Source organism: Sphaerodactylus townsendi, linkage group LG12 (assembly GCF_021028975.2).
Source record: "Sphaerodactylus townsendi isolate TG3544 linkage group LG12, MPM_Stown_v2.3, whole genome shotgun sequence".
NCBI lineage: Eukaryota > Metazoa > Chordata > Lepidosauria > Squamata > Sphaerodactylidae > Sphaerodactylus > Sphaerodactylus townsendi.
The window spans coordinates 49,922,845-49,994,259 of record NC_059436.1 but is presented as its reverse complement, the minus strand read 5'-3'; the positions used below and the strand labels follow the sequence as shown (position 1 = coordinate 49,994,259).

Below are 71,415 nucleotides of genomic sequence, written 5' to 3'. Positions count from 1 at the left end.
TGGTGGCGCATGGGTGGGTGGGGGTGGGGGTGAAGGGTCAGGCTGCCTCTGGGGGTCATCCGAAAACAAAACCTTTTGAAATACCTACTCTCCATCACTGCCAATATTGTCCTCTGCCAGCAGGGTCCTGGCACGGACCTTGAATGGCTCCAAGCTCCGGCCTCTGTCCACCTCATCGGTCAGCATCTGGGAAGGGACAGAAGGTTATTGTGTGGTGAAATAGCTTTGTTTTCAGTCACAGCTGCCCGGGTTTGGACTAGAACTGACCGAAGTCCTGGTGGGAGGGAGAGAAAGGAGGGAGAGGAGGGGGGCTGGGAGATTGGGAATGTATGGGTCACTGATTCCCAAGTTTTCCCACCTCTCTAGGGCAAAGACTTCTGCATCCAGACTTCTGAGGGGAGCTGAAGAATTTGGTTGGGTTTCCCTCCTCCCCCCTTCTTTAAAAAGTGGGGGAATTTATTAGGGGCGGGAAAAAAAATAAAGGAAACTCCACCCATTTTTTAAAATGCAAAGACTCGAACCAGATGCTTGGTGGATTCCATGGAATTTGGAAACCTATGCTATGGGTTAAATGAGGTATGAAACACCTTGGACCGCAGGGACACAATGAAAGATATCAAACTGTCTGTTTAAAACATTGCTTCGTCGGTTTTCTTTTCTGAGTGTGTGTGTGTGGTTTTTTTTTCAAGAGATCTGCGCTGACTCTGAAGCTGGGCGGGTTGCAAAGGTCTCCGAGAGGCCAGAGTTAGGCTTTCTCACAGAGGGGAAAGCCGTGAAACGTGCACACACTTTCTTAAAAGGACAATTCACACAGTCCACCTAGTCCCGCTGGCCAGGACTAGCCTCTCAGGGCTCAGGTGCCTGGCAAAACGGTGTCTTTGCTGGAGGAAAAGGGACAGCACAACCAAATACTGAGCGATGTGTCCCTGCTTTTACAAAGATATGTGACATGCGACTGCAGTCTCTGTTTCCTGGTAGGAAAGGTTGAAACACTTAGATAATGTATAGAGTGGGATCTACATTTTGTTTTTAAAGGAAGGCAGAAGTACAAAATGACTTCCCTATAATTATGTACATATTTTTTCTTTATTTATCTTGGCCGAGGCGAGGCGGTGGCTGTAGTGAAGGCTGACCGGGCAATGACGGACCAGACGGACGGACCAGTGATGGACGGACAGGACCCCGGACGGACCGGAGCGGACGGACGAACGTGTGACCAGTGACGGACGCTCGACCTTTCAGGACGGACAGACGGACAGACAGACAGACAGACAGACAGACAGATAGATAGATAGATAGATAGATAGATAGATAGATAGATAGATAGATAGATAGATGATACCGTGTTTCCCCGAAAATAAGACAGTGTCTTATATTAATTTTTGCTCCCAAAGATGCGCTATGTCTTATTTTCAGGGGATGTCTTTTTTTTCTGTGTTCTGTTCGTTGGGCATGCTTCCAAACAAAAACTTTGCTACGTCTTACTTTCGGGGATGCCTTATATTTCGCGCTTCAAGCTGAAAAACTTCTACTACGATGCCTTATTTTCTGGGGATGTGTCTTATAGGTTCAGGGAAACTTAGGAGGTTAAGATGCATTTAGATTAGGTGGAATTAGATTAAGATTAGATTAGAATTAGATTAGATGGAGTAGAGTGGATGGATTAGGGATTATGGTGGAATGTAGGATGTAGATTAGATTGCGATGGATGGATGGGAGGGATGGATGGATGGATGGATGGATGGATGGATGGATGGATGGATGGATGGATGGATGGATGGATGGATGGATGGATGGATGGATGGATGGATGGATGGATGGATGGATGGATGGATGGATGGATGGATGGATAGATAGATAGATAGATAGATAGATAGATAGATAGATAGATAGATAGATAGATAGATAGATAGATAGATAGATAGATAGATAGGCCAGTAGACGGATTTTTTAATTTTAATAATTTTTTTTTTTTTTGTAGACGATTGACGGACGACAGATGTATTGCGATGCATTTACGTATTTAGATAGTATAGCATTACGCATAGATAGATAGATAGATAGATAGATAGATAGAGGTCATCTCAACACATTTTATTCTACCATTTTAAAACATATGTTATATATAACCAACAATGTTTTAAAATGATAGAATAAAATGTGTTGAGATGACCTCTATGAATTGTTAATGAGTAATTACATGTTTACATTATCTTATCCATCTATTATCTATGAATTAACTATTGCCAGCTATTTGCTGGCCCACCAAGAGCTCTTTTCCCGCTCTGTTTGCATCCTGGTTGCTTTTGAACCGTGAAGCTGATGGGCGGTAGGTTCAGGATGGGCAAAAAGAAATACTTTTTTATGCAGTGGTTGATTACCCGCTGGCACTCCAGTGTGCGGTAAGACTGGATGCGTGTCAGGGCAAGAAATCTTGTCCTGATGCGCTTCCTGTTTGCTGTGTTTCTTCCCCTGCCTGTGCTTCTCACTTCCTGTGGAGAAAGCGAGAGCGCTTCTGGCACCACTTTTCGTGCCAGAGCGGGGCGAGGGCAGGGAACAGTGGGCAGTGGATTATTGGCCAGTGAGTGACAAAAATGTGGACTTTGCTGTCAGAAGATGTGGTGATGACCACAGGCATAGATAGCTTTAAATGGAGATTGGATAGATTAATAGAGGGATCTACTAGCGCCGTGATGGCGAACCTGTGGCACTCCAGATGATCATGGACTACAATTCCCATCAGCCCCTGCCAGCATGGCAGCATTGGCCATGCTGGCAGGGGCTGATGGGAATTGTAGTCCATGAACATCTGGAGTGCCACAGGTTCGCCACCACTGTACTAGTGGCTACTAGCCATGGTGACTATAGGGAATCTCCATGTTTGAACTCAGTCAAACACTGAATTCCAGTGCCAGGAGGCAATATCAGGGGAAGACCTCAGTCTGCATGCCCTGCTGACGGACCTCCAGAGGAAATGTATGGTCACAATCTTTCTTTCTCTGCTTCCCCAGATGCCTTGCCCTTATCTATACCACATGCAGTTGCCCAATTTCTCCTTCAGTCAAGTTCTCCCTCCTCCATTTTCCAAAGAAATTTTAACTCTCTCCTCCTTGTCATATCAAACTAGCAATGTCCCATGGAAGCAGAGATACAATGAAGCAAAGTTGACTGGATCAGCTTTGTCAATTTCACATAGAACTTGTGAAATTGGCCTTCAGGCAGAAATACAACAAAGCAAGTTTGGTTGGATCAGCTTTGTCAATTTCATATTGAACTAGAGATGTAACATTAGGGCAGAGAGCAATTTTGAAATGGGGACGATTGCATCAGCAAGAGAACACTGAGATGCTGGGTTGAATAAAAAGAATACTATTATTTTTATTTTTATTTATTTATTATTTATTAGATTTATTAGACCATCCTACCCTCGAAGGGCTGAGGACGGTTTACAGGCAACCAAACACAATATATTGCAACTAAAACAATCGAATAGTCCCAATTAAAACAATAAATACAGTAAAAACAGTATGAGCCTGTGAAACAGACTTTTCTCTGTGATACACCTCTGAAGATGCCGGCCACAGATGCAGGCAAAACATTAGGAACAAAATCCACCAGACCACGACCACACAGATCGGAAAACCCACCAGAACCAGTTGAATCCGGCCGTGATGGTCGTGGTCTGGTGGATTTTGTTCCTAATGTTTTGCCTGCATCTGTGGCCGGCATCTTCAGAGGTGTATCACAGAGAAAAGTCTGTTTCACACTGTGTCTAAGGCTCATTCCGCACATGCAGAATAATGCACTTTCAAACTGCTTTCAGTGTTCTTTGAAGCTGTGCGGAACAGCAAAATCCACTTGCAAACAATTGTGAAAGTGGTTTGAAAGCGCATTATTTTGCGTGTGGGAAAGGGGCCTAAGTGAGAAGGGAAAGTTTAGTGTGGTATATTGTCCATGTCCCAGAGTGGGGAACCAATCATTAAGTGTTTGGGTGGAACTTGCTATGCAAAGATGTGGTTGAGTGCATTGTATTTCAGGTGGGGTTACCAGTCCATTTTTTAAGTACTGGGAACAAAATCCACCAGACCACGGCCCCACAGCCCGGAAAACCCACCAAAACCAGTTGAATCCGGCCGTGAAAGCCTTTGACAGTACATTTGGGGGAGAATTTCCCACAGAACTCACCCCCCAAATGCTTCTGACCCATTTGCCGGAACCCGGGTTAAATGAAAGTTGCTAAATTAGCAACTTTCCCCCTTTTAACCTGGGTTTCAAATGTTTGCCTGTGCAAACTATGGCAAGCAGGAAGCGTTCTACGCCCACCCCCGTCCATCTGCCATTATGCTGGATTCCCCAGACAGCCGCCACTAGAGTGGATTCTCTAAGGCGGCCGCCATGTTGTGCAGTTAGTTGGGGGATTCTGAAGGGGGTGGATTCTCAGCTGCGCAGTTTGCACGGAAACTCTGGGCTTCCTGTGCAAACCGTGCCGCCTCTTGCCACCAGGATCCCAGTGATTCCGGCTGGTCCCTGCACCCGCCACGCAAAAGGCTGCACAGGCTACTTGAGTTCATGTGATCAGTTTCAGGTGCCTGTGCAGTCAGCCAAGGTTTGCGTAGCATGCCAATCTGGTTAAATGTATTCACCAAGACACTCGACTGAGTGGTCAAAGGGCAGGGGTTTAATGCAGAGGTGGGATCCAGCTGGTTCTCACAGGTTCCCGAGAGTAGGTTACTAATTATTGGTGTGTGCCGAGAGGGGGTTACTAATGGGTGGTTTTGCCACGTGGTTTTTGCCTTAGTTGCGCCCCTCCTCTCAGCAGTAGCGCGCAGAACTGGAAGCAGTGTAGCAGGAGGTGCACTCTGATGTTTCACAGACTAAAGTTGTGCCATGTTGTGTAATATGAGTTCTCCTAACCAGAATCAGTGAGCCTGTGTTCCCCACCCCGTGTAATGTTGTACATATTTGAAGAGTCAAATGAATCACTTGCTATATACTGCATTTATTTAATAAACAATAACCTGTTTTCTGATGTTTTAAAAGCCAAGCCTTTTTGTTTTGTTTTGTTTTGCTTAAAGTTATCTTTGGAAAATGAAATTGTTCATCTAAGATGTTTTCAACAGATCAACCTAAGTTTCAGCAGCTGCAGTGTGTGAAAAAGGCAGGCTTTTGAGAGCCGGCGTGGTGTAGTGGTTAAGAGTAGTGGACCCGAATCTGGGGCTGTTTCCACACGGGCGGAATACAGCGACCCAGGGACGCTAAAAATAGCGTCCCTGGGGAGGCGTTCGCACGGCCGCCGCCGCTGCATCGCAGCAGTGGCGGCCTCACAACCCCCAAGCGGCGCGAAGCCGCTGTTTCCGAACCTCGCTCCTTGGGCGAGGTATTTCGGAAAGAAGCGGCTTCCAACCGCAGCCGTGCAAACGGCAGTGGCTGGAAGGCACCATCCCCCCCTTTCCCGAGTACCTTCCCTTCCCTCCGACCTTCCGGTGCGTTGTCAAGGCCTGGGGACACGCCCTCCCCGCCCTGCAACTCCAGAGCTGTCGTGCAGGGCAGGGGGCGTGTCCCCTGGCCTGGGTGACGCGCCGGAAGGTCAGAGGGACGGTAAGGCGTTCGGGCGACAGTGCAGCGCTGTGCCATCTTCCCCACCCCTACCAGGACCGTTCATATGAACAGTCCTGGGGGGGCATCGGCATCGTATATGCCGACGCACCCCCCGAGCGTGGCCGTGCGGAAACGAGAACTGGGTTTGATTTCCCACTCCTCCACATGAGTGGCTCTTATCTGGTGAACTGTATTAATTTCTGTGCTCCTCCACATGAAGCCTGCTAGACCCAGTTATCTCAGAACTCTCTCAGCTCCACCTACCCCACAAGGTGTCTGTAGTGGGGAGAGGAAGAGAAAAGGAGTTTGTAAGTTGCTTTTAGACTCCTTATAGGAGAGAAAGGTGGGGTACAAATCCAAACTCTTCTCCTTCTTGGCATTCTGTGACCTTTTGTACGCTAGAGTTAAGAAGGATCAACCCAGAATACAGAGAATTAAGTGTCAGAGATTTAAGCAGGGAGCCAAACCCTGAAGAATGGTCATGTTAGTAACGTATGTTAGCATTTCTAAAGGTATCCTCCAAAGGCAAAAACAGGGAGGGTGATTTTCCAGGGATGGCATCAGAAAGTTGGAGCTACCTCTGAGAAATTTAGGCAGCAGAATAAAATGCAGTAAATCTCGCTGACCTAATGTTAGCAGGATTTCAGAATACAGTGGAACCTCGGTTTTCATTGCCTTCGGTTTTCATCGGGACGTCCGCAGGATACAGTGCCATAGAGTCCTTCCTCCAAGGCAGTCGTTTTCTCCAAAGGAATGGATCTCTGCAGTCCAGAGATCCACTGTAATCCCAGGAGATCTGGAAGTTGCAGACCTACCAAGATGGGCCTCTCTGCATACCAGATGGTTGCTTGCTCGTGGTTTGCAGCACATGATCCAGTGGTGGGACTCACATAATTTAACAACCGGTTCCAGTGGTGGGATTCAAATAATTGGTTGTTTACAAAGCACCATTCTACCGAAGTGGTGCGAAGTGGTGCGAACCTACTGAATCCCACCGCTGACACTATCCCCTTCTTTTGTAAGGTCTCTTCCTTCCATGGAGGATAAGATACGCATGAAATATATGAATTCTATTTTCTTGCAATGTTCTCAGTGGCAGGAGTGTTACAAGATACCCAACCTCCTGAACAGCTCTGATGTGCTCTTTTGCGAGACTGTTGCAAATTTTATACTGGAAATTAGTAATTTTAACTGTGTTTTTTAATCTTGTTTTACTTTGAGATTTTGTCCTGTTTTGTATGCCAATAAAGGCTTGTTGTTGTTGTTGTTGTTGTCTGGGTAGGAGAGGGGAGGCTCTCAGAAGGGAGGGGGCTGCCTTACCTACTCTTGCCTTACCTACTCTTAGCAACCTCCTACCTTGTTTGACGTGCCTGAGAGGTCTCGTGCAAAGGGCCTTTTCTGCTTCAACCCTCGAGCTCATCTTTCTCCAATATTTCTTGCTTGGAGACGGGGAACACTAATGCAGGAAATAAAGGAGGGGGGCTTGCTTCTGTCTACTGACCCTTCTCTGTTGTTTTTCTTCAGTGCATACTTGCCGTTTCACACTGCCTGTACGTCCTGAACCTTTTCTACAGACAGGGGATGGCGCATCTGTGCATGGACAGTGCCATCTGCATGCGACGGGACACGACCAGGCACATAATTTTACTTTTCTGCTGCTTTCTCGTACGTCTCGGCTGCTCGCCGGAGTGCTGATCTGAGAGTGCGGGGAGCTCTTATGAAAAATGCACGGCGAAGGATGCAAAAAACCTCCTCTTCGACAGGTTGCATAGCGTAGGTGTTATAAAACCTGCAGTGTTCCGCTGGTGCTAACAAACCCCGTTTGCGAGCTTCTCTGAACAATAGGTGGGCCAGGAATGCCCCTGCCCCAGCCAATCAGAAAGAAGGCTGGCCGGGCTTTTGATTGGCTTTTGATCTCTTACAGCATCTTTTTGCACGTGCCCCTCTGCAATGGAACATCAACCCCGGCTCTGCAGATGGGAGCATTGAAAATGTGTCCGAGTCGACTCCGGGCGTCTCTCGCTTTGCAGGAAAACAGACAGAGCAGAGCCAAAGGGGGCAGTCGGTCAGGGTTGCTTTTAACCATTGATGCCATCTGTAATGTACCCCTTTCCGTCTGCCTAATATATCCCTGCCATCTTTGTTAATAGTTGCCCTTCTGCCCTTTCCCTCTTAGTGTGTGCAGGACAGCTAGCTTGGTGTAGTGCAGTGATGGCGGACCTTTTAGAGACCGAGTGCCAGGGGCAGAGCAAGGGAAAACTGCATCTGGGGCGCGTGTGCGTCCTGCGCCCCTGCCTGCCTTCGCCCTGCTCTGGAACGCCCCAAAGCGCCCCGTCACACCCCTGGAACGCCCTTGCCACGCCCCCGCAGGGTCACGCCCCCAGTGTGTTGAGCACCCCTCACCCCCTTGACACTATGCTACTGCCGAGTGCCGAAACTGGGGCAATGGCGCGCGTGCCCGCAAAGAGGGCTCTGAGTGCCACCTCTGGCACCCGTGCCATAGGTTCGCCATCACTGGTGTAGTGGTTAAGACTGGTAGATCTGGAGAATCAGGTTTGATTTCCCACTAGGGTTAGGGCGGGGTACAAATTCAAACTCTTCTGTTCACGTTGGGAGTCGGTGTTTTCACAGGTCAGTTGGACCTCCCTGGGAGGTCCATGTTGGAGCACTAGGGTTCAATTTGTAACTAGGTATAGGCTGAACCACACTGAACGCCAGCTTTCTGCATCTGTTCTCGTCAGTCCTGGACCATAATAAGGAGGAGAGTGCCTTTAAGCATGTGCAAAATTCATAAATAATCACAGTAGAGGAGAAAGACCTCTAGATCAGGTAAAGTGACTGCCGCATAAGATTGGTCCCAGACAGTTATCGTTTTAGAGTACTGCTTGCAGTGCTGCTGGAGAATGCTGAGGACTGTGAAATTTCCACAATATTCATATTTTGAGGAGAAGACATTTCACACATGCAGCTATTTGACACCATGAACTGGTGACGTGGGGCTCCTACTGCATACAGCAGGAGCTGTGAAATCTATCTCACCAATGAACTTACTAGGAGACAGTGGCGTATTTGCCTAGGGACAAGGGGTACCCCTTGCCCCCGGGCGCCACTCTCCTGGTCACGTGGGGGGCGCAAAATTGTCCCCTTACATGACCAGGAAGACGGCAGTGGGGGTATGGAGCTGGGCGCCCCTGACCCCACCTATGTCGATGACACATGGGCGAGGTGGAGGGCGCTCGAAGACGATGAGGCAGCAGGACTTCCTGCTGCCGTTGTCTCCGAGCACCCTCCACCCCGCCCATGTCATCATCAACATGGACATGGGCCGGGTTGAGGGTGGCTGGCTCCGCCCCCCGGGGGGGCACCCGGAGACAATGTGTCTCTGGGCGCCATTTACCCCCGGTACGCCTCTTAGGTTTAATGCTAATAATCGAGCCCAGCGGCCCAGGCCAGCCTAGATGTGTGTGGGGGGGAGCGATTCCCCCCCCACATGATGAACTCTGTGCGTGCCCACAGAGAGGGCTCTGAGTGCCACCTCTGGCTCCCGTGCCATAGGTTTACCATCACTGCCGGGCTGTGGCAAGGAAAGGAATGCACGCAGGCGCACACACCGGTGCACCTCCTGCTAGACTGCTTCAAGTTCTGGGCGCTACTGCTGAGAGGAGGGGCGTAACTAAGACAAAAACCACGTGGCAAAATCACCAATCAGTAACCCCCTCTCGGCACACGCAAATAATGAGTAACCTGTGAGAACATGCTGGATCCCACCTCTGTATAGCTTGTTTCATGCTTTACAGCAAGCCTGTTTTTTGACTTGGTGTGGAACCAGCGTATTGATTTTTCTTGTGTGAAACAATTGGAAATAGACAGAACATTCCTGGAGGGGTTTTTGGGTTTGGGGAAATTTTAAAAATAATTGGGACCTCTCCCTAAAGATCTGGGGAACAGGGAAGAAAAGAAAACTCATGCATACCGTAAAGCTTTGCTAAAAATATCCTGATTAGGATGTGGCATAGTATTCTGGCATCCCCAGAAGAATAGCATTGTCCAAAAGACATGGGTGAGGCAGAAGAAAGAAATAAGTTTACCAGGAATCTAGAACACGCTGCTATTTTTGAAGTTGGGAGCTGGTTTCTGCTTTTGAATCTTTGGAGCAACCAGCTTAGGGAAGAAAGAGGTAATGGGTATCATTTTTGGTTAATCGCCTGATTTCTTAGTGTTCGGGGTGAGCTGGCCGCAAATTTCTCCCCAGGAGAAATTCTCCCCAATTATTTCTAGCAGTGGCGTAGGAGGTTAAGAGCTCGTATATCCAATCTGGAGGAACCGGGTTTGATTCCCAGCTCTGCCGCCTGAGCTGTGGAGGCTTATCTGGGGAATTCAGATTAGCCTGTGCACTCCCACACACGCCAGCTGGGTGACCTTGGGCTAGTCACAGCTTTCCGGAGCTCTCTCAGCCCCACCTACCTCACAGGGTGTTTGTTGTGAGGGGGGAAGGGCAAGGAGATTGTAAGCCCCTTTGAGTGTCCTGCAGGAGAGGAAGGGGGGATATAAATCCAAACTCCTCTTCCTCCTCCTCCTCCTCCTCCTCCTCCTCCTCCTCTTCCTCTTCTTCTTCTTCTTCTTCTTCTTCTTCTTCTTCTTCTTCTTCTTCTTCTTCTTCTTCTTCTTCTATCTCATCTCTCAGCCTTAGAAGTTTTAAAAAGTTGAAAAGAAAAACGGGAGTCAGAATCTGCAAGATGATGGAGCGATTGAAATGTACAGAGTTTCCTAAGTTTAAAATCAGTGCCTCTGGGAGAACTACCAGGGAAGAACATAAAAAGATCCCTGTTGGATTAGACCTGTGGTCCACCTAGTCTCATACCATGCACAACCAATTCCTCTGGAGGGCCAACAGGTGGGCATAGAGGTCAGAGCAGAGGTGGGATCCTGCAGGTTCTCACCAGTTCCCGAGAGTGGGTTACTAATTATTTGTGTGTGCCGAGAGGGGGTTACTAATTGGGTCTGCTTTTCCGTTAGAAATTCCATTAGGTCCAAAAATCATAAAGTCCTGTTGTTTCCTATGTGACTGGTTAGCGAAGGTAGAAAACGGGATAATTCTCCCTGTTGGGCTGTTTTAAAAACCTGTTTTAGAAATATGGTAAAGTTCCTTGTTGAAGGAAAGTCTCCTTCTTTTGATTTCTAGAAACAAAATTAAGTATTTGAAAGTATGAAGTATTTGACAGGCAGTCAATTAGAGGAGAAGTCGTTGTTTCTGTTGGCAGTAGACGATAGGACTTGCTATGATGAGTTTAAATTATGGACAGAAAGATACCAGCTGGAAATTAGGAACTTTTTTTTTTACAGAAAGAGTTTTTTACAGTAACAGAAATTATTGATGCCCCGCCCCCGGAATGCCCGGGCCCCGCCCCCGTCGTGCCCCGCCCAGCCCCATTGGCGCTACGCCACTGTTTGAATCCCACCACCATGGGAACCTGTTACTAAAATGTTTGGATCCCACCACTGGGTCAAAGCCTTCCCCTGCTGTTGCCTCCTAGCACTGGGATCCAGAAGATCTCTGCCTGTGAACGTGGAGGTCCTTTTCAGTTACCATGGCTAACAGCCAGCCACTGATAGATTTGTCCTCCATAAATCTGACTGATCTCCTTTTGAAGTTGTCTGTGCCTGCGACCATCACATTATCCGGCAACAAATTCCACATTTTAATCACTTGCAGAGTAAAGAATTATTTCTTTTTGTCCATCCTGAATCTACTGCCCTTGAGTTTTAGTATTTTGGGGAGAGAAACAGGCTCTTCCTTCCTAGTCTGAAAAACATACATGATTGGCCGATTACCCACGGCAGCCTGTTCCCCACCCTCGCCCTCTAGGGCTCTCGCTTTCCCCGTGGGAAGCAGGAAGCACACGTGGGGAAACAGGAAACATGTCAGGACAAGAAATCTTGCCCTGTGTACCTCCTGTCTCAGTGCACCACAAAGAGGAAGCAACGTTTCTTGCCCCAACACACTTCCAATTCCACCACGTGCCAGAGTGCCAATGGGTTATCCGCCATTGATGGACATAGGTTGTAGATGATCCACTAGGACACAGGCGTCAAACTCGCGGCCCTCCATACAGTTCCCATCATCCCCTGCCAGCATGATGCTGGCAGGGGATGATGGGAACTGTAGTCCATAACATCTGAAGGGTTGGCGAGTTTGACACCTATGCACTACTAGGAGCTGCGAGACTGGATATGCTGAATTGTATGCTTTTCAAAGTCATGAGAGTGATCTCTCTCCCTTAGCACTGTCTCTCTCTTTGGTGGTGCACGTAATATCCTGGCTGTACCTTTCACAGGGTGCTCTGCATCTAGGAAGCTCTTCCAGGTGGTTAGGGCTAGCTGAACCAAACGCATCCACTGCGTTTTCTGTAGAACAGAATAACCTTGGAATTTAATGCCGACAATGACATTTGCCATTTGTATAGTGCTTTCAAACATTTTACTTTTGTTTCCTTGTGACAGTCCTTACAACCACTCTGTAACGTTGGCCAGGATGCTCCCTGCAGCTGAGAGTTCATGAGAGATTAAATGAAAATGGAGAATTCTTGAGGAGGTCCTGTTTTCTTTTTTACGTGTGCGTTGCACATGCATAGCTACGCAGGTACAGCCAATCATATTGTGGGACGATTGGCATGGCTGCGGGGGTTCATTTCTGTATGCCTGTGCAGCTACGCATGTGTCTAGTGTGTAACACTGTGTGTCTGTTACACATCTGTGGCTGGCATCTTCAGAGGTGCATCACAGAGGGAAGTCTGTGTGTGTAACAGTGTGTGATAGACTTCCCTCTGTGATACACCTCTGAAGATGCCAGCCACAGATGCAGGCAAAACGTTAGGAACAAGATCCACCAGACCACAGCCACACAGCCCGGAAAACCCACCAGAACCAGTTGAATCCGGCCATGAAAGCCTTCGACAATACAGAAAATGGTTTTCTTTATAATGACTGCAACCCATTATACATATGTTGTGCGGAAGCCGCCATCACAGGACTCAGACCCCGGACACTGATATGAAGCTGTATGTGGGGACTGGAAAACCTTTGCATTTGAGGATTTGATCTGCAAGGGCTCATTCACACATGCCAGTTGTCACTTGATACTGTAGCCATCCCTTGATGAACATCACCAAGACCTTCCTAGATGTCAATATGGATGTGTGTCTTATGCCCTTATTCTCATAGGCTGACCGCCTGTTTATTTATTTCATCTATTCGCCGCCTTTCTCTCCATTGGGGACTCAAAACTGCTCACATTGTCCTCCTGTGTTCTATTTTACTCTCACAATAACCCTGTAAGGTTTGTAAGCTGAGAATATGTATTAGGGAGCAGAAAAATATCTTGAACTGGACCTCCAAAGAACTGTTGGCAAGGGCTCTTCTCCTGTCCGCTGCGTGATTCATTTGCTCCCTGCGTAGGAGGCTTCCTTGCATGGATCTAAATGCTGAGAAGTTTTCATTTGGGTTTCTAGAAAAACATGACTCTAATCCAGTGGTGGGATCCAAAAATTTTAGTAACAGGTTTCCATGGTGGTGGGATTCAAACTGTGGTGTAGCGCCAATGGGGCTGGGTGGGGCACGACGGGGGCGTGGCCGGGCATTCCGGGAGCGGGGCATTGCTGGGCGGGGCTGTGGCAAGGATGCAGCCGCTGCGCCGATCCTTGGGCGGGAAACGAATGCACGCAGGCGCAGGCTGCCACGCACGCCGGTGCACCTCCTGCTAGGCTGCTTCAAGTTCTGCGCGCTACTGCTGAGAGGAGGGGCGTAACTAAGGCAAAAATCACATGGCAAAATCACCAATTAGTAACCCCCTCTCGGCACACACCAATAATTAGTAACCTACTCTCAAGAACCTGTGAGAACCTGCTGGATCCCACCTCTGCTCTAATCTCACCGTGTTATGAAATGGCAAACTGTGCATCATGCACAGTAGGTAAAGGTGAAGTCCCCTGTGCAAGGACCAGATCACAACTGACCCATGGGGTGACATCACACCACAGTGTTTACTAGCCATATGTTTATGGAGTGGTTTGCAATTGCCTTCCTTAATCTTCTACATTTTACCCCATACTAAGGTTACCTTACTAGAGTGTACAGTGATCTAATAGCTATAGTCTTTTCTCTGCCAATTTTATTGTTCCCTCATGCCTCATTTCCTTTTAATAGTTATGCTCTTATCCCATCCCCCCCATACCTTTTGGGTGTTCCCGATTTTCTTCTGCCAGCAGGTTCTTTTGGATGCATATTTTTAGTTTTAATGTGTTTTTTCCTTTTAATTGTGAGCAATCTGCCTTATTCTGGTCTATGATTGTAATAAAGATTGATTGATTGAGACATTTTACCCCCAGCAAGCTGGGTACTCTTTTCACCGGCCTCAGAAGGAGGAGTCAATCTTGAGCCGGCTACCTGAAACCGATCAAATACAAGCCGTGAGCAGAGTTTTGACTGTACTACTGCAGTACCAGAGGTGGGATCCAGCAGGTTCTCACAGGTTCCCGAGAGTAGGCTACTAATTATTTGTGTGTGCCAAGAGGGGGTTACTAATGGGTGATTTTGCCCCGTGATTTTTGCCTTAGTTACGCCCCTCCTCTCGGCAGTAGCGCGCAGAACTTGAAGCAGTCGAGCAGGAGGTGCACCGGCGTGCGTGGCAGCCTGTGCCTGCGTGCATTTGTTTCCCGCCCAAGGACCGGCGCACCGGCTGCGTCCTTGCCACAGCCCCGCCCAGGAATGCCCCGCCCCCAGAATGCCCAGCCACACACCCCATCGTGCCCTGCCCAGCCCCATTGGCGCTACGCCACAGTTTGAATCCCACCACCATGGGAACCTGTTACTAAAATTTTTGGATCCCACCACTGTGCAGTACTACTTACCACACTGCACCGCAGGGCTCCTTACCATGCACAGGGGCACAGCATGTTCGTTCATGCATTTCCACAAGTCCAAATATGTTAGATACATGCTGCTTCTACTATGTACTTTGGTTTAAGTTCTAGAGCCGTGGTGGCGAACCTTTGGCACTCCAGATGTTATGGACTACAATTCTCAATTGGCCATGCTGGCAGGGGCTGATGGGAATTGTAGTCCATAACATCTGGAGTGCCAAAGGTTCGCCACCACTGTTCTATAGGTTTAACTGGGGAAATGAGCAGAACTGTGAAGGACAATTCTGGACGTTCACATGAATGCGATGCTCACGAGGGATCTTCAAAAGCAAAAATAGGGAAAAGAATTTGCCAGACGTGTGGGGCTGGAAAATGGGGGCTGCGCAGCCCCTTAGCGCAGGGAAATAGCTGGAGTATTTTTTAGTTTTGCACGCATGGGTAAACTGATCCCATTAGTGGACACATTGAGGGCTGTGATTCTGCATAACCTTCCAAAAGGTGTTCAGCAAAATGCAGAAGCAACTTTTTCTGCTGATGGAATTCTGGAACTTGTCACCTGATCTGCTGGTCCTATGCCTCCTTTCCAGCTTTACCTGTCGGGTACATTTACCCAGTACATTAGCACCATCTATAGGTCTCAATTGGGACTGCATGCCTGTTTTACGTTCCAGAAATCCCTGAAGGGTGGGAGCCTGTTGCTGCTGAGCAGTTTTTTGACATCTTAAAGGCGAACACATCTGATTGTGAGGGAAGACAAGGAACACTTGAGACAAAACATGCCGTCAAATGGAGTTTCTTGTAAATGTTCTTCCTCCAGGGTATTGGTCGGGAGGCAACACACATCTCACACATTAGCTTTAAAGAGGGCTTGGACAGATTTATGGAGGACCAGGTGCTCAGGAGCAGCAGCAGCAGCAGCAGAAGGCCCTTGCTTTCACATCCTGCAGGTGAGCTCCCAAAGGCACCTGGTGGGCCACTGCGAGGAGCAAAGTGCTGGACTAGATGGACTCTGTCTGATCCAGCAGGCTAGTTCTTATGTTCTTATGTTCTTATGTTCTGCAAACCTTAAAAAGCAGACTTCTAGAACAGGAATACCATATCTTGCTGGGCCAAGCAAATAAATCATGCTCACCCCTTTCTGTCGGAATAGTACCAGAACAGGGGCACATAGCCAAATATCTTGAACTACTAACTGAACCCCAACAGAGATGGATTATTACAAGGGCCAGATGCAATACTTTTCCATCAACCATTACAAAGGGTCGCTACCTATCTATCCCTCTCCAGGATCGGGTCTGTCCACACTGTAAAAACCAAGTGGAGACTCTTGCTCACATTATACTTGACTGTCCGAGATATGTGGGTATTAGGAATTTCTCTCCTGGGCGGGTCTTAGACAAACCTGAAAGAGACTCTGACAACTCTGTTGTGGAGCTTTTGTTAAACAACACAGAGGCCATGCTCTTGGAAAAAGTAGCAAAATTTATTTTACAAGTGACAGAATTTTCTAAGTAACATCCAATGCTAGATACAGTTTATCTGTCTGTGTTTTGAATGTACTTTTGATTTGTACTTCAGAAATGTCTATAAGGCTCTGGAGCCTATTTTAATATGTCTAATAAAGGTTGTTGTATTGTATTGTATGTTCTCACTCTAATATCGCCATCCTGTGATCTAAGTTTTGGAGCAATTCTCAAGGATCCTCCCGGGGGGTGGGTAGTTTGCAGGGGAACTGGATGATCATATGGAGTTTTTCAGGAAAGAACTGAGCTGCAGGATAACTTTCCTTGGAAAATGTTAAGTGTGTGTGAGTGAATTAAGTACCATAAAATTGGTTCCGACTTATGGCGACCAATCTATTAATGCCTGCCGCTGTCTATTAACAATCCCAGATCCCAGTTAGTGAGCTTGTGGGTCCCGTTTTGCATAAGTCACCACATGATATACGTAACTAAAACAGTTCCTCTCAGCTACAATTTAGTGCAAAGATGCATAGATTAAATGGCTGAAAATGTGGACGATACATTACACAGCATCTTCAGGACAACAGGATTTAGATTGCACCAGAAGGAGTCAACTTTGCCAGGCAATGAATCTTTGCTTTTCACTTTCATGTGTATAAGGTTGCAGTTCGACCTTGTAGAGGTTCTCGCTGAAGGTTCTGGCTGAACGCCCGGAAAGGGGAATTTCACTGTTTTCGTTATCTTTTACTTGCTTGCTTGCCTGTGTGAAACACTGTGTGAAAATCTGCCTTGTTTATATTCTTTTGGCGGGATCCTCTCTGATGCCCTGTATAAGCGGCTGCTTGAGATCTGGGGGTTAGTTCTCGCATAATGTAACGAACCAGTAAAGTCCAGTCAAAAGCAACAGTGTAAAGTTCTTTATTGAGCTGGCATTCTTAGTCAGGAACAGGCAATGCGAGAACTAACCCCCAGATCTCACGCAGCCGCTTATACAGGGCATCAGAGAGGCTCCCGCCACAAGAATATAAACAAGGCAGATTTTCACACAGTGTTTTACACAGGCAAGCAAGCAAGTAAAAGATAAGCAAAACAGTGAAATTCCCCTTTCCGGGCGTTCAGCCAAAACCTTCAGCGAGAACCTCTACAAGGTCAAACTGCAACCTTACATTGTGCTTTGTAAAAATTGAAAGCTTGGCTCAAGAGTTGTTATTTTCAAGGCACACTAAGAACAAATGCTAAAGGGGAGTCAATATCAAGACCAGCAACAAACAATTCTTCAAGTACATCAAAAGAAGGAAAGCCAGCTAGGGAAGCGGTAGGCCCGTTAGATGACGAAGGAACAAAAGGTGTGCTAAAGGAGGACAGGGAGATTGCAGAGAAGCTGAATTGATTCTTTGCATCTGTCTTCACCCAAGAGGAGGTGAGGAAAATTCCTGCACCTGAACCAAGCTTCTCAGGAGGCGAATCCGAAGAACTAGCAAAGATAGTGGTAGACAAGGAAGAAGTCCTGGCAGCCAGTGATAAACAAAATGCTACCAAATCCCCTGGCCCACATTGCATTCACCCAAGAGTTCTTAAAGAGCTCAAGCATGAAATTGCTGATCTTCTCACTTTAATATGCAACTTATCTCTGAAATCAGCCTCCATCCCTGAAGAATTTTGGCTGCAGAAGGAAATTTCTGATCGCTGTCTGGCACTATGGATCGTGCTTAAGAAGTTCCTTGTCTCACTTCCAACCATCTGTTTGTTGTGATCATCCAACTTCTTTTCAAGCAAAGATATCAACTCCAGATTACTAAACATGGTGATTTAGGAACCCTGCTGAGTGACTTCAAACCAGACTGGTATCACTTCATCAAGTTCATCTACTACATTAAGAATAAAATAAATTTACTGAACGATAAAATCTAGATATATATTATTCCCATAAGTGCCACTTGCCAGCAGATAGCTAAATCTGCAGACGGGACACAATAATCCCCCAGAGATGTTTTTTCTCCCTAAGTTTGCAGAAAAATCTGAAATCTAAAAAAACCAAAACAACAACAACAACACATAGGTGTCAAACTTGTGGCCCTCCAGATGTTATAGACTACAGTTCCCATCATCCCCTGCCAGCATCAGGCTGGCAGGGGATGATGGGAACTGTAGTCTATAACATCTGGAGGGCCGCGAGTTCGACATCTATGAACAATAACAACTAACAAACAAGCAGGGGTTTAAATTGCCCTGATTTTTTTTAAAGTGTGGTCTGCACATGCTCAGACAGTACGCTTCAGTCTCTGCTACCCACCTGTCCAGAGCCACACCTGGTGAACTGGCAACAGAGCAGGGCTGGGGTAGGGAGGGGGAGGCCTTGTAGTACTCCTTGAAGAAGTATTTGGGGAGCTGGCAGGGAGGTGGGGAGGAGGGCTGGAGCAGTAATGGGGGGAACGGGATTCCACCTGCGAATCTCACAGGCTTCCAATTGTACTTACTAAATGTGGCATCCAAGATTCTCGCTCAGTGTCAGGGGGATGCTATCTAGATGATTGAGATATGTTCCTGGAACCGTACAACTGCTTAAAATAACAAATTGCTGCTGCTAGAACGATATATTGTAACCAGCCTGCTGTATGTATCCACTGCCATCTGTTCATTCTTTCCTTGATCTTTACCTTGTGGCTTCACATGCTTTGTAGACAACTAAGCTTCCCCGGCACTCCTGTCCCATTCATTCATTCATTCATTCATTCATTCATTCATTCATTCATTCATTCATTCATTCATTCATTTATACCGCCCTATCCCCGAGGGGCACAGGGCGGTGTACAACAAAACTAATACAAAACAAGTTTGGGAGCAAACTATACAACTAAAACAACAGCAACTCATAGAAGCTCCATCGTTAAAATATACTAGATTTCATTAAAAACAGTAGTAGTACCATAGTAGAAGGCGCCCGGTAAACCCTTTTCCTTAAAACCCTCCCCTAGGGAGTGGCCGGACTCCTCCATAGGAGGACAATCTAGATGTAATCGAGCAGGGGCGCCATAGGAACTGTGTTACAACTATCTCATAGGGCAGGAAGCCAGGTGACTTTCTATTGCTATCTGCCGCTGACCTAGGGGTGCCATAGCTACAAAGACTGTTTTTCACAAACAAATGGGAGGGGGGGTTCTCTACGGGGGATAAAGGAGACTATGAACGTCGGCTTCGTCAGAACTGACTTGGCCAAGTGTGGTGCTTCGATGCCTATTCAATAAACGTTACTGGTCAATACTTCAGCGTCTGTTTATTGGCTTAAGGTTGAGAGACCTAACACGAAATGACCATCAGGCTTTGAAAGGCATCGCTGGATCCAGATCATTAATTTTGTTGCATTAAACTGAAATGTTTTCATTGGGTTTTCAATAAACGTATAATCCACTGTTATTTTGCATTTCATTGTTATCATCTTACTTAGAGGGAGGTGCAAATTGCTGTTCCGAATAATCCTTTTTATAGCTAGGGTAAAGGCCCTGGGGTGAGTTTGTGGAACCAAGGGGCCAGAGTCCAAAACCAGTGATCTACTTTGGCTGATAGCAGCTTTCTGGGATTTTAGGCAGAGAAAAATCCCCCCCCCCGGCTCCCATACCTGTTACCAGTGGTGGGATCCAAAAAATTTATTACAGGTTCCCATGGTGGCGGGATTCAAACAGTGGCGTAGCGCCAATGGGGCTGGGCGGGGCACGACGGGGGAGTGGCCGGGCATTCCGGGGCGGGGCATTAATAAGTTCTCTGTTACTGTAAAAAACTCTTACTGTAAAAAAAAAGTTCCTAATTTCCAGCTGGTATCTTTCTGTCCATAATTTAAACTCATTATAGCAAGTCCTATCGTCTACTGCCCACAGAAACAACCACTTCTCCTCTAATTGACTGCCTGTCAAATACTTAATACTTTCAAATACTTGATTTTGTTTATAGAAATCAAAAGAAGGAGACTTTCCATAAACAAGGAACTTGACCATATTTCTAAAACATGTTTTTAAAACAGCCCAACAGGGAGAATGATCCCGTTTTCTACCTTCGCGAACCAGCCACATAGGAAACAACAGGACTTTTTGATTTTTGGACCTAATAGAATTTCTAACGGAAAAGCAGACCCAATTAGTAACCCCCTCTCGGCACACACAGATAATTAGTAACCCACTCTCGGGAACTGGTGAGAACCTGCTGGATCCCACCTCTGCCTGTTACTGTTTATCTTTCAACTGAGACCTTGGCTTTGACCTGCTGCATCCAAAACACATCTTGCCATTGAATTATGGCCCCTCCCTGGAATTAAAAATGTGTAGATATGAAAGGAGGAATATTTTGCGACCTGTGCTGCAGTTTTGGAATTAAAGTAATGTGCACTGCTAGTCACTAGGTGGCAGCACTTCGCTGGGCTATCTTTCACTGAAGCGGCTCTGCAGGAGAGAAGGGGTAGGTCGGAATGAAGAATGAATAGGAACGTTATGGGATTCAGTCACATGCATACTCCTGAATAATGCATGAATAATAATAATAGGGTATTAATCCGTGACAGTAAAGCCTGTTTGCCTGTGGAATGCACTACCTCAAAGTGTGGTGGAGTCTCCTTATTTGGTGGTTTTTAAAGAGAGGCTGGATGATGTATTGTCGAAGGCTTTCATGGCCGGATTCAACTGGTTGTAGTGGGTTTTCCGATCTATGTGGTCGTGGTCTGGTGGATCTTGTTCCTAATGTTTCGCCTGCATCTGTGGCTGGCATCTTCAGAGATGTATCACAGAGACACAGTGTGTAACAGACTTCCCTCTGTGATACACCCCTGAAGATGACAGCCACAGATGCAGGTGAAACGTTAGGAACAAGATCCACCAGACTACGGCCACACAGCCTGGAAAACCCGCTACAACCAGAGGCTGGATGGTCTGTCAGGAGTGCTTTGGTTGTGTGTGCCTGCATTGCAGGGGGTTGGACTTGATGGCCCTTGGGGTCTCTTCCAACTCTATGATTCTATGATTCAAAGTTGTAATTTCGCACCAACAAAGGAGAACGATTACCGAGTTGTTTGTCACAGTTTTTCGAAAGTATGCAAAGCTTCTTTGAAAGTCAGTGTGGTTATAATAGAAAGATGCTACATTACAGCAGGGAGAGTTGGGTTCCAATTCTGCCCATCGGTGTCATCAATGTGTGTGGACATATTTCAGAATTGTCCTCTTTCCTGCATTACAAAAAGAAATTCTCTTCTTCAGCCCGGAAACCACACAGCACCCAAGAAATTCTCTTCTCTGTAATGGACAGAAAGCTCGGGGTGAACAGCAATAACTTTGTGGGATGATGTTTGGAGTTGGATGCCATCAGTATGGGGATGACACCCAGTTCTACCTCTCAGTTCTAGCTGAGCATCCATGTTTTCCAAACAAGCATCCATGTTTTCCAAAAGAATCAATCATTGAAATCTGGAGATGAGTTGTAATTCCATGGGATCCTCAGATCCCATTTGGAGGCTGGCATTCCTATATGAATTCCTATATGAATAAAATTCCTAGATGAATAAAATAGAATATTCCTATATGAATTCCTAGATGAATAAAATTCCTAGATGAATAAAATAGAATATTCCTATACGAATAAAAATAAAACTTCCTGTTTTATTTTTATGCATGGCTCTAAAAAGTCCCCTTTCTTGTGCTGTTTGTGTGCATGTGTGAATTTGCTAATACAGGATGAAGAACCAGCGAAAGACTAGAAAAACTAGAATATATCGTCTACTGTAAGTTTTATGTTTTATGTTAGGAACATTGCCACTGGCAGAAAGGGAGTTGTCATAGATTTGAGTTGTCTTGTTGGGCTCATTCCACACATGCAGAATAATGTACTTTCAAACTGCTTTCAGTGCTCTTTGAAGCTGTGCGGAATGGCAAAATCCACTTGCAAACAGTTGTGAAAGTGGTTTGAAAACGCATTATTTTGCGTGTGCGGAAGGGGTCTCAGGAGATTTGAGGCAGTTCCCAGAAAAGGTGGAGCTCAGCTTGGGAAGTAGAGGGAACTCATCTGGGATGGGATCTCTATGGCATACCATAGAATCCACTCTCTAAACCTAGCATTTCCTCCCAAAGAATTGGTCTCTCTAGTTTGGAAATCACTTATAATTTATTCTCTGTTGGCTGAACATTTATTCTATTTACTCACATAAGGGTATAGAGAGAAAAGAACTCTGAAATAATGGGACTCCCAAAGCCATGAAAGGCAAGAGTTCGACTTGGTGACATTTCTTTGCCATACTTAGATGTATACAAGATCGGTCCAGTGCCTATTCATAATAACAATAATCGGTGATAGAAGAATGCAGATTAAAAAACAAAACTGTAAAACCTAGCATGGCAAAATTCCCTGTAATACAATATCTATTTGCAGTACATGCTCAAGGTAATCTCATGAGGATTAATTCCTTCTTGGCATGTATGGATCATCCAGTATTTCTGGTAAAGGTACATTGTGGCGGAATGTTACACTCCCTATCCTCAGTGCAGGCGTAAAATAAAACAGGTATTTCAGTCCAGAGAAATGTAATGAGTGTAGACTCTGAAGCCGCTAGATGCTCAGGACCCCTTAATATGTGGTACAGGGATGTGAGCTGTTGTACATGTGATAGCTGAGTATGTGTACCACAAATGGATTCTTCAAAGGTGATAAGAAGGGGGTCATTAATTTACCGTTCAGGGCACCGCTATACAAAATCATCACTCCTAATTAAGCCCATTATAAACCAGTGGTTTGGGACTGCTCTGAACTGGATTGCTCAGTCTAGCCCAGGAGTCTGCAACCTGTGGCTCTCCAGATGGTCATGGACTACAATTCCCATCAGCCCTACCAGCATGGCCAAATGGTTCTCCAGATGTTCATGGACTACAATTCCCACCAGCCCCTGCCAGCATGGCCAAATGGCTCTCCAGATGTTCATGGACTACAATTCCCATCAGCCCCTGCCAGCATGGCCAAATGGCTCTCCAGATGTTCATGGACTACAATTCCCACCAGCCCCTGCCAGCATGGCCAATTGGCTCTCCAGATGTTCATGGACTACAATTCCCACCAGCCCCTGCCAGCATGGCCAATTGGCTCTCCAGATGTTCATGGACTACAATTCCCATCAGCCCCTTCCAGCATGGCCAAATGGCTCTCCAGATGTTCATGGACTACAATTCCCACCAGCCCCTGCCAGCATGGCCAATTGGCTCTCCAGATGTTCATGGACTACAATTCCCATCAGCCCCTGCCGTGCATGGCCAAATGGCTCTCCAGATGTTCGCTATGGACTACAATTCCCATCAGCCCCTGCCAGCATGGGCCAAATGGCTCTCCAGATGTTCATGGATCATAATTCTACCCAGTCCCTGCCAGCATGGCTAAATGGGTTTCCAGATGTTCATGGACTACACTTCCCATCACCCCCTGCCAGGGTGGCCAAATACTCTCCAGATGTTCATTATGGACTACACTTCCTATATCAGCCCCCGCCAGCATGGCCAAATGGCTCTCCAGATGTTCATGGACTACAATTCCCATCAGCCCCTGCCAGCATGGCCAAATGGCTCTCCAGATGTTCATGGACTACAATTCCCATCAGCCCCTGCCAGCATGGCCAAATGGCTCTCCAGATGTTCATGGTTCATAATTCCCATCAGCCCCTGCCAGCATGGCCAAATGGCTCTCCAGATGTTCATGGACTACAATTCCCATCAGCCCCTGCCAGCATGGCCAAATGGCTCTCCAGATGTTCATGGACTACAATTCCCATCAGCCCCTGCCAGCATGGCCAAATGGCTCTCCAGATGTTCATGGACTACAATTCCCATCAGCCCCTGCCAGCATAGCCAAATGGCTCTCCAGATGTTCATGGACTACAATTCCCATCATTGTGTGGTCACTCAGTGGGGCTAGGAAGGCACGCTGCCCATGCTCAGAGGAACGGGGGGTTCATTGTGTGGGTCTCTCAGTGGGGCCAGAAAGGCACGCTGCCCATGCTCAGAGGCACGGGATGTATGGGCTTGACGTTGCCGGGCTGGATGTTGGCGAGCCCCGTGTGTTTGGAAAGGCTGCGTGCGGGGGGTGGGGGGGAGGCAGGGCGAAGGCTGACTGAGCGAAAGGATCGCCTCCCCCCCTCCCTCCCTCCCGGCTCTCGCCCCTCCCCCTCTCCGATTTCTCCCCCCCCCCCCGCAACTAACTTTGCAGCCTCTTTGCACCATGAGCGCCCTTGCGCTTGCGCTCCTGCTCGGCTGCGCCCCGCTCTGGCTCGGGGGGTCCGCCTGGGGGGTCTCCGAGGTGCCCGGGGAGGGGGCCCCAGCCGGGAAGCCCCCGCAGCCGCTGCCCACCGTCGTGGTGGCCGTCCTGGCCCGCAACGCTCAGCACTCCCTGCCCTATTACCTGGGGGCCCTGGAGCGCCTGGACTACCCCAAGGAGCGCATCTCCATCTGGTAAGCGGCTCCCCGCGACCCCCTGCTCATCGCCCCCCCTCCCTGACCACTGGGGGGTGGGGGGTGGGGAGCAAGAACCCAAGGAAGGGCCAGCTGGGGTTGGGGGGTGGCTTTCCAGTCTGAGGGTTAGCTGGGAGGGGGTGGACACCTGGGGATGGGTTCGTGGCTCTTGGTGGTTTGGAGGGGGGGCTTCGGGGGTGTTTTGAAGAGTTGGGGAATCCTGCCTGCAGTGTGGGCCGCCTGGGTCTTCCGGTTTAGGCGTGATCCGGCTCTGTGAGCTTTGAGTCGCCAGCTTTATCCTGGGATTAAGTTCTTAAGTTCCTTCTCCAAAGTGCCCCTGGACTCCAGCGTTATTCTGCTGCTGTAGACGCCCCTGAAATCAGCCCCCAATAATGCTCTAGAGCAGGAAGCGCTGGAATCGGCGCACCCCTTACAAATCAGGGTCTGTGGGGAGCATGCATGGGGAATCCTATGTGATTTGGGAAGCCCCATAAACCCCAGTTTCCATGGAAAGCGAGAACATGTAGCTAGGAACTGTGTAAAAATCCAGAGTACTTCGGAGTAGCTGATCTATGCCTTCCTGTTCCCTTATTCAGCATCTGTGTGAGCATAATTTCTGGAGAGCTTCTGGGCCGAGCATTAACCTTTGGGGTACTGGGGGAGTTGGTCTACAATACAATACAATAAACCTTTAATGGCACATTATTACACAAAAAGAAATATAAATGAGTTAGAAACATGACCCATAAGTTACATAAATAAATTAAGATTGCTTATTGACAACCAATTTGAGAAACCTTGCAGTCTGTACTGGTATTATTCCGGAGTTGAGTTATTGTTTAGTAAGTAGAAGAAGAAGAAGAAGAGGAAGAAGAGGAAGAAGAAGAAGAAGAGGAGGAGGAGGAGTTTGGATTTATATCCCCCCTTTCTCTCCTGCAGGAGACTCAAAGGGGCTTACAATCTCCTTGCCCTTCCCCCCTCACAACAAACACCCTGTGAGGTAGTTGGAGCTGAGAGAGCTCCGAGAAGCTGTGACTAGCCCAAGGTCCCCCAGCTGGCGTGTGTGGGAGTGCACAGGCTAATTTGAATTCCCCAGAGAAGCCTCCACAGCTCAGGCGGCAGAGCTGGGAATCAAACCCGGTTCCTCCAGATTAGATACACGAGCTCTTAACCTCCTACACAGTCTTCTGCTGCTCAGTCCAGTCTGTGCCAATTAAATAGGGCAGTAGGAATGACATTCTTGCCTCTGTATAAAGGGGGTAGGGATTCGAAACATGGCCCACAGATTCTTCATAGTGCATCTCACAGATGCACAATCTTTCATGATGTGGTATTTTTTTGCCTGTTCCCTGTCTTAAAGAGGAGGCCAAGATGTTACATCTGGCTAAAGAAAAGGCCTGGCCAAGTTTGGGAACAGAAAGGACAAATGGATATTCAACTATGCCTGAGGAGTTGATCTAAAAGTGTGGTTTTTGTAGAAGGGAATGCTGTGTTTTGCGGGGAAAGTTGCATTGCCTGAAACAGCGATGGCGAACCTATGACGTGTATGTTGAATGTTGACGTGTATGTTGAATGTGACGTGCCGTGACATTTTGGGTGACGTGCCGGTGTTCACCAATACCCAACTCCCTGTTTGAGTTGGACCCATTTTTTTGTAATTATTTGAAGCTTCTTTAAATAATACATACGGTAGCACCACACTTATTTTAAAAAATAAGTGAATATGTAAAGAATTGTACTGTCTAAGGCTTTCACTGCCAGATTCAACTGGTTGTGGTGGGTTTTCCAGGCTGTGTGGCCGTGGTCTGGTAGATCTTGTTCCTAACGTTTCGCCTGCATCTGTGGCTGGCATCTTCAGAGGTGTATCACACAGAGAAATGTGTTACACACTGTCTCTGTGTGACACACCTCTGAAGATGCCGGCCACAGATGCAGGTGAAACGTTCGGAACAGGATCTACCAGACCACGGCCACACAGCCTGGAAAACCCACAACAACCATGTAAAGAATTGTTTATCTTTTGTTCGGGCAGAGGGGCGGGGGCGACATGCCAGCATAGTCAAGTTGGCATTTTCCAAATTTTTGACCTGCCAAGGCCAAAAAGTTTGCCGTCTCTGGCCGAGAAAGTTGTTCCGCTTGAGGGACGTTTTTGGAATATAAACTACGCCCAACTTGTAAGCTGAGCTGGCAGCGATACTTCCGGGTCCAGATGCAAGGGGATTTGATCAAAACCACTGTTGTTTTCTCTGTAACGTTTCCCCCCCCTCCCTGAGACACAATGTTCTCCCATAAATATGAGGGCCACCACCCCACATTGAATGGTAGCCAGAGTTTTTGTGATACAGATCCTCAGATGCAGAGAGAATCCCCCAATAGTTGATACCTTTTTAGGAAATCGACTGTGTCAGCATGCCCCGCTATCGAGGTTTTTGAGTTACACAGAACTTTTGTCTGGGATACCCGAAGTGTAGCTTTTGGGATGGCGTTCCACATTCAGAGAGCTGTCCCCCCCCCCCCCCCCGCTCTGGGATCTCTAGGATCTCTCTTTCCACCCATGCCCCTCTTCAGAGAGATTCTGGGATTCCCTTTCTCCTCTGTTCCAAAACTTACTCCTTTGCATGCATGTTTTACAGCCTTTTTCTAATAGCTTGTAGGAAACCTTACTCCACTAGTATAAATCGTTTTTAAAGAGGGTATGAATGTTTTCCCATCTGGCCTTGCCGATGCGTCCAGTAAATGACATCCAGAGTCCCTCGCTCTGCTATGCAGTCTGGTTTTTATTAAATTGTTTCTGTTCTTCCTTTCGCTGCTCTTTTCTCTCTCTTTTTTTAGAAGATTTTTTCCCCCTGTAATGTTTTTTGGACGCGCTGCGTCTGTTTGTCAGAAAGTGTTAGAGAGAGCCAGACTGATGATTTGTTGTTTTGTTTGTCGTAAATGTAGATTGAAAAGGGAAATAAAAATTAGGGCATTGGCAGAGGAAGGTTGAACTGTGGACTTCTGGGGAAGATGGCACTATGGACAGATGTGCCGTTGGGAACTCTCTGCCACATGTTACTGAAAGGAGCAACAGCTGGGCAATTGCTGGCATTAGGGCAGAGAGGAGAAAATAGAGTTGAGAAGAGAGTTATTAGAAGTAGAAGAAGAAGAAGAAGAAGAAGAAGAAGAAGAAGAAGAAGAAGAAGAAGAAGAAGAAGAAGAAGAAGAGTTGGATTTATATTCCCCCTTTCTCTCCTGCAAGGAGACTCAAAGGGGCTTACAACTCCTTTCCCTTCCCCCTCACAGCAAACACCCTGGGAGGTAGTTGGGGCTGAGAGAGCTCCGAGAAGCTGTGACTAGCCCAGGGGTAGGGAACCTGCGGCTCTCCAGATGTTCAGGAACTACAATTCCCATCAGCCCCTGCCAGCATGGCCAATTGGCCATGCTGACAGAGGCTGATGGGAATTGTAGTTCCTGAACATCTGGAGAGCCGCAGGTTCCCTACCCCTGGACTAGCCCAAGGTCACCCAGCTGGCGTGTGTGGGAGTGCCCAGGCTAATCTGAATTCCCCAGATCAGCCTCCACAGCTCAAGCAGCAGAGCGGGGAATCAAACCCAGTTCCTCCAGGGTGGGGCTTTTTGATCAAGGGAGTGATTCACATTTGCATTCCCTGCAGCAGCAACAGTCTTAGTGAATGCAAACCCTATGTCTGGGTGGAGTCCATTGTCCATGAACCTAGCATGCCCTTGGCCTTTGATTCTGGTGTTTTCAATTACTGGTCGCCAAGTTATGTTAATTCTCAGAGTCTCTTCCTTCTTGTTGAAGTTTTCTGGGTTTTTATGAATTTCAATGGCCTCCCTGTGTAGTCTGACCTAGTAACCTTCCGAGTTGTCAAGAATTTCAGTGTTTTCAAATGGAACGTTATGTCCAGTTTTGTTTAGAGCATGTTCTGCTACTGCAGCTTTTTCAGAATGGTTAAGCCGACAGTGTCTTTCATGCTCCTTAATACGAACCTGAATGCTGCGTTTTGTAGTTCCAGTGTAGACCTTCCCACAGGTATGCGATAGACTCCTGCAGAAGTGACAGGGTCTCTCTTGTCCTTTGCCACAGATGCAGGGGAAACGTTAGGAACAAGATCTACCAGACCACGGCCACACAGCCTGGAAAACCCACGACAACCTATTGCGATTTTAATTATGTGTGTGAGCTGCTCTGAGCCTGGCGTAGGCCGGGGAGGGTTAGGGTTAGATCATTTTATTCATTTCAGATTTTTCATTTATAAGTCATGGTTAATACTGTTATTTAGTGGGAAAGTAGAATTGAAAAGTAAAGGAAGCTTCTTCGTGCCCCTTCCTTTGTCTGCTCAGTTATCCTTATGAACATGGGAATGTACTTTATACCAAGTCAGGTCACTGGGTTCAGTATTTCCTGTTCTGACTGGCAGCAGCTTTCCAGGGTCTCTTTCCCAGATTTGCTACTGGACGTCATTTAACTGGAGATAAGAACCACACTTGAGATCTCCTGAGAACATCAGAACATCAGAAAGAGCCTGCTGGATCAGACCAGAGTCCATCTAATCCAGCACTCTGCTCCTCGCAGTGGCCTACCAGGTGCCTTTGGGAGCTCCCGTGCATAGGCTGACCAGCCGTCCCGCTTTTGGTGGGACAGTCCTGCCTTCGCAAAATTTGTCCCGCGTCCCGCGGGTTCCTTCCATTGTCCCGATTTTTGGGAGGCTGCCGCACTGCCTTCTGGGGCGCAAGGCAGTGCGGCAGCCTCCCGCACCCACGGCTGCAGGAGCACGGCCTTCTGGGGTGCTGCCGTTTCCCGCTCTGTCACAGGGAAGTGTGCTCCTGTGGCTGCGCGTGTGCGCGCAGCCGCCTACCCCCGTCCCAGGTTCACAAGGTGACCATCTGGTCACCTTACCCGTGCAGGATGTGAAAGCAATGGCCTTCTGCTGCTCCTGTTTCTCCAGTCCCTCTCTCTTTAGAAAGGGGACATCCCAGTGAATGCCGAGTTTGTTTACAAAGAGGCCAGGCCACAAGCTATAAATACATCGAGTGATGATGTGGTGGCCATTTGGAAAACGAACGTGTCATTCCAAGCAATGGCTCAGGGAGAGAAAAGGACGGCAGACTTTAGTTTGCAGAATTCCCAGTCGGGGCTTACAGAAATGTACAGAGTTAATGCGGCCAGTGTGAGGTTTCTTTTGCTTCCAGATTCAGCCTGCCTTAAGAGTCAGAAGCTAATTCTTGCCGATAACTTCATAAAAGTCCTCATTGATGCAGACTTGTACTAGCCTGGCTCTGCCACGAGACATGCAATGAACTGGGTTTGCAGATTTGATGAGGAAGTTGTTCCAAACTAGTGGACTTGATTTGATGTCGGGCCAGGGAACACTGTGATGTGGGCAGAGGCTTAGCTCCAAGTGGGCGGTGGGGGCACACCAGACAAGTGGTCCTGTGGGGGCGTGGCGTGGGCGTGGCAGGAGTGTTCCGGGGCGGAGCGGGGCGCAGGACGCACCAGTGCACCAGGCTAGACTCAAAGGGGCTTACAAACTCCTTTCCCTTCCCCCCTCACCAACAAACACCCTGTGAGGTAGGTCGGGCTGAGAGAGCTCAGAAGAACCATGACTAGCCCGCTGGTGTGTGTGGGAGTGGACGGACTAATCTGAATTCCCCAGATAAGCCTCCACAGCTCAAGCAGCAGAGCGGGGAATCAAACCCAGTTCCTCCAGATTAGAGTACACCTGCTCTTAACCTCTACGCTGCTGCTGCTCCTTTTTGGCCACCTGGTTTTGAATATTATAGAGACTTGTTTTTTAAAAAAAGTATTACAGTTATAGGCTTTGCTTTCACTCATACATTGGTATTAAATTGAGTGTTTGTTGACAAGGCTATTTGTTTAGCACAAACGCTCTCCAGAGGCCTGCCTGAAATGATTCACAAAGTAAAACAGTACAATAAAATCATAAACCCAGCATGAAAATGAATAGCAAACAATCTTAAAACCCAGCCAGGATATAAGAACAACCCTCACCAGAACTGTCAGAAGCCTAAATGAGCTTCATAAAATTGCCCTCATGACATAAAACCATTTTTAAAAGAGGTAAGTCCTCCATTAAAAGCCTAGGTTAACAACAACAACCTTTATTTGGCATTTAAAATAGGTTCTAGAACCGTGGTGGAGAACCTTTGGCACTCCAGATGTTATGGACTACAATTCCCATCAGCCCCTGCCAGCATGGCCATGCTGGCAGGGGCTGATGGGAGCCATGTAGTCCTGCTTTGTATCCTAGAGTATAAAGGTTCCTCCACCACTGGAGTCTAGAGTGTTATGAGACACATTTTTTGGAAATACAAATCCAAGGGGAGTACATTCAAAGCATGAACAGGGGAGAGACTGTATATAGCAGTATACATTACTTAGAAAGTTCTGTCACTTGTAAAAGTAATGTTGCTACTTTATCCAAGAGCAGGACATCTGTGTTATTGAAGAGAAGCTCCACAACAGCGCAGACAGAGTCACTTTCCAAGCAGATTTGTCTAGAGACCCAGCCTGGGAGTAGAAATTCCTACAATGCCCACATATCTCGGCCAGTCAAGAATAATGTGAGCAAGAGTCTCCACTTGGTTTTTACAGTGTGCTCAAACGCGATCCTGGAGAGGGATGGATAAGTAGCGACCCTTTGTAATGGCCGATGGGAAGGTATTGGATCTGGCCCTTGTGATAATCCATCTCTTGTTGGGGTTCAGTTAATAATTCAAGATATTTGGCTATGTGCCCCTGTTCCGGTATTATTCCGACAGAGAGGGGTGAGCATGATTTATCTGCTTGCCCCCAAAAAGCCTGGGTTAATGGGAATGCTCGGAAACGTTTGGGCCTGGCATCTAAAGGGAAGTAAGAAGGTTGCCAGGTGAGTCTAAGAGGGAGGGGCTTTCCAAAGACCAGGGGCCCCCACTGAAAAAGTAAAGCCCCGTATCTGCTTGCCACCTGCTTCTGTGTAGGTCACAGAGAGTGGGTTTAAGGAAGATAATCTTACTTGGCAGACTAAACAGAATCTTATTATGATTTTTGAGAAATTATAACTCATATTTTTCTACCTTGCTGGGATTTGTTGTGTATGCAAGCAGGAAGCCATCCATGTTTTGGAGTACAGGAAGTTGTTTCTCCCATGAGGGACCAACACGGTGGTTCCAGGAAGTGCATCCCCAGATGCCTCAGGCTTTCCGGGATGGAGCAAAACCATCTCTTGAGGTCCCTCTCAGCCGTTGTTGCAGGTATTGGGGTTCCCAGCAAAATTGATGGTCAGGGGGGAAAAAAAAGAAAATTCTATTTCATGTAATGTATCTTATGGGATTTGCTGTCACAAGCTATAGAGATGACCACTGATGTAGATGGTTTTAAATGGGGATTTGCCGAAGGTCTGTCAGTTGTTACCATAAGCATAAGCATTTTATTGTCATTGTGCACGCACAACGAAATTAACAGCAGCATTCCTCGATGCACACAATTTCAGACTCATACATCATCCTCACTTTCCCCTTCCTCCACCCATCCCTACACAGCCCCAAATACATCAATATGAAGCAGCGGAGTTTAGCATAGCCACAGCTCTAGAGTAGAAGCTGTCTCTAAGCCTCTTTGTCCTAGTTCTGAGGGCCCTGTATCGTCTGCCAGATGGTAACAGTTTAAAAGAGAGTGTGCTGGATGAGGCCGGGTCCCTCAGAATATTTTGGGCTTTATTTAGGCTTCGGGAATTATAGATTTCTTCCAAGGAGGGAAGAGGGCAGCCGATAATCCTTTGTGCAGTAGTGATCACCCTTTGGAGCGCCTTCCTATTCGCCACTGTGCAACTGGAGAACCATACACAGATGCAGTAGGTTAGCCACCATGCAGTATGCAGATGCAGTAGGTTACCAGCCACCATGGAATCTCCATGTTTGCCCACGTTTATCTCTGAATAGCTGTTTTGGGGGAGCAACAGCTAGCTGGAGAGGCAGAGGAGCTCCATGACCTTCTTGTAGATCTTCTGAAAGCATCTTAGTGGACAGGGTGGGGAAATTGAGACCCCTGGATCAGACCAATAGTCCATCTCATCCTGCCTCTTGTTTTTGTACACTGGGCTAGTCCAGTCCAATCCAATCCAAAAACCTTTATTAGGCATAAACCAGAAGTACCATACATTCCAAGTACAAGAACAGGATCATTGTTATATATCATGTAGAACATGGATTCAAAATGTAGCAACTGCTTCAGAAATTTCTACATTAGGGCTGTTCAATGGCTTAGACATTTCCTGTTTGTCTGAGAGAAACATAAATTCTAGAGGTAGTAAAGCTCCCAGATCGGTTCTAATATCATTATACCTCGAACAGTAAAGCAGGATATAAGGGATTGAGTCCATAGCGTTGGGACGAGAATTACCGACAACAGCAGCATCACTTGATTGGGATGTTAAGGAATCGACCTTGAAGATAGACAGAGGGGAATGAGTTGCACCTTGCTCTGGTCATGACCCATCTGCACTTATAATTAACAACCTGTTCTAAATATACAGCAGGGCTAGATTTCGGGGGTGTGATCCCAAAGTATAGAGGGGAACAGGAGCTTTGTGCAGCACTCAGGAGAGAGATTAGGTATTCCTGAGAGTGGTACAGTCTGATCTTTAGAATGATGAGTAGAATTGGGAATTTCGTGGCGGTAAGCATATGGAAGAGACTCCCATGAAAGAGCTCCAAGGAGAAGATTTTGTTTCCAATATGGAGCCACCACTTCGAAAGCTGAAGCTCCCTCATTTCTAGCAAAGATAAACTTTTTGGATCTGTGCAGAAGCATAGACGCAGCCAAAACTTAAATGTTACAGCCCATGCCCTAGTTTCTAATTAATGTTGCCCTGATTCCAGACAGAGCACACCATAAGGGACACAATGTGGGGTGCCAAATATCTTATATAGGAAGTTTGATTGGATACGCTCCAGGTTCTTGTGACTGGGCTAGTCACAGTTCTCTCCAAACTCTCTCAGCCTCACCTGCTTCACAAGGTGTGGGGAGGGGAAGGAAGGCGATTATATGCCTCTTTGAGCCTCCTTGAAGGTAAAGAAAAGCAGAGTATAAAAACCACCTCTTCTTCTTCCTTTCTTTCTTTTGAGGTAAGATTGAACTATTGGGAGGAACTGATCTCTGGTTTGTGTCCTGGCTCCCTAGGTGTGCGACGGATCACAATGTGGACAACACCACAGAAATACTTCAGGAATGGTTCACTGCGATGCAGAGTCAGTACCGACATATTGAGTGGAAAGCAGAGGATGATCCCAGGTAAGGCTGGAAGGCTGAGAAAGCCTCGTCAGATCACACGAGAAATGCGTAGGTGCAGAGCAGAGGGAAGGTCATATAGCATGGTAGTAGTGGTTGAAGTGAGACAGGCCGGCAGGAATTTTACTGGTAACGATGGGACTCTCTCGAATAAATTAAAATAACTTTTAAAAATAAATTTGTAATTCCTGAGGTTGTGGTTGCAGTTTTCACCACAGAATAAACCAGAGGTGGAGGGGGTGGTGTGCGTGTGTGCATTGCACCGGGCGTGCAACTGGGGGCACCCCGGAAAATCCCCTCCCCCGTGGTGCCCCCTCCCTTACCTTAGTGCAGGCTGGAAAAGTGGCCTGTTCACTTGAGACTAAAAACGGCCTGGTGGGAACTACACTTCCCAGGAGACCTTGCGAGCCCCAAGGTCTCCTGGGAAGTGTAGTTCCCACCAAACCGTTACAGCCTCAGAGATGAAAACAGAGCGGCTCCAACCTACTCTCGGAAACTGATCATTACGTGTGTGTGTGGGGGGGGGGGGCAGACGGGTAAGTGTGTGTGGGAGGGAGTGGCACGGGTGGGTGCAGAAGACGTAGAGTGCGCACCGTGCGCAGTATGGCCCAGCTACGCCTCTGGGATAAACGTTAACCATTGCAAACTGTTGCTTGTCTTTTATAGCTCTTATGCTGACGAACTCGGGCCCAAGCATTGGAGTAACGAACGCTTTGAGCACGTCATGAGACTCAAACAGGGAGCCCTGAATTTCGCCCGGGCTGAGAGGGCTGATTATATTTTGGTAAGACCATCCAGTAATTAGAGATGGGGGCTGAGGAGAAACACTAGCTCAGGTTTCTTGGGCCCTCTTGCCAGCCTACTGAACTCATTCTGTGTTCATCTGGCCCTCCACCCCACCTGACAACCTGCGGTCTACTTCGTTTCCTGTCTTTCCCCGGAACAACCTTCACAAACCTTTTCCCTTTTCCCCCAAGTCAGTTTCTCCCTTTTGGCACACTATTTTCCGTCCTTCTAGGCAACTGCCAGCCTCCATTGGGGCCTGGGATCTCCTGGAATTACAACCGATCTTCAGACTACAGAGTTAATATGTGTGTTTTTTTTTCTTTTTAAAATTCCTTCCCTAGTTCACCGACACAGACAGCATTCTGACCCACAACCAGACTTTGAAGTTCCTCATGGCGCAAAACAAATCTGTGATTGCTCCCATGCTGGATTCCCAAACATACTACTCCAACTTCTGGTGTGGGATTACTCCTCAGGTAGGCGAGTTGAATGGGCGCTGTGTTTTGTCTGTTTGTTTGTTTGTTTACATTGTTTATAATCTGCCTCTCCCTTTGAGGCTCAAGGAATGTCAGACAGCACGTCAGTGTGATCAATGGAACGTGTGTGTAAAGTGCCATCAAGTTGCATCTGACTCATGGCAACCCCGTAGCCTTTTCCAGGCAAGAGATATTGAGAAGTGGTCTGCCATGTAGAGACCTTGACATTCATTGGTGGTCTCCCATCCAATTACTAACACTGGCCAATTCTGCTAGCTTCCAAGATGTGATAAGATCCTGGTCAGGGCAATCAATAGAACAACTCATCTCATAGAATCTGGGGGAGGGAGGTTTATAAATTTGATACAACAACAACAACAACAACAACAACAACAACGGGCACCATCCCAAAAACACCAGGGCAGCACTTGAAACATCTTCGAATTGACAAAATTAACATCTGTCAAATTCAGAAGACAGCCCTGCTGGGATCTGTACGAATACTACGCCGATACATTACAACTTCCTAGGCCTCTGGGTGAGGCTCGAATTGTAATGAAAGGCCAACAACCAGGTAAAGATCTGGCAGCTGTGAAATCTACCACCACCATCATCTTCATCAACTTGATCTTTGTCGCCAGCAACACATTCTAGCTGTTTCATGGTTGCCCTTCCCAGTGTCAGTTTCTTTCTCATAGGACTAAAATCGAAATCTGAAAACAATGCTTAAATATTAGATACGAAGTGCTAACAGTGCCGAAACATGGAACTACATAGGTACCAATGAGGTGACAGCAAGACAATACATCAAACAGATAGTATATACTACACACAGTAGTGTAGTCCGTAGCCCTGTTCCCTTTGTTAAATCACCACCTTGAATCACTGCAATTTCATATAGTTGTACTGCATTTGAAAACATCCTTTGGAACAATTCTTACATAGTTTGCAGAATGCCGGAAGTGTTGGTATCTTCCTGACCTTCTGCAAGCAGATTCACAAAACTGATCACCACTGTCCAGTACTGGACCAGTTGGGTGCAAATTTCAGACTTTTCCAGTAAATGGGCCACAGACTAAATAGTGGCTTCCAGATGACTCTAGGCCTGATTATTGGCACCTATTTTTGCCTAGAAAGCCCCATATAGCTTTGGTACAAGATGCTGTCCAGCTGTTTCCTGATTGTAGCTCTGAAGTTTCACAGGTTTGTGATCTGTATATAAGGCTCCCTAGAAACCCAGTGCTTATTACTCTGAACATCTAGAAGGAAGATTATGACATTGTGTGCATTTCAACTATAATCTGGGACTATGGGGTTCCCTGGAGGTCTGTTATGTAGGCACTGAAACCCTGACTTGCTTAACTTCAAGAAGGTTTCTAGATCATGTGTTTTCTTACATTCTGGGCCCATAACCTCTTTTCCTGCATTCTGTACTGAGGTGGCAGAGCAAAGGTGTTTCCTGGTGGATTCCCCACACCTTCTCCCAAGACTGTTGAATGTCTCCCCATGGCATCTCAGCCTCATTTGAAAGCTTTGTAAGACCTGTGTGGAGTGGCAGGATCAGTCTCTTGCTGGGGTGGTGATAACCCTTGTACTACAAGTCATGCAATCTAAAAACATTTTTGCACTCACCACAGGGTTATTATCGCAGGACAGCAGACTATTTTCCCACCAAGAACCGGCATCGTGTTGGATGCTTTGCAGTCCCCATGGTATATGCTGCCTTCTTGATTGACCTTCGGAAGGGGCAGACTGCTAAGCTGGCCTTTTACCCTCCCCATCCCAGCTACACCTGGCCATTCGATGACATCATTGTATTTGCATATTCCTGTCAAGTTGCAGGTGAGAGCAGGAGGGAGAGGTAAATGATACTAAGGGTCAGTGGCGTAGCGCCAAGGGGACGAGGGGGGCGTGACACACCGGGCACGTACCGGGGTGGGGGCAAGGGTGCGGGCGGGGCGGGGCGGGGCGGGGTTGTGGCAGGGACACAGGGTGCACGAGCTAGCCTTGTGCATCCAGGTGAACCAAGATAAACAGAGGTGGTTTGTCATTGTCTTCCTCTGTGTAGCAACCCTGGACTTCTTGGTAGTCTCCTGTCCAAGTACTAACTAGGGTTGACCCTACATAGCTACTGGGATCTGATGAGATCGAGCTAATCTGAACTCCCCAGATAAGCCTCCACAGCTCAGGTGGCAGAGCAGGGAATCAAACCTGGTTCCTCCAGATTAGAGTACACGTGCTCTTCACCACTACGCCACTGCTGCTTCTAAATGGCTCCAGTTCCTTTTTATTCAGAATAAGAGTCTTGCAGCACCTTTATTGTGGCATAAGCTCTGGGAAGCTAAAGCTGGTAATATCAGAGGCAATAAAAGGAATACATTAAAGAAGGAAAAATGCCTCTGTTGCAGTTGGTTGGCACAGTTTTAGTGTAGAAATGTTTGGATCCCAGGGTTTACAGTTTTGAACTGGGAAAGCATGGAAGACCAGTGGCCTGTGTTATGGGTGTCAAAGCGAAAATTATTTGGAAAATCATGAATGCGTGACGTCGGATGTGGCTCAGGGAACTCTTAGGTAGGGAGCCTGCATTGCCTGTGTAGAGCCTACAATTGCTTTGTATTTCATGCACAGGAGCTGAGATATACTTATGTAACCAGGAGCACTTCGGCTTTATCAATGTCCCTGTGAAGTCACATCATACACTGGAAGATGAACGCATAAACTTTGTTCACCTTGTTCTGGAGGCGATGGGTAAGCATTCACCCCCCCAAATATTCCTGACAAGTTTGTGCCACATTGGTGGGAAGGAAAGGGACTAAAATTACTTTTGTTTGGATTTTCCCTTCTCTTGGGAAATTCAGATTTGCCAACTTTTGAAAATCCAAAAAAGGTAAACGTTCAAGCCGTAACCTTCAGTAAGGGACATTAAAGGTGATGTAGGCACTCTTAGTCTTTTATGTGTCTTAATCAGTAGTCTGGATAGTTCTCTCATCCTCTTAATAAATGGTTATCATTTGGATATATTTTTCTCAGATTTGATAACTTTTCTGGCCATATATAATTATGCATGCCAGTTTTTAAGTCTCTAATTTTATAATTTTTTATCCTGGGTTTTTTAATCCATGCAATCCAAACCAAGACGGCTGCTGGATAGTATAGCTTAATGTTAGGTTCCGCCAGACTTCCTCTTTTCTTTTCACCTCATGCAACTTTACATCTGATCCTAGGTTTTTTATGATTCCAAATAAGTGCATTTATATGCTGAGGATTACCCAATGAGAATTCGGTGAAGTGTTTTCATCTTTGTGTGTTGTGTGTGTGGTATTGATAGTCGCGTGTGTGCCCGATGCGTCATGCCCGATGCGTCGCGTCGCGTCGCGTGCGTATGGCGATGCGATGTGTGTGTTAATGTTAGGGAGCATTTGAAATAGAAAATTCAGTTTTGACAATATGCTCATTTTGGATCAAAATATTTCAGCCAGCCTTTAATTCTTAGAGTGCCACCAATTTTTGTGTGTGTGTGAAAATGGCTGAAGAGATGTTAGGCCCAGACATTTCAATTGGCATTTTCCTCTGTCTAGTCCCGTGGTGGCGAACCTTTGGCACTCCAGATGTTATGGACTACACAGATTTCCCCAGCCCAAAATTGGCCCATTGCTGGCAGGGGGCTGAGGTGGGAATTGTGAGTCCATAGCTATCTGGAGTATAAGGTTCAGTCCACCACTCTAGATCGATAGAAGAGAAGGAGAATGCTCCACATCTTAGATTTGTAAAGCACAGAACATATACACCTTGCATTTGCCTCAATCCTATGTGTTGTGTGGCTCTCTTGCAGTGGATGGACCCCCCATGGCCCCCTCAAGGCATGTTTACCTCTCCCCAAAGCACCTCACCAAAATTGGGTTTGATGAGGTAAGAGTTTGATGGGCTTGGAGCGAACCGCGTGTGTGTTTTGCATTCATATGTGGGTTCTGCATGTAGAAGTGGGTTAAACTCTGTGATACAAGAGTCGGACCTCTTTGCCTCTCCCCAACGTCTAAGGTGGATTCTGCACAGGGCAAATATAACGGGTGTAGGGCGGGGCGGAGAGAGGGCACACGTGCATCCTGCACCCCTGCCCGCCCTGCCCCCTTCACGCTCTCTCCATGCTCCCGCACCAGGGGGCGCCCAGGGTGTCGCACCCCACCCTGCCCCTTTGCCGCTACGCCACTGGGTGTAGGACACTATATGAACTGTTTTGGGGGGCATGGACTTTACACCCTTTTAATTTCCCTTGACTCGGGATTTTCGAAAATTGCTCAACCAGCGATTTTTTTTCTCAAAATCCTGGGTTGGAGGTGCTCCCGCACAAACTGCTAGGCAGGAAGTGCTTTGTTTCCCTCTCTTCCACTGCGCTGTCCATGGTCAGGGAGAATCTGACGGCCAGTGCCCTGCTGTTCCAGGGAGACCCCTTTTGTTTTGTTTTTATAGAAAAACTAGCGGTACCCGGCCATGTGTTGCTGTGGGTTATTGTGGTGAAATGGGAAAGGAACAGACCCTGACCCTTCCCTCTCCCTCCGCTAGGGTGGGTGGGTCATATCCAGATGCTGGGCCCCCTGCCTCCCCTCCCTTGCATGCCACCCCTCACTCTCTCCCCTCCCTCACTTCTCTTCCCTTGCATGCCACCCCTCTCCCTTCCCTCTCCCTCGTGTGTATGTATGTGTATGTGTTTCACTTCCACTCGAGTTATTGCCTATGTACTGTTTCCACTGCTCATATCTGGCCATCTGAGCGAACATTCTAAGCTGCACGGACATTCTAAGGGTGACAGTTACACACAGGCAGTTGCATGTCCTTCACCATGGAGCACCAGGAAAAAGGCGTTTTACCTGGGCCAGGTGTGAAATTTCAGGTATGTGAACATCTAAAAACACTCTCGCCTGGCTGACTACAGTGGCTGGGAATTTTCAGAGGAATTGGCCCAGCAGTTACTGAGTTATACCATCACTAACAAATACACGGTTTGCTTTTTATATATATAGATTGTGTGTGCACCTGCAGGTGTAGCCAATCATATTATGGGACAGTTGGCTTGGCTGTGGGGGTTCATTTCTGTATGCCTGCATAGCTATTCAAGTTCTACAGGGAAAAAAAGAGAAGTGTCTCTGTGCAAAGGTGCGGAAGCCAATGTGGGTAACATATTATATGTATAGTTTTGTATACTCCTGTGGTCTTTAGAATTGTAATGATGATAAGATTCTGTTTCCTTTTTCTGTTATTTTAATTTTTATTAATGAAAAATTGAAAAAATATATATTACAAAAGAGTAAAAACCAAAGAAAGAAAAGATGGATCCAACATAACCAATTAGAATTTTAACATCGGCTTAGTTGTTCAAAAAGTCACTGTAACCCTCTGTTTTATCATGATGTCTGAATATCGTGGTAGAACAGTGGGTTGTAAGTCACTGTTTAATCAAACCTTGGTTAGTTGTGACATTTGAATGAAAGCAGTCCATCAGGCTAGGGGGCTTGCTAGTTGGCACCAAATGGGGGTTTCAAACTAGGTTTGTTAACCAAAGTCTGTACTGATTGTGGTTTGCTGTGATGTCTGAATGCAAACACCGCAGTTTGTTTTAATTTAATTTTAATTCTTTGATTTATAAGCCGCTCTTTCCAAGGAGCAGGGCTCAAAGTGGTGTACAACAATGTATACAATTAAAAATACAATTCAACATAAAAAGTTAAAGTTACAGAAACTCTGTTGTCAGGTCGGCTTCATTATTTTATTGTTGATTGTTCTTAACTCGTGCCTGTTTTAGTACGTATGATTTTGTAATTTTGTCCTGATCAGGATAAGCCCAAGATCAGGAGAAGAAGAAGAAGAAGAAAAAGAAGACGAGAGAGAAGAGAGAGAGAGAGGAGAGAGAGAAAGGAAGGAAGGAAGAGAGAGAGAGGAAGGAAGGAAGAGAGAGAGAGGAAGGAAGGACGAGAGCGAGAGGAAGGGAGAGAGAGAGAGGAGAGGAGGAGAGGAGTTTGGATTTATATCCCCCCTTTCTCTCCTGTAGGAGACTCAAAGGGGCTGACAATCTCCTTGCCCTTCCCCCCTCACAACAAACGCCCTGATCTTACCAGCCCTAGTCAGTTCTTGGTTTGGAGATCTCCAGAGATGTAAGGGGTGATTTAAACAGAAGCAGGCAATCGCAAACCACCTTAAGAACATAAGAACATAAGAACAAGCCAGCTGGATCAGACCAGAGTCCATCTAGTCCAGCACTCTGCTACTCGCAGTGGCCCACCAGGTGCCTTTGGGAACTCACATGCAGGATGTGAAAGCAAGGGCCTTCTGCTGCTGCTGCTGCTGCTCCTGAGCACCTGGTCTGCTCAGGCATTTGCAATCTCAGATCAAGGAAGATCAAGATTGGTAGCCATAAATCGACTTCTCCATAAATCTGTCCAAGCCCTTTTTAAAGCTATCCAGGTTAGTGGCCATCACCACCTCCTGTGGCAGCATATTCCAAACACCAATCACACCAAATTTCTCTCTGTCAACATTTTCTACCTCATGCATAATTTCATAGACTTCAATCATATCCCCCCTCAGACGTCTCCTCTCCAAACAAAAGAGTCCCAAACGCTGCAGCCTCTCCTCATAAGGAAGGTGCACCTTTGTCGTCTCTGACCTTGAAAACCACACAGGGTTACCATGTTAGCGGTTATTTGACGGTGAAAAAAAAAGATTGTGAGCTATTTTGCATCTCTTTGAATGGGGTGGCAGAGCAGGTTATCAGTATTTTGATAGACAAATGCATAGGTTGGCTTGAAGACTTCCTGTTACCCAAATGGAGCTCCTGGTTGTATACCTTGTTCGCACCCTGCTGTTAGGTCCTAGTTTGCTCTTTTCTGCCTGCTCCGGGCATTAGCTGGCTTGGCTCCTCCCACTTCTTCCCTCTTTCTACAAATGGAACAGCAGTGGCGTAGTGGTTAAGAGCAGGTGTACTCTAATCTGGAGAACTGGGTTTGATTCCCCGCTCTGCCGCCTGAGCTGTGGAGGCTTATCTGGGGAATTCAGATTAGCCTGTGCAGTCCAACGCACACCAGCTGGGTGACCTTGGGCTAGTCACAGTTCTTCTGAGCTCTCTCAGCCCCATCTACCTCACAGGGTGTTTGCTGTGAGGGGGGAAGGGAAAGGAGATTGTCAGCCCCTTTGAATCTCCTTGCAGGAGAGAAAGTTGGGATATAAATCCAACTCTTCTTCATCTTCTTGGGCACATTATTATCATGTTGTGGCCGTATTTTCCCCCACTGTTGGATTCCCCTTAAGAAATGCATTTTGCCATCTCCACCTTTTCTCCTCTTTGGAGACCAGGCTGGGGTTACCTGATTTAAAAAAGAAGAAGAAGAAGAAGAAGAAGAAGAAGAAGAAGAAGAAGAAGAAGAAGAAGAAGAAGAAGAAGAAGAAGAAGAAGAAGAAGAAGAAGAAGAGGAAGAGAGGGAGGAGGGAGGAGGGGAGGAGGAGGGGGAGAGGGAGGGGGAAGGAGGGAGGGAGGAGGAGGAGGAGGAGGAGGAGGAGGAGGAGGAGGAGGAGGAGGAGGAGGAGGAGGAGTTTGGATTTATATCCCCCCTTTCTCTCCTGTAGGAGACTCAAAGGGGCTTACAATCTCCTTGCCCTTCCCCCCTCCCAACAAACACCCTGTGAGGTAGGTGGGGCTGAGAGAGCTCCGAGAAGCTGTGACTAGCCCAAGGTCACCCAGCTGGCATGTGTGGGAGTGCACAGGCTAATCTGAATTCCCCAGATAAACCTCCACAGCTCAGGCAGCAGAGCGGAGAATCAAACCCAGTTCCTCCAGATTAGATACACGAGCTCTTAACCTCCTACGCCACTGCTGCCCATTTGCCTTCTCATTTGGCAATGGTTCATGTTGGCATCAGCACCGACCATTTTTAACCTCATCTTGCCATGGCTGTTTGTATTCTAGCTGTGACAGGATCCCACCATTTCATCGCTACCATCTTCCTGTTTTCCTTTCAGATTTTCCTCATCAACTTGGCACGGCGTCCGGACCGGCAGCAGCGCATGCTGAGTGCCCTCTCTGAACTGGAGATCGACCCTCTAGTGGTGAACGCTGTGGATGGAAGGTGATGGAATGCTTTTGATTGATTGGTTTTTGCGTATACAAACATTTCTGTAGGAGGAAGACTGGGATAAAAATGAACTGGAAATGTACAAAAATATCCAAGAAGTTCAAGGTGGTATACGTGCATCTCCCCTCCTCCATGTTATCTTGACAAAAACCCTGTGAGGTAGGTCTGGCTGAGAGAAAATGACCCACCCGCGGTCCCACGGTCTCCCAGTAAGTTTTCTAGTAAGAAGACTCTGGTCTGATCCAGCAGGCTTGTTCTTATGTTCTTATAGCTTTAAAAAGGGCTTGGACTGATTTTTGGAGGAGAAGTCGATTTCTGGCTACCAATCTGGATCCTCCTTGATCTGAGATTGCAAAGGCCTTAGGAGACCAGGTGCTCGGCGGCGGCGGCGGCGGCGGCGGCAGCAGCAGCAGCAGAAGGCCCTTGCTTTCACATCCTGCATGTGAGCTTCCAAAGGCACCTGGTGGGCCACTGCGAGGAGCAGAGTGCTGGACTAGATGGACTCTGGTCTGATCCAGCAGGCTCTTTCTGATGTTCTTATGTTCATTTTGGGTTGTTGAGTGCTTTGCCCAGAGAAGGACCACCGAATACTGTCCATCTGGAATGCTGTTATAAGAGGAAATGTTGACTAAGAGCTTTATTTTATTTATTTGCTACATTTGTAAACTACATTCCCGCCATAGTGGCTCCCAATGCAAGTTTATAATAGACGCTGATTGAAAACAGTTTCCAATAAAAACCACATCAAATCTACCAATCTGTTCGTTAAAGTAGCTCCAGCATGTAGCAGCAACTGTACCCAAAGGTGGACTCTATGCAGCATATGTATTACGGGGTTGCAGTCATTATAAACAAACCCATTTTCCTTTTTCCCATTAACGTATTTGCCCTTCGCCCATTCAGGCAGCGATAGGAGCCCATGGAAACAATCCCAAGTTGCTTTCGCAGCTTACCACAGAGATGCTTCTCTCTTTAAAAAAAATTCCTGCAACAGATGTGTAGCTGTGCAATGGACTCCTGCAGGAGAAATGGACTCCTGCAGCCATGCCCGCCATCCCACAATCTGATTGGCTGCACTTGCATAGCTGCGCATGTGCAACACACAAAAGAAAAAGAAAGAAAAAGGGACCTGTAACGGCTGAACAATAATGAACATGTTGCTGTAGATCGGTTATACTCGCTGCCACGGGGAGAAAACGTTCTCGGGGGACTTTGTACCCTGTCGGGTGCTCAGAGAATCTGCCTGCTGGGTGACCTGCCCCGAATGGTGGGTGAGCGGATTTTCCCTGGACCCCAAAGTGAACGGGCGGAAGGGAGGGAAATAAAGCATTTCCTGCCTGTTGTGTTCACGTGGGACCACTTCCAACCCGGGATTGTGCAAAAGGATCACTGGTTTTGCGATCTTCAAAAATCCCAGATTGAGGGGAATGAAACGGCCAAACTCGTTTTGGGAGTGTGAACTGGGAACGTCCCAGGTTTATATAATGTGCTACACTCTTCATATTGGCCCTGTGCGGCATCCACCAAAGAGCATCATACGACAGCAAATAATGACTTAAACTGATTGCTCTGAAGGCCAGATGGACCAAGGTAAATTTTCTCACATGCATTCTCTAAAAAGAGAGAAGAGGCCTGATGAATGTCCAGTGGGCAGGAGTTCCTAAGGACATGTAGAATCACAGGAAAATCCCATAAGCTTCCCTCATACCTTTGTTTCAAAAAGCCCTAAGGAAATGGATCTTTATTCCTGGGGTTTCTGCTGTTTGTCCTTTTTGCCAGTAAATAGTTTTTCGACTCTGAGTTTTGTGTCTTACTGTATGTAAGGTGCCTTGGGTTGTGTGAATGCTGTAGAAATGTACTACAGAAATAAATGTTTTTCTTTGGCCCACCCTGTTTTATCTCCACCTTATTCTATTATCCTTTGTTTCCAGCCATTTCCATTGCATTCACACTGATTCAGCCCCTGCAACCTTTTAGGTCTTTCTACTTTACAGCTGTGGCCATCTCTGTCCCTGCTGGCACCATGAGTAATTTTTGAGAGGGTTTTTTGGGGTGGGGTGGGGGGTCACTCTAGTGGAGGCCAGAGCTTACTGTGGTGTGTGCCCTCAGATGCCATGACCGGAAGGTTCTTTCATTGCTCAACTCCACCATCTCTTCTTTTCCCAGTGCCCTGAACAGCAGCGATATCAAGAAGCTGGGTGTGGACTTGCTTCCAGGATATTACGACCCCTTCTCAGGCAGGACGCTCACAAAGGGGGAGGTTGGCTGCTTTCTTAGCCACCATCATATATGGAAAGAGGTACAAACTCAGGCACCGTTAGAAAAAAAATGCAGAAAAGGGGCTGGGCTTGTTGTCCTTGGAGGGAGGCAGGGCCCAAAAGTGAGGAGTTTAATTACCAGTATATACTCAAATTGTATAAAGTTCTGAAGCCCACATACTATGCAGTCCCGAGAGAATGCACCTAATTTTACCACAAAAAACTGGGGAAACTTATTGACTCGCGTATAAGTCGAGGGTGGGAAATGCAGCAGCTACTGGTAAATTTCAAAAATAAAAATAGATACCAATAAAATTACATTAATTGAGGCATCCAGTAGAGTTAAAAATGTTTTTTGAATAATATATGGCTATTTCCAAAGAAAAGACAGTAAGAGCTATATGGCTCCTGTAGGAGTGGAAAGAGGGTCAAGCCAAAAGAACAAGTATGGTTCTCAACAATAACTGTTTTATATTAGTAGTATTCCAACATTTCCAGAGTATCTTTCCAGGAGACCCCCACTGTTATGATACCACCCAGGTTTGTGAAGTTTGGTTCCAGGGGGTCCAAAGGATTCTATGGACCACGCCAGAGAGGTAGCCCCATCTACTATTAAAGCTTCCATTGGAAACAATGGGGGATGGGAGCACCCAATTTGAGGGATCCCATAACTTTTGGACCCCTAGAAGCAAACATCTATGGCTCCTAATATCAACAGAGAGATTATCCCTGATGTAGTACCACCCAGGTTTGGTGCAGTTTGGTTCAGGGGGTCCAAAGTTATGGACCCTCAAAAAGTAGCCCCATCTACCATTAGCTCCCATTGGAAACAATGGGGCACCCCCTTTGGGGGTCCATAACTTTGGAACCCCTGAACCAAACTTCACCAAACTTAGCTGGTATAATCAGGAGAGTCACCTGATGATACCCTGAAATTTTGGGGCCCTAGCCTAAAAACTGTGCCCCCTGGTGGCCGACAAAGTAAAAAGACTAACATATTTTTTAAAATACACTTCACTCGTGTATAAGTCGGGGGCTTTTTCAGCACAAAAAATGTGCTGAAAAACTCGACTTATACATGAGTATATATGGTATGTGTCTTCAGGTTGTAATAATTCTTGGCATTTATATACTGCTTTCAATCTTCCCAATCCTTCCCAATAGGGATTACAGTAATCCACCCAACAGCCCTGTATGGTAGGCTGGTATTATTGACTCCATCTCGCAGATGGGGAAACTGAGGCCGAGAGAGCTGTGCGTGGCCGAACAATGGAAGTGATCTCTGTTTTGGCCTCTCTCCTTGAAGGGCTTTGGAATTTCTTCATGAGAACTGATGCTGTAACAAGGAGCAGCAGTGGCGAAGTGGCTAAGAGCAGGTGCACTCTGATCTGGAGGAACCAGGTTTGAGTTCCAGCTCTGCCGCCTGAGCTGTGGAGGCTTATCTGGGGAACCAGATTAGCTTGTGCACTCCCACACATGCCAGCTGGGTGACCTTGGGCGAGTCACAACTTCTCGGAGCTCTCTCAGCCCCACCCACCTCACAGGGTGTTTGTTGTGAGGGGGAAGGGCAAGGAGATTGTAAGCCCCTTTGAGTCTCCTGCAGGAGAGAAAGGGGGGATATAAATCCAAACTCCTCCCCCTCCTCCTCCTCCTCCCCCTCCTCCACCTCCTCCTCCTCCTCTTCTTCTTCTTCTTCTTCCTCTTCCTCTTCTTCTTCCTCTTCTTCTTCTTCTTCTTCTTCTTCTTCTTCTTCTTCTTCTTCTTCTTCTTCTTCTTCTTCTTCTTCTTCTTCTTCTTCTTCTTCTTCTTCTTCTTCTTCTTCTTCTTCTTCTTCTTCTTCTTCGGGGTGGAATCAGGAATTTCCGGCTGCAGATTTTCACTGCTCTGCGGGAGGTCCCTGAGCCTGTTGCTGTCTTTTTGTCTTTCCAGATCGTGGATCGGGGGCTGGAGAAGTCAGTCGTGTTGGAAGACGATGTTCGCTTTGAACCGTATTTCAAAAAGCGGCTGTTGAGGCTGATGGATGAACTGGAGCAGGTGCAGCTGGATTGGGACCTGATGTACGTAGGGATATGGATGGGAATGGGCCCATTACAGTCCACATGGTTGATCGGAGCTTTGCAGTTTGAGACTTAGACCGGGGTCTACAACATGGTACCCGTGGACACCGTGGTGTCATATCCCTGCATTGTTCAGTAATGAGACTTCGTGCCCAAACAATTTCCTTTACTGAAAACAGCATCAGGAGAAACCATTTAGACAGAACTAAGGATTAAGTGCCGAAACAGTTTCCATTATACCCCCTCCCTCTCTCAGCTGGTGAGAGATCCAAAATTTCAAGTAACAGAGGATTCCCATGGTAGGATGGGATTCAAACAGTGGCGTAAGCATAGTGGGAGCTGAAGTGAGGGGAGCCTGACAGGGGCGTGACCCGGGCATTCAAAGAGCGGGGCATTCGAGGGGGCCGATGGGAGCTGTGGCAAGGCAGCAGCTGCTGCATGCGGAAGTCGCTTAGGTGGGAGGCAGAATGCCTTGCTGGCGCAGGCTGCCGCATACGCTGGTTGCACCCTCCCCTGCTAGACTGCTTCAAGTTCTGCGCTCTACTGCTGAGAGGAGGGGCGTAACTAAGGCAAAAATCATGAGGCAAAATCACCAATTAGTAACCCCCTCTCAGCACACACAAATAATTAGTAACCGACTCTCGGGAACCTGTGAGAACCTGCTGGATCCCACCTCTGATGTTATCCCTTGAGTGGGCTTCGATTGGACTCAACCAGACTGTCTTTTCAGCTACCTGGGCCGGAAACAGGTGAACTCGGAGGATGAGACGCCGGTGGAGGACGTGCGGAATCTTGTAGTGGCGGAGTATTCCTACTGGACTTTGGCAGCTCAAATCATCTCAATGAGGAGGCTCAAGAAACCTTGGTGGCATGGCATGGCCAGCACCGCTTTCCAAAATCCTACCAGTGGATGAATTTCTGCCCATCATGTATGACAAGCATCCCAAGTAAGGAAATGCTCTGGGGCAGGGGCGGCGTGAGGGGGATCTGCGTACGGGTCATGCCTGCGTCCTCCACCCCTGCCATGCCCCCGCCCACCCACCCCGGAATGCCCCTGCCAGACCCCCGCGTTGGCCATGCGCCCGGGGCATCACGCCCCACCTTATCCCCTTGGTGTTACGCCACTGCTCTGGGGGCCTTGGAAATGCAATTTGAAATGGGGATCGTGTGCAGAATTTTAAAATAATTTTCTTAGGGCAAAGGTTGGCCAACAGTGGGGGGTGGGGGGGTGGGAAAGAGAAGACCCATAATATTTTCAGTATAAAACTTGATTCTGCTCTGTTAACTCTTTTGGGCTCTGGGGTGACCTTTACTATCTCAACTTTTATGCCGTTCTGTTTCACATCAAAGCCCAAAAGAATTAACTAACTTAAGCTCATTCCGCACATGCAGAATAATGCACTTTCAAACTGCTTTCAGTGCTCTTTGAAGCTGTGCGGAATGGCAAAATCCACTTGCAAACAGTTGTGAAAGTGGTTTGAAAACGCATTATTTTGCGTGTGCGGAAGGGGCCTTACTGTGCAATTGAAAGGTGGGGGGAAGAGAGGGAGGCCGAAGCCGCAGTGGAGGTGGTAGAAGGGTTGCGCTGGCACATGTGCCACCAGTCCTGCGCATCGTGGCATGGACCCCGGCGCAGAGAGATTGCCTTTAGCGGTAGGGTGCTCCGGCACAGGAACCCGGAAGTGATCTTCTACGTCATTGTTCCTGTGCCACAGAAGGCTGCATCACCGTTCAGGGGCATTCCCTGGGTGTTGGGAGCTCAGTTTAGTTGACTTCCAAAGAACTTCCAGCCTGGGAATGGCCCCCTACGCTGGCAGCAGTGTGTCATGTTTAAAGTTTTGGTATTAACCTTCAAAGCCATTCACGGCCTTCGCCCTGCTTATCTGAGGGACCGTCTCTCCCTATATTGCCCTTCTAGGCCCCTCCGCTCATCGGAGGTGGACCTACTGGTGATCCCTGGCCCCAAGGCGATCCGGCTGGCCTCTACAAGGGCCAGGGCCTTTACAGCTCTGGCCCCTACCTGGTGGAATAGGCTTCCGGGTGAGATCAGGGCCCTGCGGAAACCTGGGAGTTTCATAGCAGGGCCTGTATAGCGGACCTATTCCGTAAGGCGTTAACAGCCGGGATGATATGCTCCGCCATATAGAACATCTACAGCCTCCATTATAGGTGGTATATAAAGGGGGGAGGGAGGGGTTGAAGCCATCTATAGTCTTGGTTTTATGTATTATTTTATGTAATCTATATATTATGATGTTTTAAATTGTTTTATTATTGATGGACACCGCCCTGAGCCTTTGGGGAGGGCGGTATATAAATAAGTAGATGGATGGATGGATGGATGGATGGATGGATGGATGGATGGATGGATGGATGGATGGATGGATGGATGGATGGATGGATGGATGGATGGATGGATGGATGGATGGATGGATGGATGGATGGATGGATGGATGGATGGATGGATGGATGGATGGATGGATGGATGGATGGATAAAAACAGACTTCTCTCTGTGATACACCTCTGAAGATGCCAGCCACAGATGCAGGCGAAACGTTAGGAACAAGATCCACCAGATCACGGCCACACAGCCTGGAAAACCCACAACCACCAGTGGAAAGAAGGATCATCTCCTGCGATCAGGGCTGACTCAAAAATCTACAAGGGGCTTTTGACGTTTTTCCAGTGTAATTCCCTGCTGTTTTGAGTTGTGCTGTTTTTTCTAGCCTCGTGATTCTACAAACCCCATAAAACGCTGTTTGTCTTTCACCTCAAAACAAGATCTCCCTCTCTGATTTAGAGAGCAAAGCGCCGTGGCGTCGTGTTGGAAGAGTGCCATTTTGTTCCCTGCCTTCCCAGCCCTGCAAATCTATAAAATTAATTCAGGGCTGGCTTGCAAAGGAGGTCTGCAGAATCGGTTTCTAGAAGTTTTGCCCTATAAGTGTGTCCGCCCCCCCCCCGCCCCCCCATTGCTGCAGGGAACCTCTAAAGGGGAAACAGCTGTAAGAATGAGCTCATTCTCTCCGTAATCTCCAGTTTGTAGACTGTGGAAAAGAACCATCAGCCAGACCCCCAGGAGGTATGGCAGGATATTAGGGGCTGAGAGCGGGAGGGAGGGGGGCAGGGAGACCGGAGAGGCTGATCGTCAGGGCCAAAGAATGATTACAGGGCGGCTTGGTTAGTTACTTGCTGGAAACACGGCAAGAGCCAGAGAGCTGCAGCCAAGCTCGAACAATTTCAGCACAGCATGATTTGCATTAATCAGTACTGCCGAGTCAAATCGGAGTCTGTCTGGCTCAGTGTCTTGTTTCCAATAGTAGCTAGCCCAGGGTTCTGCAACCTGCGGCTCCGGAGCCGCATGCGGCTCTTTCGTCCTTGCACTGCGGCTCCGCCTGGCTTGGGTCCTCTCAGCCTCCTTCAGAGAGTCGCCCTAAGGCAGGGTGGCGAACCTATGGCATGGGTGCCAGAGGTGGCACTCAGAGCCCTCTGTTCCTAGGGAGCATGCGCCGAGACAGTCAAAAAATTTAGACTGGCAAGTGTTGCTGGGCTCGATTGTTAGCATTGAAGCGGGTCAGGAGCTAGTATTGGGGAAGTAGAAGGGTTACCCTGTTAAGAGCTTCGTGTATCTAATCTGGAGGAACCAGGTTTGATTCCCAGCTCTAAAGCGCGATCCCTGGGCTGTGGAGGCTTATCTGGGTTGCTGGGAATTCACCCGTTGGAAGATTAGCACTGTTGCTTCAAAGCAAAGCCTCCCACTACAACCAAGCTGGTGACCTTGGGCTGATCACAGCTTCTCAGAGGCAACCGTTCTCTCAGCCCACCTAAAACCTCAATATTCAGGTTAAATTGCCGTGTTGGCACTTTGCGATAAATAAGTGGGTTTTGGGTTGCAACTTGGGCACTCGGTCTTGAAAAGGTTCGCCATCACTGCCCTAAGGGTTAATGGGAAAGAGCCGCTGTTCCTGCAGAAGGAGAGAAGGGGACAGTCAAAAAGTATTTGCGGCTCCAAGTGTTTTCTTTTCCGTGGAAAACGGGTCCCAATGGGTCTTTGGGTGTTCAAGGTTGCCGACCCCTGAGCTAGCCAGATGCTTCTGGCAGCCTCGCGAACAAGACCTGAAGGCGTTCCTGTGCTGTTTGCTGCTGGTATTGAAAGGTACCCTGCCTCTGTACGTGGAGGCTCGGGCCATTTCTGCACATGTTGTTTCCTTCTTGTTCAATACTGTTGTGAGGTGGAGTTTTGTCCTGTTTCATGCCTCTCCCAAGGCTTCCTCAGCTTTTCGTGGATCTTTCGCCACCCTGCTTTGCTCCCAAAGTTTTGAGGAAGATCAGGGCAAATGCCTGGATGGCTGCCATGTGGGAGGGGAAGTTCATATTTTCAGGAGCAGCAGTGGCGTAGGAGGTTAAGAGCTCGTGTATCTAATCTGGAGGAACCGGGTTTGATTCCCAGCTCTGCCGCCTGAGCTGTGGAGGCTTATCTGGGGAATTCAGATCAGCCTGTACACTCCCACACACGCCAGCTGGGTGACCTTGGGCTAGTCACAGCTTCAATGATTCTGCCATTGTCCATAATATTGCATGACCTGGGGTGGGGGTGTACCTGAGATTTCTAATTGTCTTTAGGATTCAGCTAGCAACATCCCCCCCTCAAGTTACAAAATGCCAGATTTCTAACTAAAAAAAATACAGTTTGCTGTTTGGCTGGGAGGGAGAAGGGAGTTAAACTGGATATAATCCTGGCTGCGTCATGAGTTTTGAAAATGTTTGCTGAGGGCAGACGTAGCATTCATTGACAATTTGTCAAGATACTTGACAGATCTGCCCTCGTAAGAAAGTCATGTTATCTCGCTAAGATCAGCCTAGAAGAAGAAGAGTTTGGATTTATATCCCCCCTTTCTCTCCTGCAGGAGACTCAAAGGGGCTGACAATCTCCTAAACCCTCCCTCGTCACAACAAACTTTTCTAATGAAAATAGATAAAAGAGCTGAGAGGAAACTCCAAGAAGCTGTATGACAATAGATCACCCAGCTAACGTCTTGAGGAGTGTACAGACTAATCTGAATTCACTGAATCAGCCTCCACAGCTCAAGCGACAGAAACAGGGGAGGAATCAATCCCATTCCTCCAGATTAGATACACGAGCTCTTAACCTCCTACGCCACTGCTGCTCCTATAAGAAGCTCCTCAGGCAGAAAATAGTCTGACCACGCTAAACTACAGTGGAAGGAACTATGCCCTTTCCCACAAAAAGACCTCAGGAGATTTGTGAATTAATCCACCACTGCTTCCTGGATCTTTTTCTATAGTGGAATGCTCTGCGCTCTGCTGTGGTTGTAGTGTCTGCCTAGTTCTGTCCCACCCTCCTTCCAATTCTCTAGAAGCATTTTTTTCCTCTGGAAAGTGTTAGGCCTCTTCCACACAGCCGATGCATAATGGGTTAAGAACATAAGAACAAGCCAGCTGGATCAGACCAGAGTCCATCTAGTCCAGCTCTCTGCTACTCGCAGTGGCCCACCAGGTGCCTTTGGGAACTCACGTGCAGGATGTGAAAGCAATGGCCTTCTGCGGCTGTTGCTCCCGAGCACCTGGACTGTTAAGGCATTTGCAGTCTCAGATCAAAGAGGATCAAGATTGGTAGCCATGGATCGACTTCTCCTCCATAAATCTGTCCAAGCCCCTTTTAAAGCTATCCAGGTTAGTGGCCATCACCACCTCCTGTGGCAGCATATTCCGAACACCAATCACACGTTGCGTGAAGAAGTGTTTCCTTTTATTAGTCCTAATTCTTCCCCCCAGCATTTTCAGTGTATGCCCCCTGGTTCTAGTATTGTGAGAAAGAGAGAAAAATTTATCTCTGTCAACATTTTCTACCCCATGCATAATTTTATAGACTTCAATCATATCCCCCCTCAGACGTCTCCTCTCCAAACTAAAGAGTCCCAAACGCTGCAGCCTCTCCTCATAAGGAAGGTGCTCCAGTCTCTCAATCATCCTCGTTGCCCTTCTCTGCACTTTTTCTATCTCTTCAACTTACTTTTTGAGATGTGGCGAGCAGAACTGAACACAGTACTCCAAGTGCGGTCGCACCACGGCTTTATATAAGGGCATGACAATCCTTGCAGTTTTATTCTCAATTCCTTTCCGAATGATCCCCAGCATAGAGTTTGCCTTTGCAGTTGGGATAAAGTAACCTGTTTTACTGTTTTTGCATTCAGATGCATCTTCTTCTTCTTCTTCTTCTTCTTCTTCTTCTTCTTTTTCTTCTTCTTCTTCTTCTTCGTAAGGAGATGCATCTTTTTTCTCTCTGCAAAAATTAGGGTGGATCCCTCAAGTTCTTTAATGGAAGAAATCCTGATTACCAGAGGAGCAAAGCATGGGTATGTTTTGGCTCCCATTCTGTTTGATTTATATCCAAATGACATCATCCCAAAGTTATCTGGCTCTGAGTTTGTTTCTCCTTCTCCAGGCTCAGAAAATATCACTCCTTTTATATACTGATGATAAGGTTTTGGTCACCCTTACATGCCAAGGTCTTGGGAGGCTGTAGCACAAAGTGTGTGATTATTGTAAAGAAGAGGCCTTAAATCTCAACTATGCCAAGTGCAAAAAGATGACCTTTAGGCAGAGGTGGGATCCAGCAGGTTCTGACCAGTTCCCGAGAGTGGGTTACTAATTATTTGTGTGTGCCGAGAGGGTGTTACTAACTGGGTCTGCTTTTCCGCTAGAAATTCCATTAGGTCCAAAAATCATAAAGTCCTGTTGTTTCCTATGTGGCTGGTTAGCGAAGGTAGAAAACAGGATAATTCTCCCCTGTTGGGCTGTTTTAAAAACATGTTTTAGAAATATGGTCAAGTTCCTGGTTTAAGGAAAGTCTCCTTCTTTTGATTTCTAGAAACAAAATCAAGTATTTGAAAGTATGAAGTATTTGACAGGCAGTCAATTAGAGGAGAAGTAGTCGTTTCTGTTGGCAGCAGATGATAGGACTTGCTAGAATGAGTTTAAATTATGGACAGAAAGATACTAGCTGGAAATTAGGAACTTTTTTTTTACAGTAAGAGTTTTTTACAGTCACAGAGAAATTATTAATGCCCCGCCCCCAGAATGCCTGGCCACGCCCCCTTGTGCCTCGCCCAGCCCCGTTGGCGCTACGCCACAGTTTGAATCCCACCACCATGGGAACCTGTTAGTAAAATTTTTGGATCCCACCACTGCCTTTAGGGAAAGGTCTTGCAAGTTTAAGTGGACTAGAGATAGAATCCCGTAGGTCATTACAGGAGCTTCAGGTAGGGGAAATCAGAAGGTGACTGAGGCTAGGAACGGCAGCCATGACAGAGATAGAAAAGGTTCTTATGTGTAAGGACGTGTCACTGGCAACCAAGATCAGGCTCGCTCATGCCGTAGCATGTCACTGTACCGGTGTGCAAGCTGGGCAGTGAAGAAAGCTGACAGGAAGAAAATAGCTTCTTTTGAAATGTGTTGGAAGAGAATGTCACGGATACTGTGGACTACCAAAAAACCCCCAAATAAATGGGCTCTAGATTAAATCAATCCTGAACTTTCCCTAGAAGCTAAAGCTTGGGGAACAAAATAGTATGGCATTCTAATTCAGCACTTTTGCACAGGAAATATTTTGAAGCCTTCCCTTGAAACAGAAGTGTGAAGATCAGTACCGATATGTCCTGGAACATTCTGACCGTCTCTCTGCTGTTTTCTGAGTCTTGCTAGCTTAAATGCCAGATTTTGGGCCCATTCATTTTTTTCTGTTGGAATTGGCTTGTTCATCCCATGTAGAGGGCAGGAATGCATTTGTGATTACTGCAAGACTTCTGTGCCCCCGGGGCCAGCTTTGTGTCTCTCCCATTCTGCTGCTCCTCTCTGCCCCCGCCCCCCCTCCTCAATCTGCTGTCTCAAGTAGTCACTTTATTGTGCTGCATGAAAGGACTCCCTCTTCCTAGAACAGTGATGGCGAACCTTTTCAAGACCGAGTGCCCAAATTGCAACCCAAAACCCACTTATTTATCTCAAAGTGCCAACACGGCAATTTAACCTGAATACTGAGGTTTCAGTTTAGAAAAACCGGTTGGCTCCAAGACATGCGTTACTCGGGAGTAAGCTTGGTGGTAGTCGGTGGCTTTGCTTTGAAGCGACCGTGCAACTCTTCCAACGGGTGAATCACGATCCTAGGAGGGTTTACTCAGGAGCAAGCCCCATTGCCAGCAATCAAGCTTACTCCCAAGTAGAGGATCGTGCTTTAGTTCTTCACATGAAAATCAGTGGGGCTTCACAGCACTTAACAGGGTCACCTACACTGCTACCCCAAAACTAGGTCTTAGGTTTAATGCTAATAATCGAGCCCAGCGGCCCAGGCCAGCCTAGATGTGGGGGGGGGGGGGGCCGGGCCTTGGGAATATGGACAACCTGTGTTGGCAGTCCCCCTGGTGTGGATGCAGGGTACAGTGCTCAGTGTGGATCAGGATCATTTGCGCATGCCCACAGGGAGGGCTCTGAGTGCCACCTCTGGCAGCCGTGCCATAGGTTCGCCACCACTGTCGTAGAAGGTGGTGAGAGTTAAAGGAAGGTTTCCCCAAGTCTAGGGAATACCTTTGCCGGATTTCTTGACTTTGGCTGAACTGTTGACACAGGAGAGTGAGATGAAGTCACCAGCTTCTGCCCTGTCACATTTTTGACTCGCGTAAGGCAGAAGTAGCCAGAGACTCGGCAGGGCTGTGTTTTGCTGTTTCCTGTGAATCCCCTGGCTTTTGCCCAAGACTGCTTGGAAATGCGATTTGCAGGCCTCCCGCCCTCCGCTGAGCCAAACGCTCAGTTGGCTGCTCTTGGAGACTTTCTCCATCTGAGCCAGACTCTTGCTCTAAACCAGAACTTCACCTGGCCTTTTTTGGCTCTAGACTGACTGCTTGCAAGCTCATTAAAATGCTGGACTTCTGACAGGGCTCGGATGCTTGCGCTGGTGGCAAAGAGCGGACTCTTTTGTCTGTCACTCCACTACATTTATCGCCTCATAATCACAAGTTGAATGGCTATCAAAAAAATTAGGACAAAAACCCATTAAAATGCCAGCTGACCACCTATGCCTTTATCGAATTTTATCCCATTCATCATCCAAGGAACAGTATATGTGGTTTAATGTATTGTCGAAGGCTTTCACGGCCGGAATCACTGGAGTGCTGTGTAGTTTCCGGGCTGTATGGCCGTGTTCTAGCAGCATTCTCTCCTGAGGGATTGGGGTGACCTCACAGTATATATACTCCTCTTGCTTTCCATTCCTACTATCAGATCCTCTGAAGATGCCAGCCACAGATGCAGGCGAAAAGTCAGGAGAGAATGCTGCTAGAACACGGCCATACAGCCCGGAAACTACACAGCACCCCAGTATATGTGGTTCTCTCCATCTCTGTTTTATCATCAGTGATAACCCAGCTGGGTACTTCAGACTAGAATACAACTGGGACTTGCAATAAGTCATTCTCTTGTTAATACAATACTTGATTTTGAATTAGGTCACCCAGTGGGGTTTTGTCACAGGATTTGAACTTGGGTCACCTAAGTTTGGCCCCTTCCACACCTGCAGAATAATGCACTTTCAGTCCACTTTCACGGTTGTTTAAAAGTGGATTCTGCTATTCTGCATTGGAAGTGGATTGAAAGTGCATTATTCTGCAGGTGATGAAGGGGCCTATGACATGCTAACCATTACCACACACTGGCACACGCGCTCTCTCCCACTCCCTCCCTCTCCCCCTCTATCCCTCCCTCCCTCTCTCCCCCACTCCCACTCCCTCCCTCTCCCCCTCCCTCCCTCCCTCCCTCTCCCCCTCTCCCCCTCTCTCCCCCTCCCTCTCCCTCTCTCTCCCCCTCCCTCCCTCCCTCTCTCCCCTCTCCCTCCCCCTCTCTCCCTCTTCCCCTCCCTCTCCCCCTCTCTCCCTCTCTCCTTCCCTCCCTCTCTCCCTCTCTCCCTCCCTCTCTCTCTCCCTCCCTCCCTCTCTCTCCCTCTCTCTCTCCCTCCCTCCCTCCCTCCCTCTCTCTCTCTCTCTCTCTCTCTCTGGCTCACTAACCTACCTCTAAGAGTTGTTGTGGGGATAAAATGAGAAAGGGAAAACTGTGTACATCACTCTGAGAATGGTATGAAAAGGTACTAGAAAGATAGATACTGTCATGGCCCTGGATTGTCCAATAATCAGACTTAGTTGATAATGAAATTATTTATTGAAAGACCGCTCCCAGGAATGCTCTATGGTAATAATTTTTGACAAGACTGCTTTTGGGTGCCCAAATCTCCAATATATACAGCTCTATACCCCCCTCCTGTTGCTATGCCCCCCTCCTGTTGCTAATTCAGCCCCCTTAGCCATCACTTAAGCCAGTGGTGGAGAACCTTTGGCACTCCAGATGTTATGGACTACAATTCCCATCAGCCAATTGGCCATGCTGGCAGGGGCTGATGGGAATTGTAGTCCATAACATCTGGAGCGCCAAAGGTTCACCACCACGGACTTAAGCCATGCCAGGTTCCCACACATAGAACAGTTGTGTTATCTCCTTGCCTGAGAATCTGCATCCTTTGAAGCCTACATACTAGCAAAATCGCAAAGCAGTGAAAAACGAAGCAAGGAACGGTTAACAATCCCGAAACACAGACGCCACATCCCATCTGGGAGGTATGGCAAGAACTAAACAACAACCAGCTATTATTGTCAACGCAACAAAATTTAACATGAAAAAAGTAATGAATTATAATATAAAACAATATAATGGATTATTGTAAGTTCCATTGGGTTAGTAAAAGCTCTCTACGTGAAAACAATTTGCTCGAGGTTCATTTTTGTTTCCTAGGCTGGGAATTTGAGACCTAAACCAGGGACGCCCTCAGCTGTGAATCCAAATGACGACGCAGTCTGTATGCAGTGTGTGATTCTTATTGCACAAGTTGATTTCTAAAGAGACTAGCGATTGGATCAGAAGTCAAACCTTTGGCTCTTGTTCAATCTGTGATGAGAGCCATACATTCTGTGCATGCTCAGAGGCATTGTCGTTTCTACCGCTGCTTCGTGTGAACGAGCTTTTGTGTTCAAAGTAACTCGGAGTCAAGGTTTATTTATTTGTGGTAACCTTCTCCCCCAACCCTGTCCTCTTCTTTCCAGTGAGGATTACAAAAAGTACTTCCCCACCAGGGACTTGAAGGCTTATTCTGTGCGCCCCCTGGTGGCTTACCCCACTCACTACACCGGAGAAGCCAATTGGATGAGTGACACAGAGACGTCCACCATCTGGGACGATGACTCCCATAAAACTGAATGGAGCGGCTCGCAGAAGACGCTGAAAGACGAGCGTGCTGTGGGCGGCACCACTGGCCATGCTTTCCGCGCTGCCTCCAGAGATGAGCTATAACATCTGGCTGGTAAGTGAGCCCCACCAAACATCTGTGTGGCAGATGTGGATCCCCTTTGGTGCTGGAAGCGTGGGCCGTCGCTAGAGGAAAACTATCTATCCTTGTCTATCCTCCTTTTTCAACACTGCTTTATATATGTGTACATGAGGAGCATGAGTATAGCCAGGGGGTAGTGCGGGTGGTGGGTTGCTTTGCACACAGTGGGGAATTTGGGTCGAATTCCCACTGAAAATTAAATGGAGATAGAACCAAGTTTAAAAATAAGCCGCACCTTTTCAACCAGGTTCCAACCTCCTCATTGTAGCATGTTTCTAGTGCAGACATCTAGGCCTGCGTCAGATTCCAGAAATGTCACAACCCCCATTACCATGCGATCCACTTGGTGGGCCTATTCTGATTGGACGTCATGCCATGGTGGGGCGGGAACTTTTTTTTACCATGAAAAACATGCCGACACAGCCCGTTATCCCCACCCAAGCATCTCTCTTCCCATTGGTTATCACGCTGTCGCGAGAACTGTAATGCGCGTTGTTTCTTGAATTTGCCAAAGAACCACATATTTGCCTGTGGCTAGCAAACTTGGGGAACGCTCGTTTGAGCATTTCCCGTTCTCCCGTGCGTTCATTCTCTTGTTCTCTCGTTCCGTCGGGTGCACGTCCAAAACAAAACGAAAACTAAAATAAAGAGTATTGTCGAAGGCTTTCACAGCCGGAATCACTGGGGTGCTGTGTGGTTTCCGGGCTGTATGGCCGTGTTCTAGCAGCATTCTCTCCTGATGTTTCGCCTGCATCTGTGGCTGGCATCAGATCCTCTGAAGATGCCAGCCACAGATGCAGGCGAAACGTCAGGAGAGAATGCTGCTAGAACACAGCCATACAGCCCGGAAACCACACAGCACCCCAGTAAAATAAAGAGGCTGCACGCACAGCTTGCCCGCGCCCCTATTGGATGGAAGGCATCTGCATCACTCTCCACAGCAGCAAATTAGAAACTAAAGCAGATCCCCGAACCTGCCCACTGATCTGGATCGGAGACGTGTTTCTAAAAAAGGTGCACTGACAAGCTGGTTCAGGAGAAACACGGGATAAGGGGTGGGGGAGCGACAGAACTGGGAAGAATCTGCGTTTGGCGGTTCGGCTGTGGGGAAACGTGGATAATTCGGGAGACTGTCCCAGGATTAATCACCAGTGGGGAATCGGCCTTGGACTCAGTGGTGGGATCCAAAAATTTTAGTAACAGGTTCCCATGGTGGTGGGATTCAAACAGTGGCGTAGTTCCAATGGGGCTGGGCGGGGCACGAAGGGGGCGTGGCCCGGGCATTCCTGGGCGGGGCATTCCTGGGCAGGGCTATGGCAAGGATGCAGCCACTGCGCCGGTCCTTGGGCGGGAAACGAATGCACGCAGGCGCAGGCTGCCACGCACGCCTGTGCACCTCCTGCTAGACTGCTTCAAGTTCTGCGCGCTACTGCTGAGAGGAGGGGCGTAACTAAGGCAAAAATCACGTGGCAAAATCACCAATTAGTAACCCCCTCTCGGCACACGCAAATAATGAGTAACCTACTCTCGAGAACCTGTGAGAACCTGCTGGATCCCACCTCTGCTTGGACTCAAAGATTTGATATCTAAGGCTCTGTGCAAATGTACCGTATAACAGCAGTAGCCAAATATAGACAAATGCATGCGATTAATTCAGAGTTCGGGCTTGCTCGGTGCAAAATTGTTAGCACAGGATGGCGCATTAAGAAGTGCATGGTACGTTTTGAATCCGAGAGATTCAAGTTCATTTTTCTATACGCTTGCACCACACGTGCATGGGATTTCTAACGTTCTGGCTTGATTTTATGCATACAAAATTAGCATCTTGAAGAGGCGAAATGGACTTTACCACTTCAGGTGGGGGATGCCGTTTTGGGATACTCGCCAAAGTCCCAAAATAAAACTGAAAAATCTCCCTGCCCATGAAAGTCTAGCTAATCAGGAAGAAAAATTCAAAACAAGTCCATTTCCTGCTGTTGTACTTCTTTGTTTATACAGAGGTCTTCAAACTATGGCCCTCCAGATGTTCGTGGACTACAATTCCCATCAGCCCTGCCACTTGGCCATGCTGGCAGGGGCTGATGGGAATTGTAGTCCATGAACATCTGGAGGGCCATAGTTTGAAGACCCCTGGTTTATGAGAAGCATGCTAAAGACAGGATCTAAAATATGTATTCTGCCGTGTGCATTTTACCCATCTTACGCTTTCTGCTAGTGTTCTGCCACTCAAAATTAGAATTTTGAGTATTTCTGACTCTCTGTACAGATGGAGATTAGTCCACAGTTATCTCCCTTAAAAGGAGGAGAACCTGCTATCATCTTCAAGCAGTTACTCTTAATAATTATATTTCCCACAGTAGGATCCCCAGGGGCTTAAGGATACAGAAAGCACCGACGTTATTTTTTGAAGGTGACAGATTTAAAAATTGCCAAGTAGCAGCACTTCACAGGCGCTCCTTCGATTTGATGCTGTTCATCACAGAAAGATCTATGAAGGAAGTAAACAGTTTAGAAAAAGAAGCAGAAACAGACCTGGAGACATTGGCCCTTTCCGCACGGGCCATATACGGCGCCCTGGGGACGGCAAAAACACCGTCCCCAGGGAGCCGTTTGCACAGGGGGTGCAGCTGCTTCGCAGCGCCGCCGTCCTCGCTTCGCCCGAGCGGCGCGAAGTCGCCATTTTCCTACCTCGCTCCCCAAGTGAGGTTTACGGAAAACAGTGGCTTCGAGCCACTGCCGTGCGAACGGCAGCGGCTCGAAGGCACCCTCCCCCCCTTTCGCCCTCCACCTACCGTGTCTGTGGCTGTCCAGCGCGTCGCCGAGGCCTGGGGACACGCCCCCTGCCCTGCAACGCCGGAGCACTCGCGCAGGGCAGGGGGGCGTGTCCCCAGGCCTCGGCGACGTGCCAGACGGCCACAGACACAGCAGGTCGGCCGGGCAACGGCGCTCCGCGGCGCCATCTTCCCGGCTGTTTCTGGGACCGTTCGTGCGAACGGTCCCAGGGGGGTTGGGTCGGCGTTGTATACGCCGACCCAACCCCAATCGTGGCCGTGCGGAAACGGCCATTGAAAAGCAATGTGTCTAAGGAGGATTTTGAGAAAAAGATGAGGAATTTGGGAGATTGGAATTGAGACTTTAGCAGATAAGATCAGGAAGGCAAAAAAGAGAAAGGAAGGCAAAAAAGAGAAACAGGGATAGCTAGGTGTCAAACTCGTGGCCCTCCAGATGTTATGGACTACAGTTCCCATGATGTAGTCCATAACATCTGGAGGGCTGCGAGTTTGACACCTAGACAAAAGTTCTGTTAATAATTTGAAAGTCAAAAGACCAATACAGGTTAGAAGAAGAAGAAGAGTTTGGATTTATATCCCCCCTTTCTCTCCTGCAGGAGACTCAAAGGGGCTTACAATCTCCTTGCCCTTCCCCCCTCACAACAACCCTGTGAGGTAGGTGGGGCTGAGAGAGCTCCAAGAAGCTGTGACTAGCCCAAGGTCACCCAGCTGGCGTGTGTGGGAGTGTACAGGCTAATCTGAATTCCCCAGATAAGCCTCCACAGCTCAGGCGGCAGAGCTGGGAATCAAACCCGGTTCCTCCAGATTAGATACACGAGCTCTTAACCTCCTACGCCACTGCTGTTAGAATCAAGAGAAGGGTGGAGGGAACCTTTAGAAAGTGAGTCCACTTGTCACAGAAGAATTTTGAGACGTATGCCTGACATGCTGTTCTCTGCCTCTCAGCTTGGCATTTCTGTTTAGCCATTATGGCAAAGTGGAACCTCCAGGTTCAGAAGCAGTGTACATCTGAATACAAGTTGTGGGCAGGGCAACAACAGGGGAGGGAGGCTCTGATTCATTAGGCTTTTCTAACATTTATACGCATCATGTGTAGATCAAACCATAGTCTTGTTGTCCGTTTTCCACTAATAGGAGCCCAGGCCCTGCTAGAACTTGACTTGGGAACAGGAAAAAGTGAAACTTAGATCACCTTGAACTTATGATCTGGCAGGAAGCACCCAGAGACTCAAACTTCCTTTCCAATCTCCCATTTCCCAGAAACCTCCTCCCTGGATTTGTTCTCATGTCTCCAAAGCTAAACAGTCGGTATTTAGCAGCATGGGAGACTCTCTAATGTGGAGGAACCGGGTTTGATTCCCCGCTCTGCCGCTTGAGCTGTGGAGGCTTATCTGGGGAATTCAGATTAGCCTGTGCACTCCCACACATGCCAGCTGGGTGACCTTGGGCTAGTCACAGCTTTGCAGAGCTCTCTCAGCCCCACCCACCTCACAGGGTGTTTGTTGTGAGGGGGGAAGGGCAAGGAGATTGTAAGCCCCTTTGAGTCTTCTTACAGGAGAGAAAGGGGGGATATAAATCCAAACTCCTCCTCCTCCTCCTCCTCCTCCTCCTCCTCCTCCTCTTCTTCTTCTTCTTCTTCTTCTTCTTCTTCTTCTTCTTCTTCTTCTTCTTCTTCTTCTTCTTCTGGATCAGGGCAGGATATTTTCTAGGACCCACTCAGATTCCAGCTGCCCCATATCTTTTGCAGCTGCAGAGCTGTGCCAGAAAGGCTTCCGTCGTCTTCTGTTCACCATCAAGCAAGTGCTTTTTGTTTTGGCATTGTTTTCTTTTTAAAAATCTTTTGTTGACGATGCAGGCTGGCTATCCAGCAGGAGGAGATGAAACAACAAATGCGGAGACCTGGCATCCCCTCGTGTTTCACTCAACATGCCAGTAGTGAAACAAGGGAGTAATAGGAACCATACGACCCGGCACAAAGCCACGTGGCGAGGAAAGGCTGCTGTAAATTTTACAGGCTTCCTGTTAAGGGAGTTTCTTCCATATAGGGTCATTCCGCACACGAGTAAAATAGGTTCGACCCAGTTCCCTGAGAAGGGCACTGACCTAGGTCGAAGCCATTGTTGTTCCCCACTGCAACCAGCTTAATCCCATCTCAGAGGGCGGGATCATCCCGTGCCTCTTCGCCGCTCCGTTCCGATTGGCTACTGTTCTGCAGCCATGTTCCGTCTATCCCCACACATATTATAAAAAAAACTGCCACAGGAATGGAGGGACGAAGGTGGCGTTTTTTGATTGGCCAGCTGTACGCATGCCCGAAACACTCAGCTGTGATTGACTGAATGGGGGACTCCTGGCACCAGAGATTCCGCACTTTACTGGAATCGAGCAGAGTTCGAGCGTGGTTCCCTGAAAAAGTAGTAGTTCCGAACTGGAGTCGGAAATTTGACCATCACACGGGGCGAAGCTGGTACAAAACCACGTCGATCCCAGTGGTTGTGCGGAGCACTTAGGTCAAACGCAGCTCGAACTTAGGTTGATAACCCAAATGCGGAATTGACCATAGAAAACTGCAGAAAACTCACTCCACTTTAACGAATATTGAAAAGTGGACTAAGAAAATTGATGTCCGGTGCCCATCACTGCCACGGTACCCGCCATCACTTTGCTTGGCACCCATCAAGTATGTTTAGAAAGTGGGTGAGGCCAGGTGGTCTGTGGCCCAGTAGGGGCTTTTTCTAAGGTCATCTCGGGAGCTTCATGGTGAGAGATTTGAACCCCCGGTCAACATGTTGAGCATTGCATCCCACTGGCTTCCTCAGGTGATGGTGGAAAGTACCGTCAAGCCACAACCAATTTATGATGAACCTGCGGGACATTCAAAGAAAGAGACTAACAGAGGTGGTTTTGTCACTGCCTTTCTCTGTGTTGCATCCCCGGAGGCCTCCCATCCAAATACTAACCAGGGTGGACTCTGCTTAGCTTCTAAGAGAGAGCCAGCGTGGTGTAGTGGTTATGAGCAGGTGTACTTTAACCTGGGGAACTGGGTTTGATTCCCCGCTCTGCCACTTGAGCTGTGGAGGTTTGTCTGAGGAACCAGAGTAGCTTGTGCACTCCAACACATGCCAGCTGGGTGACCTTGGGCTAGTCACAGTTCTTCGGAGGTCTCTCAGCCCCATCTACCTCATAGGGTGTTTGTTGTGAGGGGGGAAGGGCAAGGAGTTTGTAAGCCCCTTTGAGTCTCTTTACAGGAGAGAAAGGGGGGATATAAATCCAACTCTTCTTCCTCTTAAGATCCTAAGCAGTGGCGTAGGAAGTTAAGAGCTCGTGTATCTAATCTGGAGGAACCGGGTTTGATTCCCCACTCTGCCGCCTGACCTGTGGAGGCTTATCTGGGGAATTCAGATTAGCCTGTACACTCCCACACACGCCAGCTGGGTGCCCTTGGGCTAGTCACAGCTTCTCGGAGCTCTCTCAGCCCCACCTACCTCACAGGGTGTTTGTTGTGAGGGGGGAAGGGCAAGGAGATTGTAAGCCCCTTTGAGTCTCCTGCAGGAGAGAAAGGGGGGATATAAATCCAAACTCTTCTTCTTTTTCTTCTTAACAAGCTACCACATCTACAGAGCTTCATCTGCCAGTTGTCTGGGTTTCTATTTATTCATTCTTTCATTCATTCATTTATTTAGTCATACTAATGACATTCGTGCCTCTCTTCCTTTCCAGGATCACCCCTCTGGTCCACTGGATGTAAAGGAGACAAAAATTCCGGGTTTGATTTTTTCCCCACCCCTTGAGAAAAGCTGGGTTTGCTTGGTGTACCTGAACAAAAAGGGTATTGATTTGGTACTCTGCAACCAAGATCCATGTGTACATTTCCAGCAGCTCCGGAATCTTCCCCACTGGAATATTCGGCCCAGTAATGCCGAACATCTCCTTTAGCGTTGCAGCTTCTTTCACAGCCTGGCCGGATGGTTCTAACCGCTCTCGACCTTGGACCGCTTTGGGGGACGTTTTTCTAAAATGAGACCTGAGAATCCCGTTTCACTTCAGCCTGCCTGGATGTGGGCTGTACAAGTATTTTGTACAAGTATTTATTCTTAAAACAGTCCATTTGGATGTCCCTTAAACCCATGGCTTGGATGGATTGTTTGATAGTCTCTTTGCAACGGGAGCCTGTGTCTGTTCTGTGTACATTTCCTTGGACGCCGAGAAGAGACAAGTGCCTTTTTAACCAGACAGTTGGGAGTACTCGGAATCACCTCTGTGTCTCGTGAATTCTGGTTCCGGACCAGTTCCTGCAAGCAAATGGAGCAACAATAAGATTTCCCTGAACCAATTTCACCTCATGTTCTGTCTGGTCCAAGTCTGGTGTCGGCATGCTAGGCCTTGGTTCTGTGAACTGAGAAAACAAAATGGCAGATTAAAGTTGCAGATTTAAATTCGCGCAAGAATATGTTTATTGTAGTTGTCTTCTCTGCTCTAACGTTATGGTTGCTAGCTAGAGGAGCTTGTGGGCCTTCCGCTACTGCCACATGACGCTTCACTGCACTCTTCCTGTAAGAAAAAGCATTCAGAGCTGAGCTTCAGTGCTGAGCTTCAAGGAGCAGCAGTGGCGTAGCGGCTAAGAGCAGTGACTAACAGCAGGTGCACTCTGATCTGGAGGAACCGGGTTTGATTCTCAGCTCTGCCGCTTGAGTTGTGGAGGCTTATCTGGGGAATTCAGGTTAGCCTGTACACTCCCACACACGCCAGCTGGGTGACCTTGGGCTAGTCACAGCTCTACAGAGCTCTCTCAGCCCCACCTACCTCACAAGGTGTTTGTTGTGAGAGGGGAAGGGTAAGGAGATTGTAAGCCCCTTTGAGTCTCCTACAGGAGAGAAAGGGGGGATATAAATCCAAACTCTTCTTCTTCTTCTTCTTTCTCTTCTGCTAATGGTACCATTGCTAAAGGCACAGGAACTATTGGGGGAGGGTAGCAAACCTGTAGCTTGGGTGCGGATATATCTGGGACTGTTGCGGATTCAGACAGACAGGAACTCAGCACTTAAAAAGTTATGACCAGAATATTTCTAATGGGGCAGTTGCAATAAATTCAGCAAATTGGGTTCAATTTTTAATTCCTTTGCACATTGTCTCAATTATCTGTGTTTCTTTAAATATTTGTATAACCGGGACAGGGGCGAGCTGTAGGTTTTCTGAAGGCTAGAAAAGCCTCGCTCAAATCCCCCTTCACCAGAAATCTGGTTTGTTCTTTATAGATAGACTAGCAGCAAAGCCCATTGTGGGGGAGATGCAAAGAGTCAGAGAGGAAGCAGCCCCCCCCCCTTTTCTGGCACGTTGCTTACCTGGTTCTGGGTTTGCGGACTGGAGGTGTGCCTTGAGAGAGGTGTGCCTTGGGATTGGTGGGAAGGTGAAGATAAGGGGAGGGTGAAGAACATAAGAACTAGCCAGCTGGATCAGACCAGAGTCCATCTAGTCCTGCTCTCTGCTACTCGCAGTGGCCCACCAGGTGCCTTTGGGAGCTCACATGCAGGAGGTGAAAGCAAGGGCCTTCTGCGGCTTTTGCTCCTGAGCACCTGGACTAAGGCATTTGCAATCTCAGATCAAAGAGGATCAAGATTGGTAGCCATAGATAGACTTCTCCTCCATAAATCTGTCCAAGCCCCTTTTAAAGCTATCCAGGTTAGTGGCCATCACCCCCTCCTGTGGCAGCATCTTCCAAACACCGATCAGTCTTTAGCTCAGTCTCTGGAACCAGCAGAGAGGAGTAGCAGTGGAGAACTCCTTCAAATGGGTCCATTTTTTTATAACAAATTGGCTGACTCTTTCACACTTCTACAGCAAGCCGGTTGACTCTTTTTGGTTTATCCTGGCTCCCTTTATTTTGAGGGCTTCTGATCTTATAAGCTAATGCAGGGGCAGAGACCTAAATCTCACTGTGATGCACTACCTGCACTTGATTTGGTTTTTCTGCTCCTCCCCGCCTTTCCCTGCCTACACAGAAGCGGTTCTGCCAGACTCTGCAGATCATCACTCCGGCAATTTAAATGCTGTTCAGTGCAACAGCGACAACTCTCCATTGAGAAAAGCAATGTGTCACGGTCAGGCTAAGCAAAGAACACTGGACACAGAAAGAAGGGGTATCCTGGCCCTTTAAAGCTTCCATTCCAGAAACACACACACACCCCTTTCCCTCTGTTGCTATGTACATCTCCTTCATCCTAGTTACGGTACATCCATTCTGACTCTTAAAGGGCTCGACTCTCTTCTCTTGCCTCCTGGGGGGGGGGGTGGGGGGGGGGGGGGGTGGGGGGGGGGGGGGGTGGGGGGGGGGGGGGGTGGGGGGGGGGGGGGGTGGGGGGGGGGGGGGGTGGGGGGGGGGGGGGGTGGGGGGGGGGGGGGGTGGGGGGGGGGGGGGGTGGGGGGGGGGGGGGGTGGGGGGGGGGGGGGGTGGGGGGGGGGGGGGGTGGGGGGGGGGGGGGGTGGGGGGGGGGGGGGGTGGGGGGGGGGGGGGGTGGGGGGGGGGGGGGGTGGGGGGGGGGGGGGGTGGGGGGGGGGGGGGGTGGGGGGGGGGGGGGGTGGGGGGGGGGGGGGGTGGGGGGGGGGGGGGGTGGGGGGGGGGGGGGGTGGGGGGGGGGGGGGGTGGGGGGGGGGGGGGGTGGGGGGGGGGGGGGGTGGGGGGGGGGGGGGGTGGGGGGGGGGGGGGGTGGGGGGGGGGGGGGGTGGGGGGGGGGGGGGGTGGGGGGGGGGGGGGGTGGGGGGGGGGGGGGGTGGGGGGGGGGGGGGGTGGGGGGGGGGGGGGGTGGGGGGGGGGGGGGGTGGGGGGGGGGGGGGGTGGGGGGGGGGGGGGGTGGGGGGGGGGGGGGGTGGGGGGGGGGGGGGGTGGGGGGGGGGGGGGGTGGGGGGGGGGGGGGGTGGGGGGGGGGGGGGGTGGGGGGGGGGGGGGGTGGGGGGGGGGGGGGGTGGGGGGGGGGGGGGGTGGGGGGGGGGGGGGGTGGGGGGGGGGGGGGGTGGGGGGGGGGGGGGGTGGGGGGGGGGGGGGGTGGGGGGGGGGGGGGGTGGGGGGGGGGGGGGGTGGGGGGGGGGGGGGGTGGGGGGGGGGGGGGGTGGGGGGGGGGGGGGGTGGGGGGGGGGGGGGGTGGGGGGGGGGGGGGGTGGGGGGGGGGGGGGGTGGGGGGGGGGGGGGGTGGGGGGGGGGGGGGGTGGGGGGGGGGGGGGGTGGGGGGGGGGGGGGGTGGGGGGGGGGGGGGGTGGGGGGGGGGGGGGGTGGGGGGGGGGGGGGGTGGGGGGGGGGGGGGGTGGGGGGGGGGGGGGGTGGGGGGGGGGGGGGGTGGGGGGGGGGGGGGGTGGGGGGGGGGGGGGGTGGGGGGGGGGGGGGGTGGGGGGGGGGGGGGGTGGGGGGGGGGGGGGGTGGGGGGGGGGGGGGGTGGGGGGGGGGGGGGGTGGGGGGGGGGGGGGGTGGGGGGGGGGGGGGGTGGGGGGGGGGGGGGGTGGGGGGGGGGGGGGGTGGGGGGGGGGGGGGGTGGGGGGGGGGGGGGGTGGGGGGGGGGGGGGGTGGGGGGGGGGGGGGGTGGGGGGGGGGGGGGGTGGGGGGGGGGGGGGGTGGGGGGGGGGGGGGGTGGGGGGGGGGGGGGGTGGGGGGGGGGGGGGGTGGGGGGGGGGGGGGGTGGGGGGGGGGGGGGGTGGGGGGGGGGGGGGGTGGGGGGGGGGGGGGGTGGGGGGGGGGGGGGGTGGGGGGGGGGGGGGGTGGGGGGGGGGGGGGGTGGGGGGGGGGGGGGGTGGGGGGGGGGGGGGGTGGGGGGGGGGGGGGGTGGGGGGGGGGGGGGGTGGGGGGGGGGGGGGGTGGGGGGGGGGGGGGGTGGGGGGGGGGGGGGGTGGGGGGGGGGGGGGGTGGGGGGGGGGGGGGGTGGGGGGGGGGGGGGGTGGGGGGGGGGGGGGGTGGGGGGGGGGGGGGGTGGGGGGGGGGGGGGGTGGGGGGGGGGGGGGGTGGGGGGGGGGGGGGGTGGGGGGGGGGGGGGGTGGGGGGGGGGGGGGGTGGGGGGGGGGGGGGGTGGGGGGGGGGGGGGGTGGGGGGGGGGGGGGGTGGGGGGGGGGGGGGGTGGGGGGGGGGGGGGGTGGGGGGGGGGGGGGGTGGGGGGGGGGGGGGGTGGGGGGGGGGGGGGGTGGGGGGGGGGGGGGGTGGGGGGGGGGGGGGGTGGGGGGGGGGGGGGGTGGGGGGGGGGGGGGGTGGGGGGGGGGGGGGGTGGGGGGGGGGGGGGGTGGGGGGGGGGGGGGGTGGGGGGGGGGGGGGGTGGGGGGGGGGGGGGGTGGGGGGGGGGGGGGGTGGGGGGGGGGGGGGGTGGGGGGGGGGGGGGGTGGGGGGGGGGGGGGGTGGGGGGGGGGGGGGGTGGGGGGGGGGGGGGGTGGGGGGGGGGGGGGGTGGGGGGGGGGGGGGGTGGGGGGGGGGGGGGGTGGGGGGGGGGGGGGGTGGGGGGGGGGGGGGGTGGGGGGGGGGGGGGGTGGGGGGGGGGGGGGGTGGGGGGGGGGGGGGGTGGGGGGGGGGGGGGGTGGGGGGGGGGGGGGGTGGGGGGGGGGGGGGGTGGGGGGGGGGGGGGGTGGGGGGGGGGGGGGGTGGGGGGGGGGGGGGGTGGGGGGGGGGGGGGGTGGGGGGGGGGGGGGGTGGGGGGGGGGGGGGGTGGGGGGGGGGGGGGGTGGGGGGGGGGGGGGGTGGGGGGGGGGGGGGGTGGGGGGGGGGGGGGGTGGGGGGGGGGGGGGGTGGGGGGGGGGGGGGGTGGGGGGGGGGGGGGGTGGGGGGGGGGGGGGGTGGGGGGGGGGGGGGGTGGGGGGGGGGGGGGGTGGGGGGGGGGGGGGGTGGGGGGGGGGGGGGGTGGGGGGGGGGGGGGGTGGGGGGGGGGGGGGGTGGGGGGGGGGGGGGGTGGGGGGGGGGGGGGGTGGGGGGGGGGGGGGGTGGGGGGGGGGGGGGGTGGGGGGGGGGGGGGGTGGGGGGGGGGGGGGGTGGGGGGGGGGGGGGGTGGGGGGGGGGGGGGGTGGGGGGGGGGGGGGGTGGGGGGGGGGGGGGGTGGGGGGGGGGGGGGGTGGGGGGGGGGGGGGGTGGGGGGGGGGGGGGGTGGGGGGGGGGGGGGGTGGGGGGGGGGGGGGGTGGGGGGGGGGGGGGGTGGGGGGGGGGGGGGGTGGGGGGGGGGGGGGGTGGGGGGGGGGGGGGGTGGGGGGGGGGGGGGGTGGGGGGGGGGGGGGGTGGGGGGGGGGGGGGGTGGGGGGGGGGGGGGGTGGGGGGGGGGGGGGGTGGGGGGGGGGGGGGGTGGGGGGGGGGGGGGGTGGGGGGGGGGGGGGGTGGGGGGGGGGGGGGGTGGGGGGGGGGGGGGGTGGGGGGGGGGGGGGGTGGGGGGGGGGGGGGGTGGGGGGGGGGGGGGGTGGGGGGGGGGGGGGGTGGGGGGGGGGGGGGGTGGGGGGGGGGGGGGGTGGGGGGGGGGGGGGGTGGGGGGGGGGGGGGGTGGGGGGGGGGGGGGGTGGGGGGGGGGGGGGGTGGGGGGGGGGGGGGGTGGGGGGGGGGGGGGGTGGGGGGGGGGGGGGGTGGGGGGGGGGGGGGGTGGGGGGGGGGGGGGGTGGGGGGGGGGGGGGGTGGGGGGGGGGGGGGGTGGGGGGGGGGGGGGGTGGGGGGGGGGGGGGGTGGGGGGGGGGGGGGGTGGGGGGGGGGGGGGGTGGGGGGGGGGGGGGGTGGGGGGGGGGGGGGGTGGGGGGGGGGGGGGGTGGGGGGGGGGG

General features: G+C 49.9%; 1 protein-coding gene across 1 annotated transcript; it reads left to right on the top strand.

Annotated features, from left to right (window-relative positions):
- The first annotated feature begins 24,190 nt into the window (after positions 1 to 24,190).
- Positions 24,191 to 66,099, top strand: CERCAM (cerebral endothelial cell adhesion molecule). Its single transcript, XM_048513420.1, is given in 15 exon segments — positions 24,191 to 24,441; positions 31,548 to 31,694; positions 33,622 to 33,732; positions 34,396 to 34,513; positions 34,857 to 34,991; positions 36,629 to 36,833; positions 37,620 to 37,739; positions 38,824 to 38,900; positions 42,999 to 43,105; positions 45,278 to 45,410; positions 47,299 to 47,426; positions 48,157 to 48,274; positions 48,276 to 48,373; positions 58,584 to 58,840; positions 65,380 to 66,099. Coding segments are annotated over 14 exon segments (1,974 nt in total). The 5' UTR covers positions 24,191 to 24,211; the 3' UTR covers positions 58,831 to 58,840; positions 65,380 to 66,099.
- The last annotated feature ends 5,316 nt before the right edge of the window (positions 66,100 to 71,415 follow it).